Source organism: Varroa destructor, unplaced genomic scaffold, assembly GCF_002443255.2.
Source record: "Varroa destructor unplaced genomic scaffold, Vdes_3.0 BEIS01000007.1, whole genome shotgun sequence".
In the NCBI taxonomy this organism is placed as follows: Eukaryota; Metazoa; Arthropoda; class Arachnida; order Mesostigmata; family Varroidae; genus Varroa; species Varroa destructor.
In genome coordinates, this window is record NW_019211460.1 from 17,738,084 (window position 1) to 17,810,172 (window position 72,089).

A 72,089-nucleotide genomic window follows, 5' to 3' on the forward strand; every position below is an offset into this window, starting at 1 on the left:
GACTAACACGCATATACATAAAAATTTACGTTTTATTATTTATAATTTACGTTTACAACATAAACAATAATATTCATTTACAGGTGGCTTGCCCGGTTGGATGTTGAACATCAACTTCCAAGAAAAGCTGAAAGAAGCTTTAGCTGGCGGTGGGGATCCCTGGTTAGTGTACGGAGAGTTGGACAAAGATAAACATGGACGCGATGCGAAGTTCTTAGATCAGTATGCCAAAGAACGGTGGGATTGCGTACTTCACTACATGGTTGGATCCGAGGTAACGCGCAAACTGAAGTCCGATTTTGCTTGTGACCTTGTAAATTGTTTCAATTAATTTATCATATGGGTTTTTATCATATGGGTTAAAGACATGCTACTTTGCTTAACTGATTATTCATCTTTCCGGTAAGAGAAGTCATTAACCAGTTAAAGTTACGTGAAGATTATTAACACTGTGGCCACGCTTTTGTCTGATTGTCTTTATGTTGAAACCTCTTACTCGTTTTCTTTAATAACAAAATAAGTATTCAAATTAGTTTTGCACAATTGGAGATGCCTCACAGGTACCAGCGGAGAGCGGAATCTCTCACGACGCAATCCGGATTCTTCTTCACTCAGGACTTATGCGGCAGGATGAAACAAATGCAAACAAGAGCCTAATCACAATGGAAGGCTTTCAGTTTTTATTGATGGATACTGAAGATCAGGTGTGGTACTTTATCCTGCAATATCTGTCGACCGTCGAGGGACGTGGCATCTCCCTTGTGGAGTGTCTGCAGTTTATTTTTCAACTGAGTTTCCTCACACTTGGTAAAGATTATAGTATTAAAGGAATGAGCCAACCCCTACTCGTGTTTTTGCAACATCTGCGCGAGTTCGGCCTGGTTTATCAGCGTAAACGTCGTTCAGGACGGTTCTACCCAACACGACTAGCAATTGGTTTGGCGTCAGGCTTAAAGGAACTGGACGCAAACAAGGAACTCACCGGATCGAAGGATGAAGAACAGGACCAGGGCTATATCATCGTCGAAACCAACTATCGAGTGTACGCGTATACCGATTCACCACTGCAGGTTGCGTTAATTTCACTGTTTTGCGACCTCTCGTACCGCTTCCCTAACCTAGTAGTTGCCACGTTAAGCCGGGAAAGCGTTCGACAGGCGCTCAAAGGCGGAATTACGTCCGCCCAGATCACGCACTTCCTCAAGACGCGAAGTCATCGCGTTGTCGCTGACCGTGAAGAAGGCATCATACCGATGACGGTGTCAGATCAGCTACATTTATGGGAGAAAGAGCGAGATCGTTTCAAGATGACAGAAAGCGTTCTCTATTCACAGTTCCAGACACACGCCGATTTTGAGATGCTTCGTAACTATGCAAACGATATGCATGTATTACTGTTTGAGAACCCGCAACGAAGGCTAATGGTCGTAAGCAAATCGGGCGATAACGACGTTCGACATTACTGGAAGCGTCATAAAAAGGAATACGATTGATTTATGATGTTAATATATAATAGTTATTGATGTCATGAACCTAAATAAACAGTTCAAGCGATAGGTATAGTGCGTCGGAATGAAATACTCCACAGAAAACGCGATTTTGTTGGGTATAGTTCACTGATTTAGTGTCATTAATGCTAAACAATAATAAATATGCTACGTAACAATGAAAACGCATTTTAAAAAATTTTTCAAAAATGCTTTAATGTTGGCTCACGGAGCCACGTGTACTTGACATCGTGCTTGGTACTTCTCCTGATAGTAGTATTTGTTTTTATATCACGTACTTAGATTCTGCCTACGGCATTATAGAATGCTTTTAGAAACAACGCTGTTTTTAGGGAAGTTGTATCTACTCGTAATTGGCTTTGCTATTGTTAGGGGACATCTATATACCACTCCGTGTTTCACTGTAGATTAACTATACTTTCAGAAAAATCCACCATTTCTAGTCATGAAAGTCATAATAACTAGAACTGACTAACCGCACCACTTTAAAAATTATACCAGCTTAAACCTTCCAAATCTAGCCCGTTGAACGGTCGTGGATTCTATAAATAATATAGTGAGAAGTACAGTCGCCATGTATTTGATGGGAAAAAATTGTAAACTCATATGCCTCGTCTCAATTTGTCTCACCAGCTGTTGTTCGAAGAGAATGATTTTATTGAGCCCCCTAATGAAAAACAAGTATCAGGGCCAACTTTCAAACTAGCGTTCTTATAAAAATCTTATTTATCGAGAACGCATGGAGACTAAATCAATGGAGGTTGTAGAAGCTTCGTGGGAAGTTTCGCAAATTGTTTAATTTAAATAATGTTAAATAGGTTGTGTTCAGTCTCGATCATAATGATAATAAGGTGATAAAATTATTTTAAATTCTATTAGAGAACAATTTATAGAAATAGTAAAACATAACTTACTCTACTAAACCTTTGGTGAAGAGTGGAATAGATACAGGAATATTCGCTTTGCCGCTATTTTTCGTAATATTTTTTTGTTAAAATATGTTAAAATATTTAACACTTCGTAAAGTTTAAAAAAGTCTAGGTTGGTATAATTATCTATTTTACATTATTTTTCTTCAAGGTATTCCTATATATATATATATATATATATATATATATAGGTATATTCTATCAAAGTATTCCATAAAAATTACTTTAGTCGTTACGTTTTAAAATAAGCTCTCGTAAATGACCCGGTTGATTCTACAATGTATCCGTTTTATGCCCAATAGAAGCCGTTATGACTTGAGTATTTGAGTATGCCATCTGAGCCCGCTACTAACTAATTCGATCGATATAATATAATTAATTTCGATAATTAATAACGATCGAGCAACTGCGGACCCTGGCTATGGCTACTACGTCTGTTATTAAATTTAGAAAGCGCCAGCCGATGTAGCAAGCCAGTTGGACTAATGCATCTACTTTTTGCGGACGAGTTTCCCGTTTAATAATATAGTCATAAAATGCTCTGCTTATCAAAGGAAACATTCATTCCCTTTTGTTATAACAAGCTCTCAGATTAGTACGTAATGGAGTATGTTGTTCTTCTCTCTCATAAGTGACGACTGTTATGCAAAGAATTTACCAGGTCTTGTGCCCCTGTTTTTAGACCTAGTAGTAAAGCTAGTTCACCGATCAGCTAGTTTCAAAGCTACCGTGAAAACTCGAACAACTTTCATGCTATGGAAAAGTGGCCATAGCATATTCCCTTTTGAAGGAATATTCCTTGCATAAAACTGGCGAAGTTCCAAATTAATTTTACAATGGAACCTTTATAAAGGAGCCACAGACGAATAGCTCCGTATTAACGTGAATGCTGCTATAGCACACGTGACGCTACAGAACAGTAAAACAAAATCCACAAGATCTTATGTAAGAATATGGAGAATCTAGTTACGGATCCTCTGGAAGAACTTTGAAGAATTTAATGGTATCAGTGCTGATTGGTTAAGTTGTAAAAACACCAGAATCAAATATGGTAGATAACATGCTGCCGTATCGAAGACGTATTTTGCAACTTACGTCACCATATTTCGACATGTTATTCTCTACTTTTCCAGGTATTAATCACGCGACGGAAGCGTAGTTCTGTGCATTTATCCAAACAGCGGCACGACTTGTACTAAACGCATCATTTCCTACCCCTTGCATCATAGCATAAAAAGACATGACATTGTTTTTTTTTTATGCACCCTGTTATATGGCTATAATCACTACCCAAATATTATTGTAAATATTTGTTGAGAAGCGTGCTCAATAAAATGTTTCTAAGATGGACTTGTGAAAACGGCTATAGACGATGCTAGTTTATAATTTTTTATTGTTAAACAGGCAAAAGATAATGATTTATTCACTATAGGTCCACGTAGCGTTCTGCTGTATTATATGGAATCGGGCCCGGGTAATAGCCTCTTCACGAGTTATAGTTAATTTGAAAAGCGTGCAGTAACAATAATTTACGCACGGTTCTCCAAGGCCAACTCGACATATCTGAAGCTAACTATCGTGGTTACGCTGGATTCTAGTACAAATAATAATCCGTGTATAATAAATTCCAATCCATGATCATGAATATCCGCATATATCGATTGTCTAAACTATGCATTATGTCGTTGCAATTTCTTCTAAAAGGAACTCAACATCTGTGTCACGTCGTTGATGACAACAACATATAGTCCCACAAGTGCAAAAATTAGATACGATCCGTCAATTTAACTTGACAAATATACACATATGCTCATTTGTACTGTTTTAAGGCTTTCAATTTCCCTGTGAAATTACTAATGACGGCATGAGGTTTCATATACGCTCAAAATGCCTCAAAACGCATATAGCCGCACTTTACCTTTATATATATATATATATATAACTTCCATATGTCTTGTGCCACTATGTATGGTAATTTAATTTGAATAATTTGCCTGTGTTTCCGATAAAGGATAATAGTTTTTTTCAAAATAGGATGTATGATAACGCCTGAGGAAGGAAAGCGTTACTTATTATTCTGATTATTTGATCAACCGTGTCTCCGTGATGCTGTGATGGTAACGTGTTGCTCGCGAAACCGAAAAGACACGTGCTCGTCTAGGTCCGAAAGAAGGCGTAAGCACATGCTATTTTACGGTGGGAACCAGCCTTGTGAAGCACTGCTAAACCGCGGTACGGGGTGCAGAACTCGAGTGTATTCTATTTACTCTACTTTAGGTTAGCTTATCCAAAGTTTTTCTGCTTAAAGCAGCTAGAGCAATAGATTACGCAGTGTATGAACGATTAGAATAAGCATGTTGGCATATCGTACCACGGGCATATTCGTTTCTTGCAGTCCACAAATTTCTTGCGAGATACAAGAGCACTATAATTTAACCAATTAGTGCTTGATAGAAGCAGACGGTTGGCAACACGAATGAAAACTTATCTTGGCTATACAAGTTTGTATACGGCAAGTGCATAAAAACATCTGGATATGCTGTTCTACAGCCGATGATGCAATAAACTATCCGTACTATACGAAGTCTTATGAAGCTAGTGCAAATCGCTGGATTTTTACAATGTGATAAATAATTGAACTAGCAACGCCTATATACTGCATACCAGATCCACTCTGCCCCTCTGCTGTAAGGTGATGAGTGTAATTTTTTTGCTTTCATATATTTTGTGCCACTATATATAGTAATTTAATTTGAATAACCAATGTTTATATCTTCCCGCAGTGTGCAGTTTGCAGTATTCTACAGAAATTGTTGTAAGTAACCGAGTTTTTTGAACCAGTGAAGCTATTTTCATTTATTATAGTTAATAGAACTTCAGCATTGTTAGCTAGAGACAAAGGTCAAATACGCGAAAACGCAGCACCGAGAACCTCAGTCCCGAGCAAAGTATGTCTACATGATAATAAATTCTCATAACGTAGTCGTTTCGTATTACTTCGACCAGACACAGGCGTGTGATATGAAAGCGTTTTTCAATGTGAATCACCTGTGAAATAGATCTTACCATCCACAGCTAGAATATGACCTTTAATAAAGGTGGCTGTTGAACACGTCATGCGTTCTTCTAACAAAATTAATTATAAGAATTTGTTAATAATAACAATAATTTCTGTAGATACGTTTGTATTTACATTTAAGTATATATATAATATTTGTATTTAAATCTAAATTTGGGCATTACACTTTTTTTACTATGGTTTCCCCCATATTTTTTTATTTGTCAGTATTGGGTATATAGTAATTATGTAGAGCATTTAAACATTTGGGTTGTTGTTGCTTGCTTCTTTGAAATGACTTTCAGCTAATTCGCTCTAATGGTGTAATGAAGGAAAACTTTAGCATATCTGACCCTTTCGGCCTAGCCGGGGGAGTCCTCTGTTATAGTGAAACATTTCCTACAAATTATGCGGAGATATTATTCATGTAGGTAACATTTATACATCATATACGATTTTACTGTTACTGCTATCGTTTACTTTAAATCTCGGGTTCAAAGATCTTGTATGCTATTGTTGCCCGGGTACAGTGTGGTACAGCGCCTATTTCGGCCATGCTCAAACATATTCAAAAAGTTTGAAAAAAATCACTCAGAAGACCCGAGATGCTGCTTATAGCGCGCTCATTGTCTACGAGAAGATACAGGCCGATGCTTGTAGCCCCAGTTTGCACGATTTGAAAATTGCCTTCCCTCCAAGGCTTAGATTTTACCCGTCATAATAATGCTCTGCAAGATGGATGGCCTTATCTATTCGAAATCCATTATTCTAGTGGGTACGATTTGCTGATACAAAAATTACTATACATTCTGTTACTGTTGTATGATTAACTCAACCAGCAAAGAGACGGTGCCTAAATATTTCCTTTATGAAATCGTTGAATCGAATCTACTGGCTCACGTCTGTACACTACTGATGTCAAATAGGCGTTTCTTTGTCATAATTATTGATTGCGCCATATAGCTCGAGTGAAGTAAACTTAATCCAGATAGAATGCACATGAGAAACTGAAGCTAAATGGGTGGTACGTATGTCAGAATTGGCTGGACGTTGATTTGACCGGCCAATAGTAATTATTAATAATGTGCTCATCGTCAATCAAACGTAGATCAGGTAAAGGAGGTGTGGCATTTGACAGTTATTGATGCAAGACTCAAAACGGAAGTAAATTAGACTTAAATCTCAATAATAATAATAGTAGCAGTACAATAAAAAGCAACTACAGCGTATCATCTTGCCAGATGTGGTTTCCAATTTAAATTAAGTTCTATATCATTCATTAAGTTAGTTCAATTTAAGTTCAATTTATCTCTCATTTACCAAACCTATCAAATTATCTATCTTTGAAATAACATTATGTACAGGTCGACATCTTTGAGTAATTGAAAATCTTCTGGCGAAATGAGCGTTCTGAAGATGCGTCAAACCACAAATCCAACTTTCTTCCAATTTTTATGAAGCATTGTCCAAATATGAAAACCATTTGCGACATAGAATTTGTTCATAAGGCTCAACTGAGTAATATATATATATATATATATATTAGGAGCTCTTTACGGTTTTCGCTCTAGCATAGGATTAAGCTAACATAAACGTAGATAGTTTTACTTTCCAGGGCTCATAAAGGGATATGCAGGCGTTAATCTAAATACAGCTTGCTGGTTTAAGCCGTAAACGAGCATATTTGAACACCTACCTTGAAAACTTAGTTTCCTTGGTCTAAGTTAGGTACTGGAACAACTACTTGACATTCGAGATAAAGAAGAAGTTTCAGAAATGGATTAAATCCAACCAATTTATTATCACCGGGTGCTTGATTGCTTCAGAATAATAAATTGACACTTTACGTATGGAGAAGAAAACTTTAGAAATAGAATAGTTCCGAGCCGGAAGGTTCTAAAATTACGCACATGTCTACCTGAACAGATTATCCTTTGGTGGTCTATTTAATAGTGAGGACTATAAGAATTTGCCTGGCAGCTTCGATTGGGATTCGCATAGTAGAACTTACGAACCGCTCCTGCAACTACTACATTTATGCTGCCACTATTCTTAGGTTGTGATGCTAATATGTGTATGCTATACTTGTAATCTTTTTTAAGACAGAATTTTTTAAAAACCAAATTAACATAGACACTTAGTGCAGTGTCGAACTCAATCTCGGCAGATGGACTTGGTTCCGTAGAAGCGGTAGATGTCTATGGATCAATTGCCGTGGCGTTACATTCCAATATTTGTGAACTTGTCTGCTTTGTTTACAACCCCAGGGGAATGAACCTGATTCTCTGCTGCCGCCCGAGGCACCCTTTTTCCTTCAGAACTTCTTTGGCTGTGTTCGCTCCGAGTTCCCACTTCCCAGTGATAGAGTGCATGAATGAACTGCACAAATTCTCATAGTTTTATCGTAAGCTACTGGGAAAGGGATTTTGTTATGAAGAAAGCATACTTCTTGTTTTGCTCGGTCAAGACCTCGTTTTTGGCTGTTATCCTCGCAGCCTCCACAGTGAGGTAGGTTAGTTACGTATCGACAGAGTCATCTTTGCATTTTGGTCGCAGTGGACACATATGCTGGATTCGTAGCCGTTTCAATATGGAGTCCCTTGTCCAGTTGTGCGTTTTCTAGCACACTTCACCACGAAAATCTGCATGGCCAACTGTTAATAAACTTAATATAGCCAAACGGTATCTTTATAGAGCATGTCGACTGAAGGACACTGTGGGAATCTTTAGAATCAATACTAACGGTACTACAAGTCTTGTATATTTAAAATAGTGACGAAATTTATCAAAAAAATTATTTATAGAATGATTACATTACAGTCGATTATTGATATTATTATTTCACAAGCTTGGTGTAGACAAATCTTAATCGATGTACCTATTTATTTATTGTTGTTTGCCAGCACAGTACGAAACATGAACTGATAATTTTAACAGCCAGCCTTACAGCTGACGTACGTAGCACCTTTGAACGGCTTAAATTTTTCCGACCCGAAGCTATTATAAATTCTGATTTAATGAAATAGTTACTTCTCTAATAAAAAACAATTTACTAGACTTATTCTTTATCGATAGACATCTTTATCTCGTTTTATGATTGTGATATTCTATTTTCAATCAACGTTTAAATGTTTAACCCAATTTTCTCAAATACACGTAGGCTAACATTTTTATGCCATAACACGAGAAGCTCACAAAGTGCCACACGCCAGGAAACGTGCCGCTTTCACTTTAGTAGACAAGCACATAGAGAACATCTGTGGTAAATAACGAAGCGTTTGGAGGTCTCTTCATTTGTTTGAGGCGATAGTGTACGAACAGCGGTTCTTGGAAGTCAATTTTTGCTCTAAACATACAAAAGGAACAACATGACAAACTTATAAAGTTCATCGTTCGCATTTGAAATATTTTATCGTATTTTATGCCGGATAAATAGAGGAGGGTGTAGTCGGGGTACCGTTTTTTGCATACATCGTATTTTTTGCGAACTATCCCAGTTATTTGAATTATCCCAGCTCACTGGTCTCACCATAAAACTATGAGTAGATGTCTCTTGGCTCCGAGGTTTTAAAAAATACCCACAACACATAAATACCGTACATATTTGTCACATTTGAACATAAAACGTAACATTTAGATTTCGTTTTCTCGAACTACAATAAATACATCATTTTTTTGTAAAGCACGTTAGAATGGACGTACTGATATTTTGGCGCTCTTGAAAAACAAAAACATTTATTCTGTCTTCCTTACCCAAACTTTTTCAAGGTAAAACTTGTGGCAGATAAAACACCGGTGTATATACAGTCATTCTGCATAGATACAAGCCAGGACACGTTAGTTTTCTTTAGACATTCTTAAAGTACAGAAGTTTAGTTCACCTGCTCTTTATGCCGGTTGCATGAAATATTTATTTTTCATTTATTGAAAAAATTAATTTTAGTATTGGAAATAATGTTTTCGATCCCATGTCAATTCATCACCGGAGTATTATTTTCGTAAGCAGCAGAAATACTACTGATATAAACAAATTGATGCGAGAAATTTTAAGGTTGCATGCATAACAGTTAGAGCAAATAGAATCTCTAGCAAAACACTTTGGTTAAAGGGGGAATGGAAACAAAAAAATTTTTATTGACACAGGTAAGGCAACTAGCCACCTCAATGACTTTTGTATTATTAACTTTCTTATGCGTCATTGCGCTCTCTATAACTGCCCGAACACGCTGTCTCTTCCAGTAGTGATAGGCCGTTGAACCACCGAAAAAATAATAACGTTTCTTGGCTTTAGCTTACCCTCGAGCCTTTACCCTCTGTCTCACTAATACTTGGCCAGCTACGGTTACTAGCAACGAACGAACACAGAGAGTTCAAGCTATAGCTCCTCTTCTTGCTATCTTCAACGATAGAGAGATGACAGCAGCTGCAATAGAAGCCGTAGGAACACCAGCGGCGAACACTCGACATGATCTTCCGCATCGTAGACGGTTCTTGGGGACATAATGGGGTCAAAGCTGTCATGGGATAGCGACCCGACTGGGATAGACACCGTCGACACCCAAAAGAATCTTCCTCGTGTAGCCTTCCTGGTAAGCAGACGGACAGCGAAAACTTCTGTATAAATAGTAAGAAATAATAATTTTGTCATCGGAGAAGGCTAGAACTGTTGTTGCTGGTAGCCGTGATACTTTCTATTCGTACGCACTAGCGATATCCCGCAGAGATTCTGCCCCAAACGGTGCCCCCATTACTCTTATCCCTGTTGCGTTGCAGCCACATGCGTGTCATTGCTATATAATGCTCCCCATAATATGTGCATGTGCATCACTTCTTCTGGAATTTAGGGCCTGGGCCTTGTCCGGTTTTGGGTGTCCAGTTAGGCTGCATTGTGATGCATCAAGCGGATGTCACTTACTTCGTTTGAATAGAATGACCAGGACAACGCCCACGTCCGATGTTGACGAACTGGACAAGGCAATCACTGTGATAGCAAAGTACGACGATGACAACAATAGCACATTAACATTACCAATAAGCACAGTCAAGCACAGGCCATGGCCGCTGTTGTTGATGGCCCAGAAAGCGTGAGATAACAGTCTGTTTTTACCGATATCGTAACTTGCCGGGGGCCACACTGAAGCAGGAGACCTGGCTACATAAGAGGAATCAAAGCTGGCGGTTAACAGTATAATGGCCACGTGAAAAGGCCTATCTGACACGGCTGGGAGGTTAGGAGGTGGCAGAGCGACATGAAGGACCGAATGCTCATAGATGAGACTGATGAGGAGCGGGCCAAGCGATTCCCCTGAAGTCATAGAACGAGTGGCTTCCGGCGATCGGCGTAACACGACAATATGGGTCACTAGTAAGTTGAAGTTTCCGAAAAAGGTCAATAGGATCTGCTGTGGCTAGCCAACACTTAGCGGCACGGCAGCGTAAGTAAAAAGTATTGCCTGCCTTGGATCTTCTTCAGCAGGCGCTGCTATGTTTTGCTACGGCTGTGCATACGTTAGTAAGGTATCATATCTGGAGTATTTGAATTATAAGTTTTCGCCTCCGACGTTTCTTGTAATTAAGGTAAATAATTATGATAATGACATGAATTTACGTACATCGTGATTAGGTCGACATGAAGCAACGACCTAAATGCAGATTGACACACAGTGAAAAAAACGTTGACAGTAATTCGTGGTGAAATGACGTTACCTTAGCCTCCTGAGTTTGTCAGCTCAAGTCGTATATTAAGAGTGATTAGAAATCTTGCACTGCTACTATATATGCGGGTCTTAAATATATTTACTCATGTTCTGTTTAAAGTTTCTTTTACTTACTTGTTACACGTTTAGAGGTATATTTTGCTTGGTTGCATCCGGCAGTTGCGGTTAGCCTTAAAGGATTAACTTTTTAGGCAGACACCGAGGGATGATAACACCCATAACATCAATATATGAATACACAAACGACGCTGGAAGAAATCGTCCACTTCGAGTTTACTCCACCACAGAAATTTGAGCGATGAACTTTTCGCACACAAAAACAATTAACCTTTTCTAAGTGCTTCACCAAATTGTTTACAACAAACGGACCGTTCTTATACGAGCAAGCCTAGCAATTTTTTTTCTACGACAATCTTCAAAATAAGAGCCTTTTCGAGCATACTATATGCGAACATAATGTAGGAAATATTGGTTCTTTTTCTTTTCTTTTAGTCATTTAGAATGTTACCTGAAACGGTCAGTTTATCCGAACTGTTCTAACACCTTTCGTTTTATTTGGGCCGACCAATAGCATTAGGCGCCAGAGGAAAACCACGCCTACAAAATGCTTCGCCCTAGAGTTCAACGCGTTATTAGAAATGGCGTTTTGCAGCCCTTTACCACCCCTGTTTCAGTTGATAAGCGTCGAAAAGTCTCCATCGTGACCGTCCACCGAAGTCTTTACTTTTACTCGTAACTCTCTCTGTCGCTTCTGACGGCAATAGAAAATATCCCAGGAACCTTAGTCACTCTTGATTTCATTCTCGGTAGCGTTGGAGAATATAGAAAAGGTAATGTGGTTGAAAAAGTACAGCTGCATGGACTTCTGTCGTACAAAAATCGTATTTGGATGTGTTCTGCAAGCTATCCACCACCTACACATTTTATAAATTGTTCAGTAGCTATTAATTTGCAGCTGAAATGTATAAGGCAGATGAAAATCCGCGGAACTTTGCCAATGGCTAGTAGCAGCGGCGAACAGGGCTGGTATAAACAAGGTTCACAGAATTTCAATTGTATGGCCTTTCTCTATCGGCCTTTATTGCAGTTTTGTCTATGAGAACCCATCTCAAATACACAACTGTTTTGCGTCGGAATCAAAATATGTGATTTCCTTTACGCTCCAGTGCCGCACTACACAAACATGTTTTACATCTAGTTGATAACGGTTCTGACATACACTATCGCAAAAAGTCTATAAAATGTTAAATTTAGCCGTACCACACGAAAAAACCTGATCATTAATAATCTATCCAGGAGTTTTTAAATCGAGCCTCAATTGAAACGCCGGTGTGTTTTTTTCTTAGCACTCGTAACCCAAATCTCCTTTACGGATAGACTTTTAAACATGCCTTGATGATCAATACGCGAAGTTTTTAAAGATAAAACTGAGCTGCAAGTTACCTTATCTGATATTGTTGTTAACTTGGACACAACTTGAAACGTCACTAAACATTTTAGAGCTAATCTAGGCACAGGCGTCTTATACTAAGGCGGCTAGTTTGTTAGAACGGTACAGCAGTAGCTGTACGTAGGGTCCTATTCAATACAGTGCCTAAATGACTTGAAGTCGGTAGTAGATCCTTCCGCTTTAAGGTGCGTGAGGAATCCTGAGCTAGCTCCTTTAGTATCTTTTTTCTGATACACTGTCTCTTGCTCTCAAATTTTTCTTTTACCGCAAAGTATGAGGACCTTCAAAGAACGTGAAGAAATCTTAAGAGTTTCAATGTTGTCCTAATGAAATAAGCATGTGAGGACAAGGACATTCAATGATAATGAAACTCGTTTAAGGCCACTCAATTGGCCGATCATCGTCGTCTTCTTTTGTTTTCTCAATAGCGATAGTTAAAGATCAACAATAGATATGTATTTAGCCTCAGAGCTTTCTCATGGTTATTAATTGCTAAAATGGTGAAATATGGATTTCAGGCACGCGTACAGCTCGTAAGTAAATACCGTGCAAAATGTTTGTGTTCCAGTTATACTAACGAACAAAATAATAGCTGCTCTCGGAACACTCAGATGCCAAAAGTGCCGTTAGCTTATCGGTTAGATTCAATTGCTGATTTCGTCTAAAGTTCACCTTAGGAACGGTATAAGTTAGGGACCGACATAACTGAAACTTCGCAACTAGAAAACCTTCAGAACCTAGCCGTTCATTCGACTTCTCGGTTTTTCCAGCATTCTATTAAGAAATTGCACCAAAAGTATACACGGTATGCAATTACAAGCTATTAGTTTTTGAAAGCAGCACTGGGAAAACAATCTAGTGTGTGCACCGGATTATCGAACGCGCGTTCGCTTGAATGGATATCTCCATTTTAACGTTTTCCCTTCTTGTTTTGTACTCGTTGGACAGCACTAGTGATATGAAGCTCTCCACTGCATTTGTATGAAATAAAAAAAAAGTAAGGAAGCGTTCGACTGGCACCTTCTGCACTTAGTTGGCCTTAAAGCAAACATCGAAGGTCCTATTGTAATTAGGCCAAGCGAAGATATAGGAAAGGTCACGGTATTTAAACTCAAATTTCGCTTCTTAGAAAAAAGTCCATGGGAGACAAAACGCGGCTAATTTTTCTCAAATGTGGCACTCGATCCGTTTGATTTAGTCTTTGAAACAATTTCACCCACGCGTTTCTACATCAGATTAGTTAATTGAATGTCAAGAAAAATAACAGTATCATTGCAGAGTATTGATAAGTATAAAGAAGCGCCCAATATGATCGGTTTATATGAAAAAAACTCAACCTTTCTTAGTTACATTGAAGGCGCGATGGCTTCGTTAGAATAGTTACAGAAAAAGGTGTTTGTGAAACCACTTGTATTTTACAAACCCGAGAGGAAAATTACTGTTTTTACTGAATTTTACTGTCTGCCCAAGTAAATTGAATGTCACTTCCGCGTCATTAGGCAGCGCGATAATTGACCGGTTTCTACTTATAGCGTACAAACAGTTGAGAAAAAATATAACATGAATGAGGGCAGAAATTATATTCCCTCATACAGCCATAATTAATTATATAAATTGAAAAACCCGCTAGTCATCCTGTCGCAGACTCAAAACTTACTGTGCATAGAATATTCGCTTTAAAAAGTTCCAATTGTAACAAGCATGCTCAATTAACGATCCTAGCTGATCTTCTAATCCTTTTGTATCGCAGTCTGCCCAGTATCACGGGTGAATACCGCCTGAATATGGCTTAACTACTTGCTCAACATCCTTCTTAGACAGCGAAGTAAGAAGCAACGAATACAGATGCTTCTCATGACCCCAGAACATAGGCAAAAGTTCAACTCCCCATAAAGACGTCGAAGAGCCTAGGAGAGCTGAAGTCATTCGGAAGGATTGGCCTTAAAAGGGGTTTAGAATAGGTGGCGTGATATTCGGAGGACAATCGAGACGGAAATTTTCAATTGTTTAGAGATCCAGGGTGCACATGCGGTGCTGCCATTGAAACAGAACTTTAGTGAACCGAATTTAGTTGCTGCCGCAAATTCATGCGTTCAGCGTGTATCAATAGCTGGAAAAATAGAATAGACCGCCAGATCAAAGCTGGGCCATCGTGGAGGCTTGGCCTGACAACAGTGCTGGCCTTAGATACAAAGATGTTTTACATTTTCCCGCCTGTTAGCTTCTACCTCTAAGGTATTCAACTGGTGGAATGGAAAACGAGTGCTGCCCTTGAGTGCAGATTCCACAATAATGACTATTGAAACGGTGTTGGGTAGGCGGTGCTAGAGACAAAAGGTGCTTGAGTTAAAACATGTATGAAGATTAGGCCAAAACCTCACTACACACGACCTATAGGAACACGCTCAACTTAAATTTCGCCGAAAAATTAAAAATACGTTTGCTCTTACGGACAAACTTAAATATGTCCGTGCTAGTTCTATTTATCCGCGTATAGGATCTGCAGAAAGTGACACACAAGTTTACTGTGTACATTAAACTTTCTACAATATCGTTTTTTCTATTCAGTTCCTGTTTTAGTTGGACAGCTACAAAACAAATTAAACTGTTTTTGACAGTAAAATAAAAAAATACATACGTTTTCTGCCAAGCTAAAATGATTGTATGTTACAATGCATAGGGATAAGGATCAATTGTTGCTACGCGTTAATATTGCTTGCGGAGTCAAGTATCGTGTATTAAGGACCAATAGGTCTCCGGTTCTAATCTGGTCGAACACATGCAAAGCGATGACACCTTGTACTTGTAAATTTGTTAATAAGGTATATCATTATATATATTTTTTTAACTATGAGTCAGACAGGTAAAACACGCATTGTTTAATGATTAGACGACGTATATATTCGCCCTAGGGGCTTGTCCGTCGGGGAGAGACTCTATTGACTTTGGAGTATCTGTCATAGTTGTAGGCTCATGGGCGCCAGAGTATTCATTCCTAATATTAGGCGTTGATAACGTTATGTACCACAATTAAGCGTCTCAAGTATTGTATTTATATTTGTTACTTCTGTATCCACAAGTTACGGCATCGAATTTGTTATAATCGGGTTTCATATCGTAGCCTTTTTTTACTTGTATTTTCATCGGGAAGCGCCAATATGGCCCATACGTTTGAATCCATTTTAAGGAATCACCGGCAAAAAATTCTAGCGCCTCCATCGAATAGTGGTTTTTTTCTATGAAAGAAGGCCTTGTAGATCGTCGTGCCTGAATGCCCCCAAAAAGACAATCTTCTGTTACAACGAAACATCTAAAGAGTAACTCACGTGTACACACCATCAGTGTACATGTAGCAAAAACTATTTCCCGTAACGGGAAACAATTTTTGCTGATATCGCAGCTGATCCTTCCCCTCCAATGAAAACAACAACAAGAGCAACAATGCGATATACGAATAAGCCGCACTCCAAATCAGGAGCTGTTACCGGCGGGGCGCGAGATCACGAAAAATCATCCTCATCGAGCCTTCAGGCTTTACGCGTACGTAAAACGCGCTTCTGCGTACGCATTATGAGCAGAACGTATGATTAGGCGAATAAAAGCACAAATGAGACATCGGTCTATTCATTTCTGGACTTGTAAATTTGATGCTTAAGCTCTTCTACATCGGTTAACTGATTCTGGTGATCCATATAACCTTATACTGGTATAGTGCCTTTGTTCGGTGGTACAAAGTTAGTTCAATATGTTAGCTTTTTGCAGAGGTTGTAATCTCGATAACTACTTAAAGAAGGATAAGTTGAACTATTTAGATTTTTATTAAACAGCGAAATATAAAATTGTTCTTGTCGATTGTTTCTTATTTAGATTTACAGGTGGGTTAGCGTCTAGTTCGTCGTTTCAATTATCCAGTACAAGGAGCTTAAACCATTCTTATTTAACTTACTAGAAAATAACTTTTAACTATTCATATTGAAACGGCAAACAGAATTAAAGTTCTTGAATGATGGCTTTCCACAATCTTAAGTATATAAATATTTTTATGTATTTTAAAGAGGCTGACCGCAAAAAAACGCTAATGCGCCATTGGTAATTGGGTAGAAGAGATTTGCCAACACTTGAAATGCGTGCCCAATCCTAGGTTGGGCGATGAAGCTTTGGAGCTTCTCTAGTATCACCTCAAGACGTCCTTCATCGCCGGCATCCATTCCAGTAGCCTGCTTAAGCAGTTCTGAATATTTTCAAGACCGTTGCTTAGCATGACCGCGGGGTTTTGATTGGTGCTGGGATTCTTGACGTATAACACGTTTTCCGTTATCCATCGCCTTTTATAGGCATTCCTCTGTCTACCATTCGGGGCACGCGCCTGGTAGGGATCCAGTAACCCCTGCTTTTTGCGCCATTGGGGTTTCGTGTCTCATTCACTGGTTGGGGCCCTCCGGAAAATATGTATATTATTCATCCAAAATGCCCGCAATATCTGTGCCATTTGGATATATGTGGGGTAGATAATTTTCCTTTCTGGCTTTATCGCTATTATCGCTTACGTTTACGATGCAAGATGTAACTACTCACGGTGAAAAACAGTTCGAACAATTCATGAATCAAAAGCCATATCATTTAATTTCTTGCCGCATATTAAGGGCGTGTGACAACACGCTTTCGAAAGACCGCTTTGACCCCATCAAACATGCATTTCAGTCTATACGGTCCTCTCGAAATGGACTAGCCAGAGGCCATGTTGGGCAGTCTTCTGTAACGGTTACAATCTTGCGCATAGAGCCCTTAATCGAATACTGCTCTTAATACGATTGATACCTACGCGCGGTTTTGTCCTTCAGTATCCTTACTATGAATTTTACACATACGAGAGACTATACCAGTGAGGTTTTGTTCTTCGCCGATATATACCATATAGATAGCAGTCACTGGCGATTAGTTGATGAAATCGTTCTCGTTTGGTAAACCATTTCCAGTCATCATAATCTATGCCATCATAGCAGCTTGTTTAGCAAATTCTGTAGCCTACCGCCACTCCCTTTATCTTAAGATGAGTGATGAGTATAGGTCACGCACAGCTGTGGAGCTCAAGAGCTCGACTCAATGTGGCTTTGGGATCTACTCGCGTGTCTATTGTGGGGGAGCATAAAGCTCACGTATGATTACAGCGTGATCAATCCTTTATCTCTGCGTCTCCGGGGGACAAGATGCCTGGAACTGCGCTAGCAGGCATCTGGAATGTCCAATGTCACATACGTCAGATTAAGAACTGTCCAACAATGTTGGCGCAAAAAATTGCGGAAAATACAACTCAGAGTTTTGCGAAGCGATGCCAATTTTTAGCTTATCATCGCAAAGCCTATGTTTCGAATTAAATGACGCATTTGTCTCTGTAAAGCTACAGCGAAGAAACACAAAACACAGACTTCATCCCAAACTCTAGCCTGTAGTCTCAGCGCCCTTGTTGTTACCTGAGAAACCAGCTGTAGTGCCTGGGTGGATACTCTGACCACGAGGATTACAAAGGAGTGAAGGTAACAGTAAAATGTAAGCATCAGGACTCATAAAGCACTCTATGTTTATGTGTAGTAGGGCACAGAAGCACAAAGCCTTGTCCCGGCGAAACAGATCGCAGAAGATAAGCGTATCGTCCGTCCAGCCAAGCAGTATTTAGTCTGGCTCTACGCTGATGGCGTAGGTCAACGGCTATTGGAGTGACTATGTCGGTGTGACCATATGCGTATTGTTGAACTATAGCCAATGACAAAAAAAGTAAAGGAAACGGTTTGCGCATGGCCATTAAAGTGTCAGAAGTCAAAGCCGAGTGAAGATAACCCTTTGCACTTTGCTGAGGATAACTCAACACTTTGTTGCGAAACAGAACAAGTTGCGGATGTCTGCAAGAGAAGCTTGAGATGTTTGCTTTAAAAGTTAGAGGCCCATGGACACAAAAAACTAGACTCAAAATATAAAGGTAAGTTGCAGCCAAATTCGGAATATAACACAGGCCGGCAGTATCAGTTCACCAGAAGTACTTAGCTATATAGTGGTATCGCATTGTTCATTGTTTGTTACACCGGGATGTTCGTCTGCAAACAGAAAAATCACCATTGACTTAATAGATTAACGTGTCAAAATAAGACCTTTTAGTACAATTTGATACAGGTCAATCGCAAATGTATGTATGTTTCAGTTAACCGAATCATCAAAGGTAGATCTACCGGCCATTAATGTTATTGCACTATCAATTAAAAACAAATTTATTATACGAGAAAGTCGCACCGCGTAACTAATAAACGGTTCGTAAATCCTAATTACGTACAAACTTATATCCTTATCAATCATTTAGCAGACGCGTATATTTTGCAATCTGTAGCAAAAACATACAGCTACATCAACTATAGCTAAGATTGGCGGTATCAGATCTACGAAGTAAAACCTTTCCGCAGTAGCGGACGTCAGACTTAAAACACCCACTTAACTGATAGCGTATCATTCAAGAAATTTACGTGGCTTATGGCCATTTTGTGATTTTAGCGCTTTTTCAGGAAACTCTGTGTAAGTATACGTCAGTCAATGGGAACAAGCAGAAGTCTTTGTCGACACTGCATTTAAGACAAACTTTATGGAGTTATTAGCAACTTACTCCGAATTAACTTATCGTAAGAAGATTACTATTTTATATCGATTTACTATAAAATACAACACGACCCAATTTAAGGATAATTTAATTTAGAGTTTCGCATTCATTAAAACGCACAGATCACAATGAACCTTGTTGTAAATATTGATTAATTTGATAAATACATTTTATAAAGCTGGCATAGTTATAGATTAATCTAAGCTTATACAGATAGGCTCTGAAGTTGGGCTAACAAATTGACTTACTGATCCAATTTCACTACATGGACCGACGTGATCTCTGCTACTCCCAATCAATCTTCGAGTGTTCACAAACGGAATTTTTGTCTGGCTTATGGTACTCGTATGTCTTGCAAATCAGACGATAAAACCTATGGGATTGTAAACCTAGTGATAATACGTCTATTTGACCTATTCATCCGCTTCCAATTGTTGTCAGTCGTAAAGTCAGTACGCGTTGTAAAAAATGACAGGTCCTATGTTCTCCTGCTAACTTTCTGGCTGTCGACGACTAAGCTATGAGTTAATGAGGTTTTTAGAAGATAAGACGTTCGGCGGATTTTTTCTAGGAACGATGGTGGATCGCGTGAAAGCCAAATATCAGTTTTCAGAACGCCGGTTTGACTCTGTCAAGGTTTTCTGAATGATCTAAATCTGTAGGTAGCTGCTAACGCAATCTTGGGAGCGAATCATTTGTGATCCGTGTTCACTCTGCTGGTTTCAGCGGCCATTGAATCGTGGAAGCCGCAACCAATATTTTTCTGACTGTTTCTTCGATGTGTATAACAAATCGTTGTGGTTAAACCGAGGTACGTAAAGGAATCAAGTCTTTCGAGAACTCCCTCGTCTAGGGGAAACGGGTCACTCTCGCGAAGCGTTCCTACCTGAACTTCGTAGCTACTGTCTTTCCCTCATTAATTTAGATGCCAACGTCCATGACGTTGCCGTTCAGTATTTGTATTGTCTGCCGCGGATCAAATCGGCTCCCGCGTTAGCCTACGATTCAGGTTCACAGAGGGATGTGTGAGCGTAGGTCATCAAAAGAGGAACAAATGGGGATTTAGATTGTCCCCAACGCCAAATTTGTTTGTCTGTTTCACCTCGTGTTCCTTGGCGACCTCATCGTCCACCATTACCGGGTTTCTCTGTGGAATATCTTTCATCAGTCCTAACATGTTGAGCTGCTCTCCCTGCTGTACCAGCTTTGTCAACGCAATGCTTCTGAAGTGGAACGCAGCTTTAAAATTGACAACGGCAGTGTAGACGAAATACCTTAAGTGCTTCAAGATTTTTTTATATCTTCGATCAGAGTTTTAAAGGCTGCCATCATTGATTTAGCAACGCGAGATCTGCGCTTGGTAGAGACACTACGTTTATAGTTATAAATTATGAATCCATCGATCGTTTATTTGAAGTTATAAGTTAGCTATGGGTATTATATGAGAACGACGATGCTTATTTCTACATTGAGATGCATTTACGATATGAGTCGCTAGGCGCGGCGTGGTACCTTTGAGTGCATTGCCATAATGCCCATTAGGATGTGGCAACTGCTAATTAAAATTTCAACGTTGGCAGATTCTTACTACGGTGTATGATGTTTCACAGGCAGTTAAAATGATTAAGGTCCGCCTAAAATACTGCTCAGTGACTTAAGTATTAAAAGTTAACAAAAAGCATTCGGCGATTTTGTGTCGGTAGCTGGTTGCAGCTAAGTATAGAAGGTCAGGAAACAAACGATCGAACAATATGCGGAGTAAATAGTTTTTAACAGTATGACTTGCCGTAATATACAAACATCTTGGTCATGTCCGTGTTTTCAAACTCTAAGGCTTTCCATGTCATTTTAACCCACTCAGGTATACAGTGTTTCGTTCCGCACATTAAAAAAAGAAAGAAATTTAAATCGCGAAGGTTTCCTCTATCTTAAGAAACAGACTGACTCGTAGGCCGATTCCGCTCAAATCTGGAGCATTGACCTTGGAACTCTGGAAATGGCGCTCTCGAAGAACTTTCTATATACATATATATATATATATATAAAAAGTAATAATTTTTTTGGAAATTATGATAGTTCGAAACTTTCGCCACCAATGCTCATATGCTAAGCACATCGGGCTGACAATGTTTGATATAGTTACAACGTCGATCGAGCACCCTATCGTGACCTAGCGCTTTTCCTCAACGACTAAGTAGTTTAAAAACTGTTCAAACATCATTTCTGTTTAAAGAACTTACAGGATTTCAAATGCTGTCTAAAGCATATGTTCCACTTGTCTGAAACTAAACCAGAACATTTCTGGCTAAATTAGACTACAGATGAAAAACATAAGGAAATCAGAAACTATTCTCTAATAAAACGCCCGTAAACATCATTTTCTCAGCGATGTGTACGCCATAGCCGAGCAACAAGTTTTCTGCAAACGGATGTGTCATATGTTCATAGCACCGCGATGCCAGAAGTATGGCGATCTGCAGTTACAGATAACTTAACTCGTCTGCATTATATTGCTGCTGCGACGTTCTAACAGTATATCACCTTCAGAAAATCTGCGTTTGTTTCGATTCATGCCTAGTAAGTTGCCCTGGATAAGCAAGCAGGTGATCAAAAATGGTCGATGTTAAGTTTCCGAAAATAAGCTTTTCGGTCTGATCTAATTAAGCTGCTATACCCTGTACGGCGCTCCTGAAAGGTTGCTTAAAGACTTCCCAGTCTGTTTACTAAAATTTAAGATACAGTCACTAATAATAAATGACAGTGTCATTTCTTCGGAAGATCTGCCTTGCTAGCAAAAATTATGTAACAGTCTATTTGTCCACATGTCAGCTGAGGTTTTCTTACTGCCTAGAGTATTATCTCATCGATTTATACACCCGTGCAGTTCCAAATAGAGATTTTTCTGATCCTTTGCAGGACTCCGATCCTAGCAACGGCCGGCTTTCCGCCAACTTTCGAACGCGCTGTACGGACAGGCTTTTTTACACGACATAGGGTATATGTCAGAGTATTGATATGGAAAATAATTAATAGCGCAAGTTACTTTTATAATAAAATAGTTCAACAATAAAACTTGTAAATACGAGCTGTTGCTGAGTTTGGTGTATTAGGTTACCTGGAAATATTTAACAAACTTGACGTATGTAAGGTAACATAATTCTACTTCGATATATGTTAGATGCTTTCCGTTCCGGAAGCTTTTTGACAGCTGGGTTCTGATGAGTCTCATTGGCTTAATCTCGATCGAAGGTTCGTTTTTTTTTTTATTAATCCGAGCCGTGAAACACAGGGATGAGGTCGTCTGTTACCTTTGAATAATAATATTTGTGGAGGTTGCCGTCATGCTATACAACCATAAGCTCTTCAGGAATTGGAGATGATCGAATTTGATCGCTCCTGCCGTTGGAAGTTGACCCCACTTTCCCGTTTGACCCTCCTCTGGCGGACAGATTGACTGACGCGTATTCCTTTTGCGGTAACCACAGCTTTCCCGTCCGAACAATTGTCACTGGAGTACGACGCATGCGTATCAGTTCGTCCTGCACTTGGCTCAAAAGGAACTAAAGTTCTGTTCTGTCCTGTACTAATAAGGTTGTTTACCTGTTTCATCTTCGGTGTTCTCCTTGCAGTTTCATAACAAATTTCTTGAGAAATCTTCTGTCGAGCCTACAAGGTGAGCACGGTCGAAGCTTTATTCTGCTCAAAAGTCTCAATGATCAGAGCTACCAATTTCCGTTCATAAGATCACAGATACTAGTAGTCGTAGAAAAGCAACGAACTAATCTAAATATTTACGGAAGTTTACATGCTAATGGCTGGTAACATAAACGTTATTCAAATACTTTGATCCTGTAAATGGTTCCGGACCAGCTAATAGTTTCCGTTGAAGGCAGGCTGATAGCTTAACTCCATGCACAATGATTAACATATTAGCTCTTTTCAGAGAACTAAACGCTTTTCGCGCGAAGGCGTTTAAATACATTATAACACATGAGTCGTAACGCCAGTTGCCGCAAAGGGAAGCCTAGATTCATTTGAAATATGCACTTTGGTCCTCGTCAACGGCAGCTGGCTTCTGGGCGCGGGCATATTCTGATCCTGGAAAACATTGTAGCAACAATTTGTGAGGTGTCCACGTTACGAATATCTCGGAGATACCCTGTCAACTTGCCGAGGACGCTACAAAAGACTAAAAAAATATAACTTCAAGTTAAAAGAAAAAAAACGCTTTAGGGTGTTTAAACAAAAATTCTTTATTTAGTAGTAACGATAATAGAAACATCCACAATGAAAGAGAGTTATACGAAGAACATTTGGCTGATCTCGTCCTAAGCAAGAACTCTTCCTACCTGAATCAGAAGCCTACAAGAGTTTCAGGTAGGTCCCGCACGAAACACCGCTAGGAAACCGAAAGCGCGATTGGAACGACCACAAGTCGGTATTACGGCTGCCCGATTTGATGTATCAAAGGGATCTATTAAAGGAACGCTGACTTCTAAAATCTTGGCAAGATTCACGATATTCTTGAGAAGAAGTTGTGCTTCAAGTCATATGTCAAATACTGCTTACGTTTTCATAGCTAAGGTTTGTTTTAGTATCCAGCTAGAGTAATGGGTGTTCGGGGGACCCAAGGCTCCCACGTGGTCACAGTTTCGGCGATAGTGGAAATCTGGACAGTTTAACGCGATGATTTCTATTTGATTCGTTACGGAGCTGCCCGGTACACGACGTATAAGGTTCGGATCCTGTTAACGAATGTATGTCCCAACGGAATTAGAACATGTTTACAAAATGACCAACAAACAGATGTTACAAACAAAGTGAAGCATGCCATGGATCTCTGCCCTGAGGGACATTTTAAGCTCAACTGCCTTCTTTGTTCGAAAACAGGGTGGTTTACAACAGCTACGTGACCACTACTACTCTAGCTCGAATGGCTACAGAATGTGAATATAAATAATTACGTCGTTGACTATCGTTATGAGAACTGTTATAAAAAAACAATGCTTTAAATAAAGCATCGTAGCAGCGTTAAGAGGCTGTCTATTAGATTCACCTACGGTTACCTGTAAGGAGGCAGAAGAGCGGCCGCTCGTTTTCGCACTTCCTTTTTGTCTCATCACCAATCGAACATGGCTTAGGCTTTTAGATGAAGTATCTGGGCATAGAAGGAGTAGCGGAATGTTACCCGTTCTACTTCGTTGATAAAAACGACTCTTACGCGCTTTTCAAAGATGACTCGTCGACCTCCGCTTATTTCTTCACAAATACTTGGTTGGCGGATCTTCGACTGGATTCAATCTTGAACCCATTCATCTATAACGGAACTATATTACTAGTAAAAAAAAAAAAACAACGATAAATCACATTGCTACAAAAAATCCATCGTAATATTAGCGCTGGGAAACCGGATCCGATGCTTACGGCTTGTACCCTTGTAAAACGAATTACTTTTGTTTCGAAGAGTACCTAGTTGGCAAATCAAGTTGGAAGATTAGGTACATCTGACAAAAGCCCGTTGGCATTACAGAGACTGTGGCCACGATGCCTCACAACCATTGGAATCTATGTAAAGTCTCCGATAAGCTTCTGTAGCAACTTCTCCGTTTAGACGAAACTACGTATATTCTAGAAACTGCTGACTTATCCGTTGTCGAGTATCACGACCACCCTTTTCTTCTGGGGTAAGTAGTTAATTTTTATAACTTCCTTTAAATAGTGAAGCCTGTCAACTTTAACGCTGAAGTCCTTTGCGTACGTCTGATATCCGCAATAATATCAGCGTGACGATGCGAACGCGATACGGAATTCGACAGTGTGTTCAACCTATCACTTCGCAGTCATTTGAAAGTAGCGAACTTAAAATAGGACCTATTATTAAAGTTTAACTGGGAGTGCTGTCGCGGTAACTACATCGATGATAACCAGTATCATGTAGGTTTCACAATAACAGGATAATAATAATAACAGGATATTTTCCTTTCTATTACACGACTCCAGATGGGGTGTAGGACACAGAGGCAGTACAACTTTATTTCTGAAGCTTAATCCGTTTATTATTATGGACTCGCTTTAATGCACCTGTATGAGAGGTTCCAGCTAAAATTTTCGGTTTTCGGAAATACTAACGAAAGTCCAACTTTCATCAATCCTTAAAAATTCGTACAAGGAAAACTAGGACATGAGTCAATTCGTTATACTGAAGTTGATATCAGCTATTCGCAAAGGACTAATCCGCGTAATTATATATATATATATATATATATATATATATAGACACATATGTATACAAAATTTAAGTCACTTGATTCTTTTAGCGACGCTAAATGCAGTTCGATAGGAGCTGCTCGTTTGCTAAATCTGGACGCTCATCCTTGCCTTAATGTCTCTCAAGCTTTATAAGAGATCTACATATGCCGAATGTACCTAGAAAAGATGGAGTAGAAATTCTGTTTATGCAAGATTCAAAAAACGAAATGTATTGTCTCTGCCGTTTCCAGTGAATAAATTGTCATTTATATGTAAACTCCGAAACGCTATATAGCAACTGTATACGAGCAGAAAGGAAGGACATCAATATTTTTTAATGCCACGAAAAGTCTAATACCAACAAACTTAACGTTCAGTGGTTTTGTTGAGGGTAAGTTAGCTTTTTTTAAATTGCAACCTTCACTTTTACGAGCTCGCAAAACTTGCTGGGAAAAATGACAATTCTCATTTTTTTTTTTAGGCGTTAGATTTTAAGTGATTCTCCAAAAGCTTTACCCATTTTGAAGGTTTAATTACCTAGTGTCAGAACTTATAGCTAAATATGATGAAGATATGACACTGCGTGCTACTTTGATCGGTGCAGTACACCTCGGACGTTTGTTTGAGGTCTTCTAAATCTAAAATTGTCAAAAATGGTGTCTTGACCTATGTCACTGATTCTTCAGATGAACAACACATTTCTTGCCTTTCCTTTGACGAAGAACGTTCCTTTGGAACGAAAACAGTTTTTCTAAGGTCTGTTTTGTATCGCTGTGCAAATTTCGAAAGACTTTGTTACCTCGGAATTTGTCGCACGCTAGTTGAGATAATTGCCGAATAAGATTCGATATTGTCCAAGAGCTTCGTAACGGCGCAGCTTCTAGAGGACCAATCAGTGCAATGATTTCTTTCGGTATTTTCTATCCATGAATTTTCTAAACCTAATCAAATCAGACTAATAGTGAGCAAACGAAAAATACGCACCCTAGCTGCCGCGTACTTGCCAACTAAACGCTTTCTGTGCCACGGCAGCTCCTTGTCTCCAATCCCGTAAACCTTTTCGCTATTATAACCCATGGAGCTTACAACTGCTGATACGACTTTCAATAGGTGTCCAGTAGAGGTATTTTACAGCGGTGCTTACACGCTCAAGGCACGCCCGCCATTCAGAGGAGGTTTGCGTCGCTCTGAGACGCTGAATATTGAGCTAAAGTTATTTAGATCTGAAAAAAAACTGTTTGCCGATGTTCCCGGCTAAAGTCATTCTAAAAAAGAATCAGTGACAGTGTGCTGAAAGCTGTTCCTCCATATTAGGATCGGGTTCTACCCTCTCACTAAGTAACGCATCTGCGTCACGGTAGAGACCTGAGATTTCGCTGCCATCTGCGTAAGGTGCACTAGATAGCATTTAAACCCAGCCTCGATCTAGAGTCCCTTCGAAGGACGAATTGTCCTATCCCATTTTCGAAAATCAGTAAACCGATTAGTTAGTCGGCGAGGTTTTTTTGTTGGCGCTAAAACGTCTCCAAGCCAATATTTTCCGCGGCATTCAGTCCATTCATATATGCTGCAATCATCGATGTTGGAAATACTCCTGTACAGCAAAATTTTTTCTAATATAAATATCACAGCCAATATGATCAAATTGTCAACAAACGAACTTTTCAATTCTCAGGCTGGTTTGATAGGCCTTATTACTCAAGCAGTTTTGACAACCAGTAGATAGAGGCCATTCACAACCCCAAAAAAGGTGACTGCCGAATTTTCGTGCTTATGATCTGCGTCCACCGAAAAATTTCTGCCAGCCAATACGAGCCATCTCGACGTTCTTTCGCACTCAGCCTGCCGGTGCAAAAACTTCCTGACATCTTCACAGACTTTGATCGCTGAGCTAATCACGCGGCGCTGCAAAATCCGTTCAAGCATTCCCAATGCCCGAGGAGCTTCGAGGGGACCGGCTTTCTTTGCGGCCTTCAGTTGAAGCTGCGCACTTCCTGGATGGCTGGGGGCGACCTTGCCACATCGCCACGTTCCTCGAACAACGCATAGCCACCGAAGTCCGGCCCTAGTACACATGCAGCGAGCGATGAACACGACGTCACCTGCTTGCACACTATATGCTGCGAAATTCCCGTAAGCAATAGTCCATCCGTTCTGGTTATCGACACTGCTTACGAACTCCGTAAGCCGATCGACCACCTGCCATGGGTTTTCGTCGACAAAATCATTGACAAAATCCACCAACTCTGCCAGCTCCCGGGTACCGAAAAACAGATTGAGTAAAACGTCAACCCGACGTTTTCCGCATGCGCTAGTGGCAGTTTCGCACAGTGCATTGATCAGGGGGCGTCTCCAGTCGTCGAAATGGTCAATGGTATCATAGGTACTATTCGCTTGTGACATCCGCGGGGCGGGAAGTTCTGACTTTGGCGTTTCTATTGTCGCGCGACTCAAAACGGTTAGTTTCTCTTCCATTCGAAAAGTCGATTCAGCTGAGAGTCGCGGTCTCTTCTCCACCGGAGCCTTGTCAGCTGCTGAGCTGTCTGCAGATAGCATTCGTGATTTTAACGGAAACTCAAAATTCTCCTTGTCCTTCATCCTGCACGAAGCAGAGAATGAGTTCCTGCGCTGTGTACCCTGTTATTACGTTTTGATTTTGTTTTATGTAAATCAAGGGAAGTCCAACTGCGGACTGCTACTTCGATTATGAATGACGGTAATAATACACGGCAACAATAATAGCACCCACTATAATCAACCAGTAGTTCTAGCTTCCGCCACGACTTCAGTTGTTTCTAACTATATTGTTTTGAATTTGGTCGCCTTGGTTTCCTTCTCTGAGGGCCTGCTTTCTTCAGCACACAGGTGGATAAGCAGCAATTTAGTATCGTTTTTGTCGAGAAAATAACGATTGTCGAAGCGTTCGCACAGCCGCAAAGGACTTCAATCTTCTAACAATTTGAGTTCTCGGGTAGAAAAGTCTTCCTGCAGCTTTGGTGAGAGTTATCAGATTTCAGAATATTTCAATTATTGTTCCCAGGTAATTTGTCATAGGCGGACAGCTCGAAATGTCCTTAACCCTGAAGTCTGCTACGGCATTCGATGCCATCCGCATTTTGAATACCGATGCGCTACAGAAACGCAGGACCTAAAATGAGAGTCCGAAAGTGCCTATTGTGTACAGAACTTGGTATTTAAAGCTACGGATGCTGGTGGTTTCAGTGATGCTCGATATTCAGTTTATAGACTGCTCTTTTTAAGCCTTTTATTGAGATAGCCTGTTTGAGCTTCCTTAGAGTTCCTGCGCGCTTCAGCAACTGGAGTTATTTCAACAAAAATTCGTGTGTATCAACAACGTTTGAGCCGTTGGCACCTTTTTATATACAGTAGACAATAAGTTATAATTTTTTTTTTGTTAAATATTAATTTCAGGATTCAAGCGCAGATGCACTTAATTTAATTTGGAGAGTCTGGTCATTATATCTACAACTATAGGTGGTACCTGAATATAACGATTGCCTTTTTACTAGAAAAATATACTTAGGTATGTTTTATAATTATCCTACCTTCAACAGCGACGCAAAAGGTAGAACTTTGGACTTTATTCTGCATGCATCAGGTAACATTTCACTGGTTCGATCTTGCCTTCAAGTAACGCGCTGCGAATATCGCACGTGGATGAGATACCAAGACGCTAATTTCGGTCTTATAAGACCGAATAAATGACCAGAGGTAAGTCAAATTTTCTGTAAAAAATAGCGTCTTTCAGCTAGACAGATCTTACCTTTAAAACGTGTTACTCAGTTCGAAGGGTCACAGCCAAAGCTCGTTTGTCTTGGGGGCAAAATAATGTTGAGACTGGATTAGCAGACTAGTGTGATTCCTTGTTTAAGCGGTTGACCATGGACCCCCACCTACTATTTATAGAAATTAAATTTCGCATGTTTAAAAAACTACTAGAAATGTTAAAGTATCTTGCTTCACGGTTTGAAGCTAATACGGGCAAACCCGTATTGTGTTGTATTGGCAACATAGTCTGTTTAGTATGTTTGAGCATTAGAGTTGTTATTTTTATTCCTTTTTCTAGGTTACTCCTGGCCCAGCGTCTCATTTAATCGTACTATGGGCTGAAGAAGTGGCGACCCGAAAACATGGAAGTTTCCAGAAGTAATTACCGGAGGGTTTCTTACGGCCGTTACGGAACCTACTACGCCGTCGAGCATTCAACTTATGTTCTCTACCGACCCATTTGAGTTTGAGTAGGTAGAGTCAATCGCACGTCTGTTCAGGGATCTTTTCGGTTACACTTAAACTAGCTGCAATTATATTACTAAACATTATGGATGTTATTATCTCAATACAATTTTTAAAATAAATCTGTTTTTTATTGTTGTAATTCGGTGCTATTTATATATATTTCCCATGCTTCCCCTTTTACCTGGTTTTTCGTTTATCTATTCCTCATATGTCTCAGTGTTGCCAAAAGCCCTCTGACTACACGACCCTGTGCCGTAATAGATCCGAAGCAAAATGGGATAAAGTAAAGATTTCCGATATTTCAGAAGCAGGAAAAACCACTAAATGAACACGCATTGGACTCAGGGCCCATCTGTTTGTACGGTGCATATTTGGTCCGTATTTGTGTCAATATGTGCGCCTGTTTATACTATGTTGTATACTATTGACTGTGTGCGACATTTTTATGCAAAACGGACCTTAATGAACAGTCGCGCCCAGCGAAGTCCAACGGTCTCCCGTTCTGTTGTTGTTTGTTCCAACAGAAGCCATCTTGAATGACTGTTGATAGACAGGAATATTGTTGCAAGTAGAAGTTCCCTCGTGGTAGATGGAAGCGACGCAGAGTTTGAACGGCAAGGCAACAAGAGCAGATGATGCCCTTGGCTGCCCCTTCACTCCCAGTTTCTTGGTCCCCGTTTTAACCCCTGCTCCTCTTCACGGGCGCCGCAGTGCAGTCATCTGCGATCGGGTACCTACGTGGTTGTCTGTTACCGCTAAATGCCGCAGGCAAACCTGTTATCAACTTGACGATTATGGAAAAGCTTGGTGGATCCAGTACGGGTGTAAGGGATCCTTTGGTCGTAAAGGTCCGTTTTTGATAGAAGATAACACCAAAAATTGTCTATTTTGTGAGCAATCCTCTGATCTATAATGATGAGATCTACAAAGACAGTCAATTTCTGCGGTTCAATATCTCATATGCAATAACTCTCTATTTGAGATTTATAGATTGGCTTTTGTTGGAGGGTCGCAATACATCCACTTGTTGATTTTAACATTTTAGTCACTGGGCACGTTGAAGACAGCGACATGTTAAGCAGTTTTATAATTGGTCTTTCGTAACACTTTTAACAGCAGAAGTACATGCATTTTGTATTAAGTCAGCTTCTTTAATATGGCCCGAATTCATATGGGGAAAAGTTAACGGCGTCGATGATAAATTCAGCTTCGCAACCCACAGCTTCTTTTTATGACAAGCCTTGTCAGCGAAAAGTGTTGCCGTTAAGTTCTCGCCAGTTGCAGATGAATTAACTATTTAAGCTCAAAATATATTTGCACGTGGTTTTACTCTGTGAACGCTTTATGAATTAGAATTATTTTTTGCGCCTACGTGCGATGATGGATTTCTGGATTTTCCTTCCGAACTAACTAGAAACTGCTTCCACTAGAAGTAAGCAAAAAAAAAGGCTCTCTTCTTTAGAATTCAGCTGGCCATTCAGATCGCTTCGTAAAATATTCACCTCTTTAGATTTCATATATAATAAAAGTTTTTGGACCAATTGTTTGACGAGCAACAATTGTCCAAGAACTCTTTGATCAACTCCGATTTATCTGTCAGACCTTAATTTGACCGTGAGGCGCGATCTCTTAGGATGCCCATCTTGCTACCGTCTCTGGCCAATGACCGATCCGCGTCCATCTTAACCGACCCACATATCTGCCCAGTGTAGTTGAGAAGTAGAGGAGAGCAAGAACGAGATAAGAATAATAAAGAATCTGGGTTTCTCCGTCTGTTTAATTTGGGCTTGGTGGTAGCTGTTTCGCAACATCATGTGCTGTATTCTCAACTACCTGACGACCGGCGGGCCAGTTCATCATATTGTAACGTTGCCCCAAACAGTGAAGGTATATTCAGTTATGGGCTAGCTTCCCACCGTTGGACCAAATCACGAAAGCCTAAAAAAGCCACCTAGAACCATCCTGTTCCGCCTCTTTCTCTAATAAATTGAGTTTAAGATAATGAACAGCCCTGCAGTATTAGAAACATCTGCGGGGGCGGTGCCCTACATTGGTTATACAGCAGCTCGTCGCCTTGAGCCACTTCGTCATTCTTTAACTTTGACAGGAGTAGCTCAACTTTGCCAGTCTGTGTCGACAACACAAAACGAATGTTAAATGGAGGAAAGCAAGCAGGTCTGAGGACGTTATGCGGTGTTGCAAGGTATGGAATAATGATATGGGGGCAGCAATAGAAAAACGAGGAAATTGAAAAGCCTCGTCTAGTCTGATGTTTCTGTTTTTGATTATTAATCTCACTTAATCAAAGGACCAAGCGTATAGTTGTTCTTACAACTGCTAATGATTCGAAGCGTCGCGAAAAATGTGTGAAAACTATCAAAAAGCGACGTACTTATAAGCGAACGAATAGTCGTCGCTGAAAAAGTTGCACATACATCCATACGGGCGATTAAGCAGGACTCAGTGGTCTTCGATCGGTCGGTTTCGAAGACGAAATTCTTTATAATTAGTTTTTATTTATATATGAATATACATTAACGTTTGTTTTAAAATAAAATGAAAAAACAAATAATCACAAACACAAATCAAGCCTCAATTAGATAATATCGTCCAAGATAATAGTGATGTAATACAAATAACTGTTTCATCCGCTTCAAGGCCCACCTCTAAGATATTTCTCTGACTTGTTCTCTGATTTAAAACAAAATTCTGGAAAAAGGAATGAAGAAGGATGGCACCTAACATTCGGTTGCTTAGTATTCCGCATGGGTGTATACGTTTCTATGCGTCTGGTTATTTATTATTGAACCTTTCATAATCTACAATAGATTGTAGTACCATTCATTGCAAGTTAGTCAACGAAAAATGGATTATTTTGATTTTCATAATGTTTGAAAAGTACAAAAAAAAAAAGGCATTTTTTTGCAACTTCCATGCGCAAATATGTGTCGTGCTTAACCGCAACACGATCAGTGGAGTATGCGCAGCCAATACATGTTAATTCAGAGTAAGGAACGTGTCCGACACACCGTTAGAAATTTGACATGTTTGTTCCTACTGTTGTTTTCGACGTGGTCCTATTATAGGAAACATTTATATTGTTGCATCATTTCGTATATGGATTTGTAGCACTGCAATGCATCCCATACATTGTCGACGCCTCAAGATATATTACTCACCTTCAATTTTTCTGCTTCGGTTTTCTACTCAGGCCTACATGAATCACAAGAAGCGTAAGTGTCCGTGACGGAAAACGATCTTATACGAAAATCCGTCTCGTTAACCTAACAAAGGCAGAGGCTTATTAATCTTGCTGATAAACGGACTTCGGTCGAAAAGGCTCACGCGGAGCGAACGAGCAAATTAACTGTCCTTTCACAGCTGGGCCTTGCCCAGTGGATGACGTTGATTAACCTCACAAGTGCGGACAGAAACGTTCTGTTCACTGCAGAAACTACGTTCGGCAGAATGGAGTAGTTTACCGAGTGGTGATATCGGAAAGGCGCTTGGGAGAACGTTTGAAGGCATAATTCGTTTAAAAGGTTTTTCGAACGAAAGGATTGCTGTCCTTTTAACTTGAACCATTACTGCAACGACTCAGAGAGGGCGAGTTAGTTCAGCTTCAAAATACAAAAACGTCCAACGTTTCTATAACGCTAGAGGCTAATAGATGGCTTGACTTAGATAAAAAGGATGCTTTTCGTCAGAAGAAACACAATCGATTTGTTCCTGCCGCACAGATGCATCTCGTTAATGCGAACTTTTCGTTTAACGGCCAGTTAAATATATCTTCTTATCACACCTGCTTCTTCTCTTCATTCAGGTCACTAAAGACATTGTAAATTTCATTTCTCTTGGACTTAAGCTCCTTTTTGCCAATGATGATGATCACGAAGGAACTAATTTTTCTACTATATCTTGTGTTTTATACGAGCGATTCTAATAATCTGAAGTAAAGATGTGTGTTCATAGCACAACTTCTGAATGTACACAAAAGAAGGGCTGTAGAAGAACGCTGGATGAATAACGTCCATAAACAGCGCAAACTGATAAATCGTCCGCGAAATTCCGGAAATCGACTTGGAAAACTCGGAATATACAAACCCCGCTCAAAATGGAGAGTAAAAAATATTGTTAGTTAAATTTCAAAGCACTTAACCAAACGACCACTTTTTAACTCGAGCTTCCGGTTTCTTTGCCTCAGAGCTTTTCTGATGCCCACATAACGTGTTCGTTTTAACTTATCGAATTAGATAGCAAAGTAAAGTCTGCGTAGCTCAAATTAGGATCTCTCCAATTGAGAGCTGAATAACTCTGCACAGGCTAAAGGTTAAATCGAACCGGTATTCTAGATGAATCAATTTCATACACTAAGAGGGCCATATAGGAGCTCTGTTAGTTACTGGCAGTCATATATTAATGAGCTTCACTGATTAAACTGAAATTACTTCTAATGGTTTTTTTTTTCTTTTCAATAAGCAACTGGCCCACGTCATTCAATTTCAACGATGTGATACAGTAGAGGCACGAAATATCTTACGTAATCTACGCTTTTTCGGTTATTAATTACGGACCTGAATCGTCGGACAGATATGTGTTTCTCAGTGAAGACAAGTTACATAACACGGAACGTGTTCAAGGAAATCAAAACAACAGCTTTCTTAGCTTGCAGTTCCATTTTTTTGATCAACCCACAGTTACCTAACAGTAGCAGGACAATAAGTTGTATTCCTTTCTTCTAAGTAATATGTTAAGTAATTCAGTATCTACTAAAGACGTTTCGTGATAGTGGAAAATCTTGATATTCCAGCAAATCGTGCTTAGGGAATGCCCTTTCGTCTCGTGTAGGCAAAGCTCGAACTATCTGATCTAGTCCGATCCCGTATAGTTTTAACAGCGAGGCAAACGTATGGTACAGCCATACGGCATGGTTGGTTAATGAAGACCTATTGAAATGAAATACGTAGTTTTGTCATGCTTCATAGGTTAATTGATCCGATACCGGACAACTTTCGGAACAGGTAGGCTTTTCTGGCCTGACTCGAATGAGCGATTTAGCGCCTAGCGTGCTGGCGATTACAAAAGCGTGAGTCATTGCGTACAGAGGCATATAATCAAAAACCCTATGGCATTTCAAACAAAAATAATAGCCTCGTGCGTGTAAGCGAAACACATCCGATTCGAAACCGACAGGTGTTTACTTGCCAGCTGCCATTTTCCCCGCATCCCTTCTCCATGCTTCTTTCGAGTTTTTGAAAGCAAAAAAAAAGCGCCCATAAAGATTAAATGAAGTCTTCATGGGCGCACCTTTATTGGAGAATGTTGCACACTAGTCCATCTATTTAGGCCCAAATACAAGCCAAATATGAAATCCTTTACAAGGATCACTTTTAAGAAGGTTTCTTCCATGTCGTTTAAGATGCTGTCGGTCCTGATTTAAGTTTTTGTCAGGTCTGGAAGTATGATCTCGTTCTCATCTAATTAGTTCTTCTTCACCATCTTCTAGCATCTTCAACACCAGACGAAGTAGTGTGACATCAGTCAAGGGTGTAGAACGCTCTCTGCCTCAACGCGTGTATAGTAACGTCTGATTATTCCTTCTTCACAGTCTACGCATATAATTCGAACGATATGCTATTGTTTAGCGATCGTTCCATAGTTTCCCGTGTTGTCCTTCCCATGATCATATGGCCGAACGACCATATGATCAACATGGGAAGGTTTGTCATGTGATAAATATTCCAGCAGAGTTCTTGCGAGTGTTCGATCTTTTACTCGTCGATAGATCGTTTCAAGGATGATAAACTACCCTATACAGCCATTCTCTCGTTCTAGTTGAATAGTTCTTCCCTATTTTTTCCCACTATCTTGCATACATATAGCTCAGATTTAAAGTGCTCATTTCCTGCTTATACATGGCTTATAGACGGTCATACTGCTTAATGCCATGTCACCTCTGGGTCCTCTTCCCGCCTGAGCTATACCCTATATTTCCCGTGCAGCGCCCCAAAAAAAATCAGCAATGCATAACCGCTAAGCCGCTCTAAATATTGATTACGCAATCAAATGAATCACGCCTTAATATCGGCGTCATGATAAATAATGCAGGTGTCTGGGAACAAGTGCGTTAAGGTGATACCCTTCCCGCTATTGTGAACCAAGTAGGTTATTGTTGTTGCCGTTGTCGCTGTATGATATTACAGATTCACAGGAAATAAGTTTGAAATCTAAAAAGGAGCTGAGGGAGGGATCGTGACAAGCGGCAGCCGATACGAGGTAAGTGCCTAAGCTGCGCGCATCTTCGCTTGAAGCTGAGCCATTCTCATCAATCAGGATTCCTTGCGTAGCTCGATCACGATTTAGATGCTCACCCGATTACTGCCATTCATTGCTTTTCTATCTGCAGCTTCTGACATTGAACTACGGCGACCCACAAGCTCTGAGCGTTCTACCATCATCGGTACCATTGCTTTAGCTAATAATCGCTGGGATCTGGGGCCTATTCACTACAGGCGGTGCGAGTACGCAATAGCCAAGATTGGAAGCATCCGCGCACTGCGTCTCTATCCTTTAAGGAGCACCCCGAAAATGTTTCATCCTTTTTTTTCAGCCGCGTTTCAATGATTACAGGCAAGTCGGGCGAATCGGGCGGAATGACTGGCATCGGGTCGATTACTACCTATCGAGACGGCGACTTTCATTCCAAGGAGTAAGGAGGGAATTGGCTTCTTAGGCCTATGCAGTTATCGCTCTCAATATTCATATGGTCTGAGCTCAAGAACTTCTGTACCATAGCAAGTCCTTTATGCGCCACTAGGTTACCTAAGGTTTATTCCTACTCGTTTTAAAGTAGCATTTTCCAAAGTGATTCCAAAGGGATTTAATCGGGAAGGAATGAACGGTGAAAACTTTCGGTGTGGTTTAATCGAGCCAGCCCGTTAGATTAAAAGAAAGACCCTGTAGTGAGCTTATCGAAACGTAAGCAGTGTAAGAGTATTTGAGTTATGCCCATCTGTCATATTGTAATATTAATATCAATCGATAGGAAATTACTGTGGAAGGCTCGCACTGGAATCTATGATTTGTCACTGTTAAGTCTAATGAAATAATTTCGAGAGCATCGTATCAGTTTGAGGGATCTGATCTTGACTCCAGTCAGGACCTTCACACTTGTATCGTAATTCATATCGTCTTTGAAGGACTTCGGATAAGTTCGTATGATTACCAGAATTTTTTAGCCAGCGACCTGCCGCTTACGTTATGTTGAATGAGTGAGAGGTATTCTCTTATATGTTAGCATACGAATACGCTCAAAAACACCTGCAGCCTTATGAGACATATACACTCGCTTGCTTACCACACATATTATAGAGATTATCTATGCTATCGTTGCAACATTCGAATTGAGCGACAACTTTGTTTGGCTAAGGCGGCGAGTACGTAAGACATTAAAGTGATGATATTGTCGAATGGCAATAAAGGTTTTTCAAATGAGAAAAGTATAAAAATGATAGTCAAAGCATCTTTGAACGTTAAATGTTCAAGGACTAGCTGCATTGTTAGCGAAGTACTAGTCGAATTATCTCTTACCTTTACTCATATTGGTAGCGTTTTTTGCCAACCAGTCCACTAAGAAAGAAAAGCATGTAAAATAGGGATCTTCGAGGATCCTGCAAGTTTTCATTGGGTCGCAACTGCTGTTGCTGCTTCTGCCATTGTTATACGAACTGCCACCTCGGCTCGTAGAAGCGAAGAGCGTTAAAGTTGGTCACGAGCTGCGGCCGAGGTCGTTCTCCGGCGCATGGTGGGATTACAGTCAAGAAGTGAATTATCGTTCGCGATACACAGCCGGCTATCGTACTGCTGAGTTTGCCAACGACACCCCGCTCTATCCTCAAGCGTTACCTCGCATCTTCGACGCGCCTTACCCGCACTTTTCCTTCAGGGTGGCTTAGGAATCGTCCTAGCAACTATTGGTCGCTCCTTTTTGTAGAATCCAAGCTGCCGGCTTGCTGGTTTAGACTCGTCCTCGTGTTTAGGATGAAGGACCCTTCAAAAGTCTGGAGAGTTTCGAGGTTAACCCCGAAAAACTCAACCCTCCTCGCAATCACATTCAAGCCGCGGGAGAGCATCCCCGGCTTTGAGTCGCGCGTGGCCGACTTTGATGCGGGCCAACACACGCAATTCTTGCAAGCGCCGACCATTTCGCCATGTTTCGGTCGCAAGTAGTTTTGGGGGCCAGCGGTAGCGCAGCCCCTATCAGAGCCACAGCCAAAACGACGACGCCAATATGTGCTCGCTTTGCTTTATCAGCCAATACCCCCCGAGGGATTAAGGTCATATATATAAGATCCGACGCGCGGTATCAACCGAGAATGGACGCTTTCGAAATTGGTGTGGTGGGGACACCTTGACTGTGTGCGGGACGCTCAGTAAGCGATCTTTTGATCGCCCAAGATTTCAGCCAAGCCATTTACGTGTATATATATGTTCGTTCATGTGCAGGCGCTTATGTGTGTGTACTCTTCGGAGTGGAAGATATCCTTGGCGTGTAAATGCAAACTATTCGTCATTACTTTAAGACACTTGATAACGACGCGGTGTATATATATCGGACATATACCGTCTCATCAACGTCATACGCTATCCACGCAAAAAATGCGTAATTAGGTGAAAAGATATATGTTATATATATATATATATATATATGAAGTTTTAACCGTAATAGTGTGTCTATGCACATGGGAACGAACCTATATTATTAATACATAACTAAGCGTACAGGGTCAGACGCCAATACGATTTTCTCATTATGAGCTGAGATCATCACTCAGTTCTCTTCGTTTAGTTCCGGGTTCACTTTTAGGTAGGCGTTCTGTTCAATGAGCTCTTTTCTATACGCATGTACAACGAGTTAACTCATTCTTAAATAATTGTTTCGCTATGGATCGGCCACCTGTGTGTGCCGGAAAGAGTGACGGGCCGCACAGTTTGGTGACTATGTCGGATTTAAACCTTCATACCTGTCGATCTGGTTAATATAAGCGACAGTTTTTCTTCCATTACAGATATATATGACTTCTTATATAAATGAGTATCGTTAATCTAAACCTATAAATATCTCCGGTTTTATTCATGTTCGATACGCGGATTACTATATATACTGGCAATGATAACATTTTCTCCTGTTTATGCCCCTAACGAATTTCCATATTTACTCTGGCTTGCGGATGAATTGCTAGAAATTCAATAATCAATCTGTAGCGTATGCTGAAATCCTCAGGATTTCTAATCCGTTTTTCCCCAATTATTCAAGACGTCGATTACTACCCTATGATTTTACTAGTCCTTTGGCCCCTGTTAAGTTTACCAGTGCCTATAAGGCCAATGAAAAATTGAATTTATGCAGATCATTTTTCGCGGATCTAATAAAACTCTATTTGCGCGTAGACGTACTATCAACAATCGCAGTAGCATCCATGATAACATCTGTAATTATTTAATTTAAAGGAACAACTGTTTGAATACATTAACCAACGATGTTTTTTTCTAACATATTTTATTATTAATAAAATGAGCACCAAAAAATTACATTATGGGTGTTTTTTAAACAGTACTGTTAGTTGGAAGCGTCGATCATAGGCCCTCGGAGATGTGTTCGAGACTCTGTAGTGTGTTCGTAATAACGAACATCTAGACAAAGTGACCGTAAAAAGCCCCTTTAAATGTTTATTAAAATTGGAAAAAAACAAGCTAGTACCCGTATAGCTCCTCTTAACCACCCTGTAGTATATCGTTCGACTGTTTCGTGCAGCTACTTCAACGGAACAAAATACATTTTTTGTTGTTACATACATACTAATGATCGGATACCGATTTGTCTTAGGAAATCGTCTCTACTTCTCTATCGGGCAAGGAAAATTTGCTGGTTGTGTTTATCCACACGAGTGATGATAGGCAATTTTATAACGACTGAAGACAGATGTCTACCTCATATCCTGCAAGCGAGATTGTTATTAAGCGCCCTCGTCTAAAATTATTCTACCATCCCAAGCCCGTATTTAGTTATATAGGGGAAATGTTTATTTTTTTCTTATCTATGGATTTTAACATTTCAGTCTAGCTTCAGCAATTTCCGTATACTGCATATAAGCTGAATACACATAACGCTTACATATATTGACGTAAATATACCCAATTCTTGTTGAATTTAATCGTACTATAATAATATATCTATTAGCTTTATGTATTTGCCGTAAATATCCAGTGATAGTAATATCAAGCTGGTAAGTTTCAATAACGGGATTTCACAGTATAATTATTTCTATTATGTAGAACGTTTGTGGAGCAAGCGAGCACATATGTCCAATGTAAATATGGCTTATACGGGACGCCAAGTAACAACAATCAATACTGACTCCACATAGAATATACTTGGCTGGAAACTCGGAAGCTGCTGTTTAGCTTCAAGCGAACGGCAGGCTTGAGTCAATATAGAGTGTATGTGACATAACGTTACGTACTGACTTTCATAAAATTTTAACTGCTTTCAATGTACCTTAAAAGAGTGTCCTGGCACAAACAGAACTGATGAGTTCAAGCTTGTTCGTGTAGCCCCGCCACTTCCAAGCTCCGTACTTGATTTCTAACTGTATTTAACAGCAGTAGCATTAATGGGTTAGTACTACTGTGAAAACCTACATATAAAGCATAAGAATTCAACGTCTACATTTCGCCCTATAACAATTAGCACGAGCTTAATCTATTAGTGCCCGTCAGTGATCCGTCCCGCAGTGGGTCAGGCACTTGAGCATCATCTGTGTTTGGCCCGTCAAATAGTCTCTCTGGCGTTTATCCTAAGAGATGAATGAAAAAACAAGTAGGAACAGAAAATGGTGTCGTATGCGAGCTGCTTGATCCTGCTGGATGTTGCGTGTTTCTCCCAGTGTCGCAGAAGTAGCCGTTCACATAATTATACGTACGTGTTACTGATCGGAACTTCGTATAGTTTACGTGCGTTTAAAAACCCAGATAATGGTCCACATCTGGCACTGCACTTCCCGAAGATTTTTACTAAAAGTGCAGTATCAAGCGGCTCGTTGTAGATGTGTGCCAACATCAGAACAAACAAAGATTCTCTACGCACGATTGGTGTCTCACGCCAATCGCGCACTGACGTTACGCTTCAAAAGAGCGGAACTTGGAGCTCGAACTGAGTTCAAGCCAGAGCTCCTTGTGGCGGCAGTAAAGATCGCTAACGGTCCTCTATGCCTTAAGAAACTTGAGATTTACTCGTTGGTAAGCCTGAAGACTATACGAACCGTCGGAAATTTCTCCTCGTCGAGATTTATGGCTCAGCAATGAACCGAGCCGTCTCACTTGATTGAGAGCGAATCCCCATAGATAATCGCCTTTCCTTCCACGGCAAAGCCTCGTTCTTCTTTGACAAAAAGGACAAAGGTATGGCCGTAGTATAGGCCTGATGGGACGATCTTGTGTGCGCATTGGCCTGCTGCATACGGGCATAGTCGCATGTACATTGATGGCTGTATAGGCACATCGATAATGCTACCAAGAGGCGTTTACGTACAGAACCGTTGTCCGTTTACTATTTAAGCTTATGATGAACTGATGTTGTTATATGATGTACTATGATGCTGACATTGTCTTTGTATTGTTGTAACAGTATGGCAATTGCGACTAACAACTGAATCTACTTAATTGATGGCAAAAACGATCGATGACCGTCCGATAATCATCTTAGAGTTAGTAGCTCCGTCGTGGCTAACGGAATCGATGACTGATCCGACGATTTCAAGCGCAGCAGCCACCCCAGCCAGTTCTTTATTAAGTTCGGCTGACCTAGAGAGATTTCCTCTAAGGTATAAGTTGTTTAGTCGAAACCTGTACGGGTGTATTTACTTACGAACCTAATGAAACCCGTATCTGAATGTTGTGAAATTTCAAATACGTCTTATAAACCTTTTTCGGCTTAATATTTTATATGAGTAGAGATAGTACGTACGAATTTCGGGCACAGACGTGACCATTTAATATTTAGGGTTTATAGCGTTATAATAATGATGTGCAAAAAACGACACTCGTTGTAAAGGTGAAACGAATACACGCCATCCAGTCCAAGTGTACGCGAGCGTTTCTATTAGCCTGAATACCGCAGGTCAAATTTTTTTTAGCTGATTTTAGCGAGGCTTACTTATGACTATGGAGAAATATTTGCCTTCAACAGTTAGCTGCCTGCGATTTTCGTGTTCGTTATGGGTGGAGAACGTGTGCTCTGTGGAAGACCCAGTGGGCTACGGCTGCAAGAGATCATAGGTGGGGTCCTCGATACGAAGACGACCCAGTGATGGGGTAGAGTCAAAAAGGTTGAACAGGCTCAGATAGGGTAATTGGCTTGGGAAAGATTCTCTTGTGCCCAACCATCCACCCACTTGTACCTGAGCGCTGACTTGGCTAGCTAAATATGGACACCTGCTGTTGATGCTGATGAAAGTCGTCATTATGAAAAGGCAATGAAATAAAATGACCTGAATCTAATAGACTCTGCCCTGTTTTCAGGTCACGGATGGCACTGTTATAAGGTTAAGCACGGAAAGACTGGTTGCGCGGTCTTGTCGTTATTAGATCTGGCCAAAATGTCGAGGGTTGCCGTCATTGAATCACGCAGAGTCGAGCTTGAGAACTGTAGCTGTTGCGCTAGTAGATAGGGGAGAGGTCGTGTGGAAGCATCATAGAAAGCCGTCTGCTCCGGACAACGAACCAAACAGCGAAGATAATAAAGCAAAATTGATAAGACGGTATCGTGAGACGAGACATATTGCGTCGTCTGCGCACAAGTACCTCAACTAGTTACGAAGAGCAAAACAATATAGAGGGGAATGAGAGGCCTTTTTTGAGATAGGACGAACAGCGAACAGAGGGATGCGCGCACGGTCAGACATACGTCGTTCAGCAAATGGGTGGGACGTTAGCAGTCGATCACCTTAGGTTCGAAGGTAGAGTTAATCGGGTAGCTATGTAAAAACTGGAAGGAGTGCAGCCGCCGTAGCCACGCCCAGTTTAATTATCCACAATTACAGATACGTAAATGTGCATACGATGGCATTTTAAAAGTGGGTTGAGGATAACGGAAGACAAGCGCACTGTCGACTCGAAGCGAAAAACAACCGCAATATTAAATCTACTAACAATTGTATCCCTGAGTTGAACGAGCTACCTAGGTTGCTTTCCAAGCAGAAGAGTTCAAGTAAAGGGAGCTTCTAACAATACGGACACAGTGGAAGGCGACAGTTTTATGGAAGGATAAGATACCTTGAAGACGGATATTGTGATTGAATAAGAAAGAACCGGAGGTCGCACAGACAGAGTCGAGGCGCTCCTTTTACTGTATCGTTTAATTATTTCGAATTTTTGAAACATGGAGGTTTGCATTCTAATTAGTCTGTCGCTTTTCTTTAGAGCTGGGGCTCACGGCTAGGTGTGTTAAACCTATGACTTTTATATCCTCGTATTTGAAGAGGTTTCGATTTTGTTTAGGCCACGATTGCGACGAGAATACGCAATTGTATTGTATTGAGAGTATAATTCACTCCTCTGTATACTGCTGCAGAAATTTGCTGACTATTTAGACAGAGCGCACGTTTGTATGTCCCAGTCTGCCTTTTTATTCGTAGATTCAGATACCAGCTTCCTCATTCAGATATGAGCGTTACGTGATTGGTTCCACGATGTTTTGGCTATTTTCATCTTTGACGTTACGTTCTATATTGAAGTAGTTCATGACGGTAGCTTCTCCTCAAGGGGGATTTTTAGCCGAAGGCCAAAACCTTTAATACATTTCTATTGGTCCCTAGCGGTTAAAGTTTATTTGGAAGATCCAGGCTGTCTGCTGGCCTTTTTGCTTTCGTTTTTGAGTTAATTGATCGTGGCTAAATACATACTGTTACAGTTAACAGCAGAGCGTTTTCATAAATATTCATACGGTTCCTCAACAGAATGTTTTTTTAAGACCTTTCAGCATTAATAACCCTCATACGGGCAATAATGCCCGTAGCACAGCGAGGACTGAATTCTAATATTTTAAGAACAGGAAGTGCAATAATATTTACGTATCTTAAACGTGACTACTGGGCAGACGGCAGCTAAAAAGTCAAATTATTTGTGAAGCTCTGTGAGTTCGAAGTAAGAATTGAGCCCGTAAACTCACAATTGCGAGTCCGGTGCTTCACCAATTCCACCATCGCAAGTCGGTCGAAATCCTTTTTTCGACATAATTTTTACCCTTGGCTAGACAGAGTCACGGGCACCACGTACGTGAACGGTTGGCTTTCAAATCACAAGTCAAAATCAAGCAAGAACTGGTATCTCTGCCGTCTATGCGACCTCTACGGCTGAACGAATTTACCTAGCACGTGGGGCGAAGGTACTTTACAGCCCAGTCGTTTGATTTAGGCTAATCTAGGTGGTCTTCATTTGCTAGAATGCTGAGATCCACACTTATTTCTGTATGCACGCTTCGAGCTAACTGTCAGGTTGCGTTGTCAAGTGAGCTCGAGTCGAACGATACTGCAATGAAGAGGTGGTCGGGGGTTGAATGCCTAGAATACTGCAGGCTTTGAGAAAATAGGATACGCTACGTTGTTTCGACGTAGCTTCACAGTCAGCCCCTCCTAACAGCTCACAAGTGCGTATAGACGCGTTTTTTTTTTTACATAAACGTGTTTAGTTTCTTCTTGGTCGCCTCGTTTCTTTTTGATCAACAGAAACTGCTTTTCATGGAGGGGGTCGATGGAACGGAACCGAACTCAAGTTAGTATAGTGAAGTTGAGTGACACTGCCAATAGCTGAATTACCACCACTTCTTTCGCGCACGTCCTAATAATTCCTTAGTATGCGTCACTGCTCTCAGTAAATCCTGAAACGATCTCTGAGTAAGCGAGTAACTACCTGTATAATGACCCACTTCCGGCAGTTTCTTGGACTGCAGCTAAACTCAAGCAGGACTACTGCTTAGCTCTAGCCGCTGTGCGTGTTTACAAGTAACGTCTATGCTATGGCGAAACCAGTAATGCATGCTTGATGAGAATAACTAGTCACGGGGAGCCGCTGCTTCGAACATCGCACCTTCGCAAGGCCCCAACTTCAGGACGCAATCCGGAAGGTGGCACAGGTAAGCCAAGAGTAGCCTGTTGATACGGCATCATCCGCTTTGCTTGATTCCAGAACGTTCATATTAGAAGTCTTATGAAAAAAATATGTATGTAGTCCTTGCAATGTGATGCGTTATGTAGCATGTAAAGTTTAGAGCTCATTCGCAAAATGTGTTGAGGAAAAACCGCCAGGTCTCGGTGATTTAACGGACAGTGTTATGATGCGCGAACTTTGTCCGAGACACCTTGCAAGCGCCTAACACAATCTTTATAGACCGTGTTAGAATGAACTTATCACAGGATAAAAAATCCGCGCGTATATTTGAATTGCTGTGACACTGACAAAGTAGGATAGTCATAGAGTATATATTGGTTATGGTCGTCGCGAGAAGAAACTCTTTATACTTAATACAGAAACATCAAAGTTAAGGATCGCTTGGAGATAAGGAGCTTGAGCTGTCAATATTCCCGGAAAGATTTCATAAGATTTAAGCCTTCTAGAGCACCGGGCTTTTAACATCTGATGCGATTGCGATTAAATTGAGTATATTATAACTAGTGAATAATAATTAATAGGAAATGTAACTCGGTAAATCAGGAAGAAGAGCCATGGACTTGCCCACTTTTTACCCTGAGCCTAAAAATTCAAAATGCATCTAGCACTACTTCAAGCAGAATGTTGGGGTTGGGCCATTCCCAGGTTACACCTACCTATCCATCCTTGGCTCCAGTATATCTTTAATGAAACTATTAATAGCAATATGTTTTTTCGAGTACTGCAAATTATGCAATAGATTGCTCGACACGGCGGAAGTCAAAATCAAGTGAAAGGTCAGAAAAGGAGATTCTCCTTTCAAACCAACCATATTTGTTTCGCCTTTCATCTATGACCTTTTTTCGTTTTTACCCTGTCCGGTCTTTCGGGTCCGAACTCTTCGGTCTCAGCTAAAAGAAATGCTTACCTTTCGACCGCTGGAAAAATGGGTTTACGCTCTCTTGTTATGCCGGTCCACTTCTCGATCGCTTTTTGGTTGCGCTTCCTCTTATTTGCCTTACTCGCTTCTTTCCCAATAATGGCAGCAGCAGCGTTAGTAGCACACTGATCGCTCTGACACTGATTGTTTTTTTCTTATTATTTCCCACTGTTTACTCAACTGCTTGTTGTCTTTATCTGGCCTTTACTGTTAGTTGGCGATTAGTTGTTGGGACGGGGCGCTTCCTGGTCGGCTGATGCTTGCAGAGTGTGTACGATCACTGTAGCCATGGTACGCTCTGCTACCCTTTTCGTCTGCACGTTGGGTTCGCCCCCGCTTAGCGTCAACAGTAGGAAAAGCCCGGCACCTACTGGCTGGAAAGGTGAGGCAGATGTAGGAACTTCGTGCAACTTCGACTGGTTACGCAATGGAAGTCTAAGGGGGCTTTTCTCTTGGAGGGAACAGGGTGAACGCATCCAACGTAGAAAACAACCTGTATAGAGACAAGGAAGTAATGAAAAGGGAAGAGAAACGACGTCACAGCGGAAGAGGCAAGGGTACACTAGTAAGGCAAGCTGCAACAAAAAGAAAGACTGTAGACGCGCAAGAAAGCGAAATGCCAGCTTGTAGACACATACGGATAGATACACAAGCACTTATAAATACACAGGAATATCCACATTGAAACAGCCACATGCGCTTCAGGAGGTAGTCATAGCAAGGGTACAAACAAAGTCGAGGAAAAACGGGCATTCGAACAGAGCAGAGGAGAAGGTGAACGCGCTTTTTCCCTTCACAGCTCCCTACACCAATTTTTATTGCTTGAGTGGTAGCGCGCCCCTCGTTCCTCTCACCTTCATCCTTAATGCGACCCCTGCTACCCCTACGGAAGCATGACCAGTAAAGCGTCAGCACTTACCAGTAATGCTATAGTGTGTATGCGCGCAGTGGAAATGGCGCTGTTGCTCCAGGCCGCAGCTGATTTGCTCCTGCTTGTTCTTGTTGTTACCGCGAATGGCTTTGTATGTATGTAATTTCGCGCCGGTGGGTGGGTGGATGGCGGCGAATCGGTCGATTTGACGCCTTGTTTTGCCTTATCTTTTTTTCTCTTTATTTCTCCCAAACGTTTGCGGTTTATGCCGCATTCATCTCTAGCTTTCAACGTTGACTAGCTATTCTGGGTTGCCGATCCTTTTGCAACGCGTTCGCTGATCGTACGCACACTACAACACAGGACACAACACAGGAGAGGACTGCACTATTGATGTGGGCCATTAGAAACAGGCAAGCAACAGTAAATCGGGAACAAAAACTAAGGAGGAGGTTTTCGACAAAAGAGAAAGCGAGTTCGATGAAAAGTAAAAGATATTTTTGTCTAACTGCAAGGATACCTTTGATTCTCCTTAGTCCGGTACTGTAACTCGAATTGGCTGAAAATTTCTAATTAGTTTTTTTTTGTTGCAATGGGGCATCCCGTAACAATGTGAGCGCTACAAACGAAGCTGACTTGCAGTAGATTTCTCAAACCCTATTTGGCCTGAGTTACCAAATTAAAACATAATGAACGTTTAACGGCCTGAAATTTTTTTAAAAGACAAACTATAAACGAATGCTTCTATAACACAGTACTTCTTGTATCAGTTCGTTGTACCAATACTCGATCAAAAAGAAACTTAATACTTGATCAGTAAAAAAAAAGGTGTACGTGGTTATATTTATGATTATCCTACCAAACTTTCGCAACGTGCCTACATATTTAGTTTATTTTCTATTTTTTTTTGTTGGTCGTTTGCAAGGGAAACGTCTTGAAAAGTGAGCCCAGAAGATGAATGAGTAAAAGAACTGAACTGGTGGAAGTACGTTCCACAACTTTGGCTCTCTTAGGAGTTGTTGCTATCTGCTCTAGCATTGTTGTTGTTGCGGCTGCCCTGTCCTAGCACCGATTGCCTAGCCTTCGTTTTTCATTCGCTCTCTAGGCCTTATAATTTCCCTTGGGATTCGAACCGCAATTCGTGCAGGGTGCCGTATTATTTGCAGGCGAGCCATTTGGGAAAACACTCACCCATCCAAAGCAGCGTTATGGCTGGGCGGCTTACCCTGCTTACAACTGCTTAATGATAATTTGCATGTGACCACCGATGGTAGCACCGTCGAACAGTAATTTATCGATAGTCCAACAGTTCAGCGCCAGTCACATCATTCGGTGAACATTGACCGTGATGATGATAACGAATCGGGTGAACTTTGTCCTTTCTGAGGTCATCGCTAGAAGTTCCCTTCGATCAAAATGTCCTGGTAGACGTAAGTTGTATAGGTATTACACAAAATACATCCTGTCAGCCTATACAAAAAATAACCTATTTCATTCTTATGCGTTAACCGGCATGAACTAGACCATGAGACCGCTAGTTTCACTACGTACATCATGATACTTTTGTTATCAAGAATATAAACCCTGAAGGCCAATGCCTATCTGATGACCCTATCTATACCCATCATGGGTATAAATAGGGCTGTTTTAGTGCTACAGATATTTGTGATAAATGATAACAAATACAATTCTTGTAGCCGTTTGCTGGAATTAATTGTTCTTCCATGCAGTTAGTCAGCAATTGCCTTCGTCTCGCATCGGATACCCAAGTAAACTCTACTAAGCATCCATCTTCGTACGTCCAACGGGAGCCATGTTATTCCAGGAACTGGATTCGATGGGCACCGTAATATAGGTGTCTCGTAAGGCTTTCAAGATTTTTCCAAAAAGATTTAAGGGGTCATAATAATGTTGTAGAAACGAACTACTGGACCATTGTATTAGTCTACTCAGAGCAGCCAAAGCTTGTTGCAAGACACTTTTCTGTAGTGAGGTTCGGGTACACGCTACTTAGGCTGCGTGGAAAACAACTTGTTGTTACTATGTTGTTTCTTTGGGCGGCTAATCTTATTTAATGGCCGACTTCATAATGTGGATTTTAGAGAGAAGAGCTGTAGGCATCAAGCTCATCATTCGCGTTCCACAAGTGATGAAATTGAATTGCCGATAAGTAAATACGACTCGTTATCGGTATTACTCCGTAGTTATTGAGCAATTTTGCGAAAGGTCCTACATAACCTAGAGCCGTTAAGGACCAAAGCACAAACAAACCTAAAACGATGCTGAAAACTGTGTAGAGTTATTCGGTACCGCGAGCATATGTACGTGCAGTATTTGTGGCATACTACTAATTGCCGCCGCAGCGTGCTGTTGCCTCTATGCGGCAAAATGAGCCCTTGCAATGTTATCCAGTAGAGAAACTGTGCATGTAGCCCTACGGCAGCTAAGAAGAAATATTTTCCCAAGTTTCTCGAATGATCGTCAACGGTGCTCCTCCTATTTTAATTTTTACAGAATTACAAATGGTAATCATCATACAGCCAGCATAACAAAAGCTAATGGTTTCTCCGATGATTTGCCTGTATTTCAGCTTCGTTGGTTAGCTGCTGATTAAGAGTTGTCACGGATTTAGGTCTACGGTAGAAGCCGTGCTAACGAAGTTACCATCACAAATGATGTGGGCAAAAACTGTCAGCAGGCTCTAGTAACGTTTAGGCCTTAGAAGTTATAATGGCATACACTAGAAGCTCATATTTGGCTCTTTTGGCCTCTCGATCGTTGAGCTCATAGGACCTAAAACAAGTAAGGACACCCGTCAACACAAGGAGCTTAATTGCACTGCCAAGAAACAAACATGTATTACTTGGTGACGGCAACAAAATTTGTTCAGTGAGTGATGTTACCTCGAAGCGAACTTTTCTATTTATGCAATAATCGGTATAGCCTGCTATCTTCATGTAGTTCATGCAGATATGCCCGCACGATGGCTTTTAAACATGTCCACTAAGCACAAGCGTCTGCAGTTCACTCTGTGTATAATGAGAGCAATACTATTGAAAATAGAAATGGACCACGATAGAGAAACTTCTTGAATAATAATGAAAAATCCGTATTATATAGATTTTTAGGTGACTATATAACGGTAACAAACGTAGATGAAAAGTACTAAGAAGTTAGTATCAAGGAAATATGGAGAGAAATGAAAATATAGAATAATAAGCTACATTTATATTTGCGTGCAGCGTCATTATTTTTCAAAATTCACCAGTATGTTTCAAGTTTTGCGAAGTGACCCTACGCCCGGATTCGAACCTAAACTACAATGTATCCCTAGAATCATCAGATAAATACGTTACCTACCAAGCTATTATGGGGCTTCCACATTCACCCTAAAAGCTCACAGCCATCCAACTCGTTGAGCACAAATCTTTCATGTAAATATTTGATTTTGGTGTCGCCCAGCACAACACATTAGCCTTACAGCAGAATGCACCTTTATCTCACACAAAAACTAACCACGGGCACGGCAAACAAACTATTCAACGCCACAAAGTATCGATTAAAATGAGGCCCTTATTCGAATCACATCAGTTGGTCAATAGTGCCATTATGGTTTTCTTCTCAGCGACACTTGTGGGCAAGTCCGCTTTCGATATCTTATGTTGGGCCCTAGTCATTGTTGCCATCATCGTCAACCCTATTGCCAAAGCATTGGCCTGCCCTTGTCCGCTTCCATTGCATAGTTCCGTAACGGCCTGGCTTATCGGACACTGCCATAGGGAACTATGCCAGAGGGAAGGAAGGCAAATGCGTTTAAGGGTCTAGGGAATCATTGGAAAAAGGCGGATAGGCTCGGAAAACTGCTGCCGCTGGGAGTCAAGGGAGCCAAGTATAGGGCTGCGCTTGGGCCGCTTGGGTTATCATGCGACTGAGCGCCAAACTGAGTGGGTCATTATAAGGGGGTAGAGGGCTGGCAAAGGCGTAGGAGAAAGTGGGGAAATACTCATATGAAAGGATAACTAGCCATAGGCGAAACGTCAACCCATGCTAGCCAAGTAGGAGGATTGTACCGAGGCGCGAACCTTCGCCCTGATCCAGAGGACATAACGGTGGGCAACATGGCCTCAGGCAATGCTTTGCACGGGCCGGCCGCTCTAAACGATCCGACGGTTGGCCGGCAGCTAGCCTGCTCGCCTCGCTTGACAAGGACTCACTGGCTTTCTGACTTGCTTGCTCAGTAAGGCTCCACTGAGTTTCCCATTTTCTCTCGCATTCTCAGGAAAACCTACCCTTTCCACGGCTCGTACCATCCACCAACACCGACACCCCCACGGCTCTTCAATGTCCTATAGGAGCTAATCCTGACCACAAATAGATCCCCTGGACTGCTTGCACCCCTGCCGGTTCGCCCGGCCAGCGACTACAGGCCCAGGGATTGATGTGCACCGAAATATCGGCGTAGAGGTTACGGTCGAACAGGACGAAACAGGATGCGGTTGAGAGTCGTCGGTTTCCTAACATAGTCTCTATTACTCTATCCCTCTATATTTTGCTCCTTATGTACTTTCGCCTCTATCACTGGCTGACTCTACTACCCCGACTACCAGAATAGATAATAGCTTATGGGCAACGGTCGCCGAGCCCGCCTGGGTTTGCAGCGTACTCAATATTGCGGGGTATATTATAGACCTTATAGGCCACCACCATCTCCGCGGACCATCAAAACCCGCTGTCGCCTCAATTGCCGACCTTGCCCATGCCTGCTACCCTCAGCGGATAGTCATCGAATTTGCTGGCTGGTGCACAATGCCACGACAGGTCTGGAACCATACGACGAGCACAAGTCAACTGCGGCGGCGGCGGCCGCTGATGCTGCAGGCGTTGTCGTTTTCGTCCAATGACGCTGCCACTGCTGCTGCAGTCAAAGCCTCCGCCGTCACACTCACGAATGCGTCGTCTTTGACGGAGGCACGCCAGCTTCTTTTCGATCTGATTCCCCAAAACCTCCTCCGTCCTTTTTCCTCCTTTCTGACGAGCCGTCAATGTTCCCATGTTGAACGCATCGTCAAAGTAGCAAAGAACGCGACGGATCACGTGTAGGAAAGCTGCGATTGTCCTTTTGAAAAAAAAACGTTAGAACTCATTTATTATGTCGACGCGCGTGTCGACGCTGCCGCTAGGCGGATGGCTGAATGGTCGTGGAGAGATGGGGAGCAGTCATGTCGCTACGCAAATGCGCCTTCGAGCATATGCGGCTGCAAGGGCGAAGGAAAAACCCGACGAGCTGGTGGATGGGTGAGCGGCAATGGCAACGACGATGATGAAAGAGATGGAGTGACGTTGGTTGATTCCGAAGTGGGTTATGGTGAAGCAAACGCTGTAGGACAGCAAAGAGTCTTGTTCACGTCCGGCTATTTCTGTCGTTGAGACAGCCATAGCTGCTGCTTCGGTGGCTATTCTAAAGATGAATGAAACGGTTGGGCTATACATGTTGGTATTGTTTATCTACATAGAGGGCTGGAAGAGGGACAGCAGTGGTCGGACGTCTGGTAGAAGTAGCGCGGATGGTGTTAGCATTGATTGACTCTGCCTCAAGGATATCTCTGTATGCAATGGCAAATTGGTTTATCTGCTTTTGCGTAAAATGTTTAAGTGTCCGAAACCGATTGGTAGCCCTGTTTCAAATGTCACTTGGGGTTAAACAACGATATTTCTTTATAATTGTTGCCCCATATGTATAAATCATCAGGAAGGACGTTATTCCTCCTCTGAAGCGAAGAATCGCGGACACCCTCTCTTGAATACTTGTCTTACTCATGTCTACTTATCGACCAGGATTGACGGAGGTGTCAGCCCGGGGGGTTTGGGGTGGGGGTAGTGGTTGGTGTTGCATTTTTGCGCTGTTCACGCATCTTGCATCAGAGCCAGCCCATATGTCGGCCAATAGCAAAGTCTTCGCCTTCTTCGCCATACACCTTGCGTACACTCGCTTCGTGCCTTCTAGTTGGCTCGGTGATGCTGGCTACTTCTTCTCATATGACTCAATTTTAGCCAACATGTCGACTATATGATGGGAATTTTGCGGTTCCTCCTTCGCACATTCACATCTTGCTGTCCACCTACTTCGGCCTTAGCTATTCCTCGGTGCTCACCATACCTTTGCACATAAAAAAGGCAGAGATTAATGTTGCTGTTAAAGGTGCTTCTAGTTGCTGGTCGTACAGCGTTTCGTTGCAGGCCAACATTATCAGGGACAGAGATACATTAAGCTTAAGCCATGTTCGGTGTTACCAGTGAAAAAATCAGCCAGCGATAGCCTAGTACCAAAAATACGGTCTAGCCGAGGACATGATGAAAAACCTCTAATTGATACGCTATATCAAATGCGGCTATGAGTGCTAGAGTAATGAAAATAAGCATGCTTTTCCCTACATGCATTATCAGGTACCTTTATAGTGTTTGACGGTAGATCACTTTCATGATTATTTGTTCCTTCGTATTGGAAATGGGGACTACTTCTTATCAAATAAAGCCTATATGCTTGTTGAGATGCACATGTTATTAAGGGCCACAAAGCTTTACGCTTCATCTCTAACTAAAATTAGCTGATATTTCTAGGTAATCCTTACTAGTCGTAACTAAAGCAAAAAAAAGATGGTGAAATTTTCACTTAGAAAGGAATATGTGTCCTATCAATTTGTTACGTCCATCGGTTTAGCGGTTTTCATGCAGATATATATACAATAGCTAAACAACAAGGCCTGTAGATGAGAGCCTTCGGGGTCTAAAGTATTTAGGTTCACATCTAACGGTTCATAATAGATGATCAAAGGAAGCTGTTATGTTGAAATTTTCTGTTTCTCCTAACGTAACGTAACGTAACGGGACGACTGAGTAACATCAGCTAGTCAGTGTGCATCAAAGATTGCTAGATTATACGCGCGCGTTAACTATTGCCACTAAACCATACATCCATCCATCATCAATATCAAAACAACTATATATAATATATATAAGTAGGTATGGTAACGATACAAGTTAACGTGTTTGTGACAGCTTGACTTACATTTTATTTTGGTAGCAATCCATTCAGATGAGAACAGCTTATTTTAGAGGAATCCTCTTATATTGGCGTCGGGCCATCGACACGTTTTTTTTGCATACATCAAGTAACACATTTGTCAACTATTGATCGTATTTGTCGTTGAAACAGCTAGTTAATATAGAGACCATTTTTCTGTATCTAACGGAATCCGTCTCATGATTAGAACGGCTAATTAATGAAATAATATAATTGTGAAGCCCGATCGTACCCTCTAAAACTGTATGCGTTAATAATCCTGTTTTCGCATCCATTACGTGACATATTTCTTTCATGAACGGAAGACGCTGACGTTTCTAATACAGTCTCAAAACAGAAAATTTCACTTGATCTTATCAACGAATGTTCTGATTGTGAAACAAAGAAAGTCATCGCAAATCTTGCCTGAATCCCCTACAGTGTATCCATTCGTGGATGTCGTAGCGAAAAACAAAAACACATAAACATCAATCGTGTTTCTAGCCATTTCAAGTTGAAGAGATCAACTGAGACTTGCCAATCGGCTTTAGATCAATAAGGAATAAGGCCATACATTTGCCCCTCACTGTTTCGCCTTCTGTGGCATCTTGTCACCGTGACGTCTAGCGTATTCAAATGTGTCAGGTCGTTAAATTTAAATTGGCACGAAGCATCAGCCAGACATAGAAAATCAGATAGACACACACATTGATATAGTACGCTCGATTTGGTAAAAATCGGCCGAATATTTGTGAATTTTAGGTTGATCGGTAGATTTTTGATCCTATTTATCTTCGAATGACAACAGTGGAACGGCTACGTGTACTAGAAATACGTAGGGATTGTGTAGAAAATAGGAACTCATAGCGGCTTGGCGGAGGGATCGAATCACACGGATGTAGTAGAAAATATACAAAACAAAAAACGTTTTGTATAAGGGTTAAGCGAGTTCTGCGGCGAACTCGTGTTATTTTATACAGGTGCCCTACGATTGTTTAGAAATTTGCAGTACCGAAGCGATAGCTTTCCACAAATTCTGACCTGCACGAAAGGTATTTAGTGGCGAAATTTGCTCTGCAGATCATGACTATCAGCAGAAGATTCTCTCAAAAATCTGCCGCTTCGTAATCACCAATTTTCCTTTTAATAATTCGTTATTTCAACCACAATGGAATCCGAGACAGAATTCTAAAAAAGGTATATCTATCTCGAAGATTTATGGGGAAACTGGACGATGGTCCAGTCCGAAGGTTAGATCGCATGAAATTTAAGACAAAATTGCTTTTCATTAACGAACGCAAGTGCTTACCAACTCCGTGAAAATAGTCGGTTCTCTGCTTTTTCTAAGCGCCTTCCGCAGACCGCCTCCTCCCATCACTTATCGTACTTCCATATAAATTCCTTGCGATTGTTGTTATGGTAGGTCTCATCTTGGTAACTAGACCATAGATGCGCTTACCCTGTGTCTGCCCCTATTCGTTCAAGTCCATATAGGCAGAATTCGCCAGTGGCATTGACACGGAGGGCTGAATCCTCACTTTGCGTTTACTTTTCGGCATTTCAGAGAATTTACGTTATCCCAAAACCGCATTATTTTTCAAAGGGGATCTTTTCTGCAGCTCTTTATCTACAACTTGTCGATGGTTGAAAATAATACTATCTTTTTGAATCTTACGTAAGAAGTTAGCTGATGCCAACCCTGAACAATAGGCAAATTCGACAGTAATGATACAATAAGGATAACGAGTCTCGTTTCACCCAACGCCAGCACTGCCAATGTATCAATAGCGTAAGGTCTAAGCAACAAGTGCAATATACGCCACTCTCCATCTAAAACTTTGCTAAACCTAGTGCCGCCCCCTTTTCCTCTTTCCCATCATCAGATTTCAGCCTTCGTTCCGAATTGTTTGATTGAAACATGGCGCTACCGAATGATGTCGGCATCACTGCGGGTACTTTGCCACTCTGGTAAGTTTAAGTTTGCTAGTGAAATCGAAGGTCACACAACAGGAAGTCAACTATATATACATATATATATGTACGTACGTTAGCACCTATTTCTTGCGCTGCGCACGCTAGCGGCGGTGGTTCATTTTTAGAAAGAAGAAAGAATTGCCTAGATCACATTCACATTTTCGTCTTTCTCTGTTCTCAACTCTAGCTTAGGGTCTGGTTATCCTCGAAATTCGCTTCTCCGTTCAGTTTGTGCTAACACAGCCTTTAAGTTTGAGAAGCAAGGTGCCGGGGTTGCGGCCCTCGATAGATCGGCTTATCGCCACCCGACTGTCAAGCAACTCTAACTGAGGCAGCAGCCAGGATTTTACACACTATCAAAGCTAACAGTAGCTGGGTGTGGAGCTCTTACATTCTCACTGCCTCGAAGACTTTCCATTGAATGGAAAGACAACATCGGCCTGTGTGCGATTGTGCAGGCCCATTCTCTGTCCTGCAGCCGACGCCCGCTACCCGTCGGTCGTCCTCAGTTAGCCAGCCAATCGTTCTTAGCTCTCGATCCGCTGGTTTGGACTAAAGTCGGGTCTGGTAGAACTGGGTAGTGTAGACGGAATAAGGCGGGTTTTTGGGCTGGATGAGCCGGGAGAGGTGGCGGGGGTTGTGGTGTCGACAATAGAGGAGACGTCGGCTGCATTCAGGAGGGTGAAACACCCGTAGCTTACTCACACCGTGTACACACACCCTCCATGCAGCCCTTGTTGATACCGCACTGATGGGAAGTTGCTAGTGAACTGCGATTACTTCTGTTACGGCCAAAGTTCAGTGCGGTAGTTTCCAAGCAGACAGCCAGTCTAGAGGGTTTGCATCAACTCGAACCTAGTAGCTCCAACTGGGATCAGTGAAAAGAGCGGTAGAATACAGCAAGATGATGAAGCATCTTGAGAAGCGCGTTTCTGCGAAGCAGAAATGAGAGAATGTCCTGGCCACCAAGCAAGCGACCAAGGCCCGTGGGGGCCGAAATGGGACAACGACGAACGACGTCAGCAATGACGTGAACGAGGAGGGGAAAAATTTGGAAAAGTGAAGAGACGACAAAACGAAACGTAGAAGAATAAAAAGATGAAGAAGCCCACTACCGCCACCGGTACCTCCACACAAAATGCCTATCCCATATTGTTAGTTGGGGATTTGGCACAGATGTGGAGAAAAAAATGAGATTTTTGCAGACCTTCTTGTTAGGGAAGGAACGACCAGAAACGAGGATAATGTTTTTCTCTTTCTCTCCGTTGCTTTCCCGTACGCGTTCTCTCTATTTCGAAGTGAGCCTGCTCCCTGCAACAGCAAGCTGGTCCAGTGAACGACGGCCTGACTGTACCTCTAGCATTACAATGCTTGTTGTTGTTGTTGTTGTTGTTGTTGTTGTTGTTGTTGTTGCTGCTGCTGCTGCTGCCGCCGCCGCCGCCGTCGTTGGGCTGGCAATTTTAGCGAAGTGCTTTAACCTCTAAAATACACCGGTGTCTGCGTTGGATAGCGAGATGAGAAGATTGTTGCTCGAAAGAAGGATTTTGAAATTGCAAAATATCACAGCCATAGCATCACAACAATCCGTACTAGTGGTAATATCTAGCCCAAATGGGAAACGTAGAGCAAGCGGAGACGTGTTGTATCCATATGGTAGTAAAGCGTTTATCTTAAATAAAAGCTGTCGAAATAGATTGGCATCCATCTATACTTGCGACTCGAGGAAAACGTTTCATTTTTTTTTCTTTCAAATACCTAGAATCACAACAGGTATGCAGTAGGAACTCTTCTCTTCTAGATCATACACAAACAATAAGGCCCAGGATTTCACGCACCAAGAAACTGGCAACCTCGCACCGCGACGACCATATATTCGTTTCGGTTAGTAGATATCTTAGTTATAATACTTATTCAATCGTTTATATCGGTATCGTAGCGGTTTCGCATCGCATTCACGCGACAGAGTAAAAAAACCAGCATCAATAAATGTGCTACGCTGGTCGTTATGCCATTCTAAACAAATTCATACAATCGAGATTACCGTTGTACCGTTATGCTTTTGATTGTTATCATTGTATGTTTGCTGTTATCTTCATTTTTGTTAACTTAGTCGCCGCCAGGACTTCGTTGGTCACTTGACCCTTCAATCAGGAAACAGCTTCAAAATGTAGTGTATACAGTGTACTGCTCCGGCTGTCCAGATGTCTGCTGCTGCTGCTGCTGCTACTGTTATCTCGGACAGGACAACGACGCCGACCTTCTCAAGTCGACAAAGAGCGAGTATTGTTTACGGATCAATTCTTCCTCTACTGTCAAGCCCACGTTTGCTTCGTTTCCAGCCCTCCATTGGCAGCAATATTTGGCTCTAGCTTCGTCCGGTCTGGTTAGATCAGTACTCCCTAAAGTGCTCTCACGTATGCCTCAGCATTGCTTGAAAAGAAGCTTCAACATTATAAGAATTGAGACACGTCCACTTGCAGCCGCGGCCGCACGTCCGGATCCTGAAGAGCGGTTCTCACCAAGAGGATCTCAGTTTCCGGCGTGCTTTTGAACGAGATTTCTTGCTCTCCTAGTTTGCTTCATTCTCTTTGAATCCCGACGAAGCGCTTTTGCTTATCCTATTTCTACCGATTGGACAAAATATAGCTGTTCTTTTTTTCGTTCTGTTTTAGGAGAGGCTAACCTTCCAAGGGGCGAGCCGGCAGCAAGTCGACATGCTGACCTGGCTTGTCAGTGTTTTTTGGAGAAAGAATGCAAGGCTGTCCGATTGGCTTGTTCCCTCTTCTGTTTTACGGATCTGTAGAGCCCGCTTCCACCTTGCATTACAATCGTGCATTCTGCAGAAGAGCAGCATATTCTACGACGCATTGGACGTTGGATGCTCAGAAAAGTAACAGCTTGTCGGCTTCAGAAAAACTGTGCTGAGTGTCAACTAAGACGCTGCCGAACAATAAGTAGGCTAGCGGTCACGCTGCACTAGCTGTTTCCTTTCTTCCTGCGAGCTTTTTGTTGACTACTGCCAAGCCATTCTTTCCGGCCGTCGCACATCCCTTTATTTTTTTTCTATTCTGCTTAAAAGGGCTATCCGAGGAAAGCTCTCTTAACAGAATTGCTGTTGCCCATTCCGTAATTTACAGTCGTTACATAGGTCCCATGTGCCTGTGTACTTAAAGCGGCAAGTTAACTTATTGTACTGATCGACTTTCGCTATTTCCGGTCGTATACAATACTGCGTATGCAATAGTTATCGCGTTATTTTTTCTACAAACAAAATGCTTGTTTCACCAGCAAAGACGAACATTGACACACCTAGTACGTTTGATTCACAGTCGCGTCTTACATGTTCCAATATATAATACATCATTATCTATATGGTCCAATATGTTTCCAATGGGTGCGCCTGCTGCCGAGCCGGTCGAGTTACTTTGGTTATCCTTTGCTTTAATCGTATCCTACTTAATAATAAAAGACGTATTCACATCTAACCTAAAACACTGTGTAAATCTGCAATACAGTCACTGTATCCTATTATCGTTTCAGCCTAACAAGAATATCGTACCTTGTAGTGAGATGCTGTCGACCTCGGGGGTTTCCTACCAAAAATAAAGCCATTATTTCCATCGTCGCCTGGTGCGAACCGGACGCACCAACTCTTTCCTCGCTAGTCTAGGCCATCTTTGCTCGCTGCTACTATTGCTGCGCATGTCTTGTTCATTGCTCAGAGGCCGCTATCCGCGCGCCCTGTATGCTCATCTTTTTCATATCCACACGTTCTCGTCTCACCAGCTTTGTCTGATGCGTAGTCTATCGCTTTTCTATGGCTTCTCTCTTCTTTATTCAGATTTCATCCATCATTTGAGCAATTTTCGAGCTGCGCAGCAGCGTTACTTCCGACGGCCTCGTCGGCTCTGTTCTTGGCCGCTGCCATGCCGGCAGTGTTTTAAGGTGGCAAAACTTGACAAATGAATAAAGGACGCCGTGCCTCCTTGTGCCTGGACGTTTGAGGAGCGGCGTTGGGCAGTTGCATCGACCGAGCTACTAGCACGGGTAGCTGCGGACTGATAAACTACGCCTTAACTGCTATAGCTTGGCTTTTATTCTAGCCAGACTACCAGTCTGCACTTCAACGTCGGAGTTCAGGTCAAAGCCGAAACGGATGAACGCTCAGTAGCTGTCTTTTATATCATCCGACACTGCTAATGCTATTACTATTATAGTGTGGCTAGCGGCTCGGGAGTTAATAAGAAGTTACGCTTTGAATATAGAAGGCCGCGTTGAGTTCTTTCGCGCTTAGAGGCGCTGAGGAGACGAGGACAACAGCAGTGGCGACTATGATGACGAAAACACTGCTCTTTCGTTACGCGTCTGAGCGACTTTCCTGGCTGTTATCTCTAGCTTTTAAATGAACCGGTGATTGTGAGTAACAGAGCTTGTCGCGCTATTGGCAACTAGAAGGAACAGTGAGTTGATGCCAAAAAAAAAACGGGCTAGACGGGCCTGCAGCGCTGAGAACTTTAAAAAAAGCGTGGGTATGTAAATCTGTAGTTGATTTCACACCAGGTGTATTCGATATAATGTGCTCAGTGAAAGTTGCTGATAGTAAAAGCTTGGAGGCGTTAAACATCTAAGTTGCAACCATTAAATTTATTGATTCTTGTGTGGATACTTCCACAAAGAAGGCATCGTGTAGTTGGTTAGGCTACTATTGTGGATTGCATGTATTAGGCCTCAATGTATTTGTACTGCGTGAGTACCAAACGACTAACCCTTGTAGCCTTAGGAACAAGTTGCAATTTTGTAGTTAAAGCTACTTATTATCGTAGTTACTACAACTTTGTACTAGGATAACCCTGTAATATAGACTTGGATTGGAAAATTGAGAGCTTTTGTCAGGAAGGCAGGACACAGTTATTCGATGTGACTCTATCCCATAGAATTATTTAGACAATTCATTTTTCAGTGCCTTTATTTTTAATATTTGGTAGAACGCTTTCCATGAATTGGAACCATGTCTTACCTACGTTCATAATATATTCTAGTTACGTTATTTATTAAATCATTTTACGCGCATCGATGAGCCTGCTACAGATCATAGTTAGAAAATACTTAAGAGGCAGCTTGCAACATATATACTGTAATGCTTAGGCATAATATTTCCTAGTTTGTGTCATGTTGACTTTACTTACGATGTCCCGAGACACCGCTATAATGTCTCAAGTCCCCGTATAGTCCTTCACAGGAGCGCCAGCTCAGCGCATTCTTTGCTATAAAGTTTAGTGCAACAGCTCTTTCGTTGTTTCCTCTCTTTGTCTCTGTATCAGCTTGCCTCGAGTAACCTTTTCAGTAGGTCGAATGCCATAAGCAGGTTTCCTTGAGGCCCCCGCCCTGTCTAGACATTGGCCTATTGTACGGGCATGCAGACCCTTGCTAAATAAACTCACGCAGGACACGAATCCTTGCTGCTTGTCGATACTTTCGTGCTTGACTGCCCTGTCTTTACATCCCACTGGAGACGACCTGCATAGATGACCTTGGAGCTTCTTCGACATATTCAGGCGGCAACTAACATGCTGACTGGCTTAGGGCCTACGTCGCAGTACTGGTAGAAGTACCGGCAATAGTCCTAGTTATAGACCCAAGAGTGGTCCTTTAGTCCTTCATGAAAACTGAAGAAGGGCAACGAAGCCTGACCAAGAGCCCATTAGAGAAAGAAAGCTTATCGGATGTGCGGCTGGCTGACCCAATTACTACTGCTGCTGAAGCAGGACAGTCTTTTGCGGACATAGCGTTCATGGTCATGAGTGGCCTTGATTCAGGACACTCGGATTTGGTTTCGCGTGGCCTCTAGTCCAATTCAGCTGTATGCTACTTTTATTAGGACATATAGTACCCGTTCTATTAGATATAGTTGGTTCACTGTTATACTAATGGCATTTCAGTGATACGGCTATACGCAAAAGTATACTAGTATTTGGCCTGTCTTAACAGTTGGATGGAACTTGAGAACAAATATAAGTTTCTTAAACAGAAATCGCTCTTGACTACGTATGCTAAGTTTTGCCTTTGGCGCTAGGGTGGGTATTGAATCGTCATGTTCGAATTAGGGAGGATAATTATCGCACTTCGTTCAGCTGCGCTTTTCTCTTCTAACGCTTTTTCCTGTCTCAGTACAGGCGTAATAACCAGATTTAGAATGTAGGTTGAATATGCTGCACGTGCTTAGCTTTTTTCCTCTGGTAATTTACTATATTTAATCTTTTAGTACAATATATTATGCTTATATAGTACATGCTATCATTGCTCCAACATACAGAGCCTTTTAAGTATGCTTTTGGATTCAACATACCTGCTATATAATACGTGGCTAAGTAGCAATGAGCAGACGCGGATCTCGATAAAGGTGAGAAAGTCGACGGTTGTTCAGGTAAACATTGGTTTCTAAGAAGGTTGACCTTGATAGGCGCTATCGTAGCCTTGATGTATGTACTACATATTATACGACGTTATATATATTATATTACTATGCTTATTGCGTGAAGGTTTTCTTCAACGTCACAGTAATTTTATTTGCTTATAAGTATTTCATATTTTGAATTTTAAAAACTTATGCTTCGATAAAGCTTTGCATAATGAGGTCCTAATGTTTCTTGTTATTGCTCGTTACGTGTCCTACCACCTTACGCAGCCAGCGCTTATCGCATACTTCTACGGACTTTTCCGAACCAATGCATCGGTCCGTTGCACAAAACGGTTCACTAGCGAACGCAAGAATATGACTGCATTGGTGTTATCGCAGAACAGAGTTATAGAAAAAGGAAAATCACAGAACCCTACAAGCGTGCACTTTTCGAGCGAAAATCGGATGGCCATAAAGCCGTCACGACAATTTCCTCCTGTTGTTGGTATTTTGGAAAGTCTTTCATTTTGTCCATTCGAACAGCCATAGGGAGACAGGCAGGCAAACGCAGGCCATTCAGGCAAGAAAGTTTTTCGGCTCCTTTTTTTCTCTCGTCAAGTTTCGTTTTGGAATATGTCAAAAGTTTCTGCCCTTATGCGACAAGTGTTCGCGATACTATTCTTTTGCCCTAGCTGCTATAGGCGCCTGGCAAATCGACGGCGCGCGATGAGGGTGTGAAGGCCTTAACGGTTTCTATGGCTTTCAAAGCTGGCGGTGCGAACTCGAGATGTGGCATGCGGTCAGGCTCTTGACAATTGAGAAGCTAGTGGAACGAAAGTTGAGAAAGACTTAACAGGGAACGTAAGAAAGACCCATAGATGAAGCTTGTACGACGATGGAGCGAAGGGATTCTTCACTAGAGAAGCATCTTAAGTAGACAAAGTTTTGCGGAAGCCTTTGTCAACGGCAATTCATTGATGTATACTTCTTTGTTAGTGAAAGGTTACATAACAAAAAGCTCAGTGGCAGTTTATTATCTAATATGTATGGGGTGACGTCAAAGAATAAGGATACCAAGGGTAGTGTAAGGCGAGCAGAAACACTTTCACAGAGCAGCCATACGAGATATGATTACGTTTAAAAAAACATTTATATAGTCACTTTATCGAACGTGTCTCGCCCACAATAATTTGAGCTTTCTTGTACTGGAAGGCACGAAGAAGTAGCACACTAAATAGGTCCTTGACCAATGTCTCGGATCAGGAGACCGCAGATATTGGGCTGGTTAATGTACGCCTTCAGCTTCTTTCGCAATACAATGCAATGAAAGTTTTCATTTTTCATCTTTATTTCGCAATGTAAATGCTGTGACGCCACATATGTACGTTACAGCGATCTATTCGCAGCCCCTGTCCAACTCACGACTATTTCTCAGACGAATAAATGTACTCTTATTGTAAAGTGGGCTCTGTTTGACAGTGGTGACGGGAATGCCAAGCCGTTTGGCCTCAAATGATTGCCTCCGCTCTCATACAGGCCCCGATTCCCCACATAACTCTATACAGAGGTCTCCCCTCATCTTCCTTTGTGTCACATCGCTATAATCAGAACGCAGTTAAGTAAAATTTCCCGGGCCCCACTGGCACTTACGTTGCGACAAATGGCCGACGATTAAAGCGAAAGACTCACTAAAAGAAGCGGAAGAGCTGGGGGAGAATATATTTGTCATGGAGGTACAGCAAAGCACCCGGCCCCATTGACCTCTCATCTGGGCACCCCAGTTAGCTAACTTTACGGGTTCCTAGTATTAATATTGATAGCACGTTTGCCAATATATTAAACAAAACCAAAAACTTCTATCAGACTCCGACGCCGCTTCGTCGAGCGCCTTATTCGCAACTAGTGAATTCGTCCACCTCGGATGCACTGTACAGCACAGAGCGTTCTGTACGAATATAGTTTGTGTTACTAAATCAGCACTTAGAATTTTCTGATCTAATCTGAACCATAGAGCGGGACGAGAATGTTGATTTTAGAGTAAATCGACTTGCAAATCGCGTGTCAGTGTTATTGTAGCATTGTTAAGCACAATCGTGCTTAACGTATGTTCCGAGAGTGATCTGCTGTTGAAATTCCTTTCCGTTTGAAATTATTAAAGCCTGAGGCTACCCACCCTGCATACGTAAAGAATATGAGAATTTTACTTATACAGGATATTTTGCGGTAGCATAATTTTCTAAATAGGATGTGTTTGTATCATCAAATGAAGTATGTTCTTGAACTTCCTCACTTTTCCAAAAATATCACTTGCTCTATACTGTTCAAGTTATACAAACCATTATTTCAGAATATTAGAAAAAAGCATTAGAGAAGAAGCATTCGAAATCAGAATTGGGATATCTTAAATAAAGATAAACAATTTATACTATTGAAACCAATGAGTATTTACAAATTTTCCTTTTGTTCCTTGTGAATTATTATTAGTATTTCCTGTCGCAAGTTGTTTCATTTATTAACTGCTGTCAATTTTGCATTCAGTTATTTAATATTGTTCTTGCAAGTTCTTGCTATTTAAACAACTATGTTTTTTTTATCTTCCCTCGGACGTTAATTTCTAAAGGATCGCAGATATGAAGCCGGTATGTATGGGGTGTAGTTTGGAGAAATGAAGCATAAACAAACTTCTGTTTTTGCCAATCAAGATGTACTATATAAGGTAATAAAAAGCTACTGCCGCCATATCGCAATTTTTTGAAGCCTTATTTATTCGACATTTGTCACAAAGCATTAAATTTTTAAGGGTAAAGCAACTTAGATACTTGGGATGCTCCTTCTTATATCTCCCACACGCGGTAGGTATGTACGCAAAACGTCTGAATACTTGTATTCCCTTGAATGATGACTAACCCAGGCCTGTTCTTACTACTTTCTTAAGGTTGCCTCTTTACATGGATCAGCCCCTCAGGATCCCATTCAGCCCCCTCAACGAATGAAGGGTTGCATTCATCTTGTTTCTCTTCTCATTCAGTTTATTCAGGAAGAAGTGAGTCCGTTAGCATCAATGGAAGTACGAAGAAACTTCTGCTAGCGTGTCACGTGACTCTCCGGTCTTGTTAAGCCGTGCTTGTTCATGTGTCGGACATTAGATCGCTCAGAGAAGCCGTGTATAGATGGAGAGCTCGTCGTTAACAATGAGAATCTGATCAATACATTTTCTTCTTTCCTTGTCTATAGAGGACGCGGAATTCTATTCACTGATCCAAGACACGATCACGACTACCACCAACATCGTCGCCAAAGTTTTTCTCCTTCGAACAATCAGCCCCCGATATTAGTCGTGTCAAACATTCGGTCTTCACCAGGGGACAGAAACCCTCCTCCGGCTTACCTTATGTCTAACTTTTATTCATCCTAGCCTCGGCCTCATAGTCGGGCCCTAGCCAGACCAAAGACTATAAGTTAGGCAAACTGCCGTGTGAGCGTCACACCGTCGGCTGTGTTTATGAGATCAGGAAAGAACTCGGCTTCGTCCTATTATAAGGACGTTGGTGATCCATCTGTCGAATACACGGCTATTTTGTTGCTCTTCCTAAGCGGGAAGCCAGCTGGAAGTAGGATGAAAGGGCGCAAAAATAGAGTTCGAAAAGACGGACAACGGGTCCCTTTTCCCTTCACGACAGCCGCTCAATCCGTAGCAGCTCAAACGCATTCTAGTCCCCAGCAATGATCAGGAATACAGTCGCTTTCTAGATGTACCAGCTATTGCAAGCATTATCATAGAGAAAATATTCGATCGCCATAGTATAAAGGTCGGAAAGCCAATATCATTCTTGATATTCCTATCATTATATTGCTTCTATTCTTTAATCTATCGCACATATAGCATCGCTGATTCCTAATTATTATTATTATTGCTATTAGTATCATACCCATGTGGGTTGTCATGAGTTGGCAGCGCGTGCCTTTTTTTTTTTTGTTGTTTTTTAGTTTATTTAGTTTATCTATTTAGTTGTATTCATATGCGATGGGAACGCCTAAAGCACCCGAAGTCATGCGACGCATTGTTGATCTGCATAAAATATCTCCATGATACAGGTGTTATCTTCATGGGCGCGTGTGTAACGACAGGACGATTATCTATTTTATTTATCTATTTTAGGAATAAATGATAATTTGTTTTTCTTTATCGAAAAAAACATCACTGGAAACAGTAGTATATAGATATTATCTGGTTATTAAGCACGCGTATTGAATCCAGGCTTGTATCCATACAGTGAGTATTGCCAACGAGCAAAGTTCACTATCGACGAGAAGACCAGCTTGGATTTTATATGAATGAGAATGATTAAGAATCTGTCTATTATCATAGCCCTGGTCAAGCTGAATATAAAATTTATGCAAAAAAATTATTAATAAAAGATTCTTCATTCTATAGATATACATCTTTCTCTATCTATGACATATATATATATATATATATATATATATATATATATGTAACTTTCTTTTGTTTTAGTTTAAACTTATTCACCTTATGTCGTGGAGGCTAATACCACAGTAAGTACAGCTTTGCCGTTATGGAGAAAGCATTGCTATGGTGTGTGAGGTATGACAATTTTGGTGACGATTTGCTTAATCTCTCTCTCGTTAGCTTGGACTCTGCTTTTTCCTTCAGTTGCCAAAAAAAACTCTAAAAAATTATAGTTTTTTTTTTTGGCAACTGTAATCGTCTATGAGAAAAGCTTTGAGGGTTCGACAAAGATAACTAGCTGTAAGCATTAGAGAATCCACATTTTTTGAGTTCGGGGCAGAGTTAATACTTTACTTTGGCATTGGTGAGAACAAGTGTGTACATGTATGTCGTGTGTTTAAGCCGAAATAGAACGGAAACTCTATGTTACGTACACGTTTGTTATACTACAATTTATTGGCTTTATTTATTCTGTGGCTTATTTAAAAAACACAAATTGTTATGCCAAATACTTGTTTGCTCCGTCGACTTTGCCGACATGTTTTCCCTTTTTAGCAACGGACACGATTTCGAAGAACTAAAATGATGAGATAAACGAGCAATATAAAATGTAGCCACGATTGCAAGCTATAATCTAGAATCACCAACTTCAAGATCATAATATTCTATAACCAGCACCATAATGAAGTGCCCACTTTGATCCTGACGCCTCCATGTCTCCCCACCTGGCCGGCACAGCATTCTATCATATGAGCTATATGAGTTTTCCTGTCAGCTTTATCGGACCTTCTACAGGAGGCTGACCTTTAACTTACATTTAGATGTTGGTCCTTTTTACTAGGCTGACGTTTGTTCGTTCAGATGGTCGAAGCTTGTATTTGAGCCGGGTAAGCTCTTCATTCACATTCTCGCTGTCCATTTGCTATTCGACCAGAGTCCTTTTCTGGACATGTCCATGTTGCCGGCAGCCGCTTTTCAGACCAAGTGGTTTTTACGGGCCTGGCGTCGCGACTAGCATGAAATAGATGAGATTCGGAAACGGACCGAGAGACCGGCTGGGATCGCTGTTCAGCTGGCATAGAATACTAAAAGTCTTTAAAGCAGAAACGCCGGATAAAGCAGGTCAAGTCTCAAAATCCTTTATTTTCAAAGACATTAGCTATATCTGTTTTTCCAGCGGTCACAATGGGAATTTTGCTGCCTGAACTTTCGACTGTGAATTTAGAAAGTCGTGGCGTAATAGAGCCATCTCGATTTAAGTTAGTACAGGGAGGAAAGTATAACTGGATTGAAAATAACTCTTAGTTAATCACAGGGGATATATACATTACAGTATGATATTTACATGCTTTCACAAACGTCCGAACGAAAATAAGACTTGAGATAATTATTCGAACTTGTTTTTCGGTCTACGAGGAGAGCATCGACTTAACCTACGGTCTAATTTTCACGAATAGTCTAATGCAAATGAAAATAACTAGATGTAAAAACAAGGACATTATTTGATTAATAGAATTTTCATACACACAATAATAATTAAATTGCTCATAGTGAAATTACCTAAGGGAATTTTGAGGGCTATAAGGCTAAGGGCTCAAGCCTTTATAATCCCTTTAAGATATTCAACCCAAACAACTTCGTAGTGGGATAGAGCTCCCAAAGAGCATGCCCACGATAGATCTAGTTTGTTTGCGATAATCATAGAGTTCAATAGTTCAGCGCCGCGCTTGTTTTGCATGTATGTGTTAATCGCCAACTTTCTTTTACCAATCTCAAATTTTCATGTAATTCAGGACATCTGCAATTTCGAATATAAGGCCGATCTTTCGGTTTTCAATTTTGATACGTTTCTTAATTAATTCAGACGATGAAAGGGTAAACTGATCTCGATGCAGAAGCAATTCTCTAACAAACCGGTACTCTGAGAACAAGCAGAACCGACCCGTCTTGCAAGCTAGGAAGCTTATGCTGCTTACTCCGTCTAGAATCGAAGCAGGGAAAAAGGAAGGCTAACGTTCTTTCGTGATGTTTTGCCGTAACGCTCTGAAAGTGTACATTTACTCCGATAGTTAAGATATAATTAGACAGATCGATGTAAAGTAATCTTTGTAACTAATATGATAAAAAAATCATTTTTAAATATACATAAAATTACATAATAATATTGCTGGAATCGCATTGATCAACAATAAAATAAAGAATGACATAAAGAAGAGCTTTTTGAATCTTGCCTTAAAGAAGGCCAAAAAAGGTTAGATCTTTGACTTTGAATCCGTTCGAAGGACGCCGAGAGAAGCCCGCAGAAATATTCAAGTTAATAACCAAAATTGAGGGGTCATACTTCATTCGACAACTTCAGAAGAAGCTCCTTCTTTGTACCCTCTAGAAAAACTGCGCGCTCAAAAGTAACATCCGAAGACGCGAATTTTCGGTGTACTTACGGGAAGTGACTTCCGCATGCTGTAGGACTTTAGCCTTCGAGCTTATGTACAGTGGAGAGATCAATCAAGTATGGCATGTATTTCTCTAACTAAATTTAACCCTTCCTTGGACTTCCTCTCCTAATGATACAACTATTCTGGACAGGATTAAATTATCGTTGGAATTCGTCACAGCACTTGCTGGTTTCGAAGAATCGTCACTTTTATTTTAAATATCCCATGACCTACACGGTGCAATGGCTGGCCGCCGAAATGAGATTGGTTTAGAAGTTTCTCAATTCGCTGTACGGACTCTAGATGGCGCCTATATCCTTATTTACTATTTAAATATTCCCTTTTTCTTTTATATGTGAGAATGAGCTAGCTAGCAGTTGTGTCATTTGTACGACCCTTTCTTCGTTTCTACTTTTTATGGAAAGCGTCTGCCATTCCAATTTTCTTTTGTATCATTGTTGACTCTAGCCTTTTATCAAACCCTTTTTTACGACAATCTAACTGTTCCCTACTTAAAGTCAAAACCTGTTTCAAAATCAGACAGCTTTTCGAGCATACACGCATCGTCGCAATAGCGTGTATATAAATATATATGTATACATCCCTGTCACGCCCTAGTTTCTTTAGCTTCACTTCATATTATATGCGTAGTTCTGACCCTCGATATTCGCTACGAACATTTTCGAAATGTTCCACTTCGGCTGCTTAAACTTAGTTGGTTCCTGCTTCTCCTGTTTTGTGCACTGCCGCATGCGGAGCATACCGAGGTTCGCTGAAGTGAAAGTGCACGGTGAACTTATAACGGTATTACGATTTCAGGAATGAGGATCACTTCCATTCGATTCTATTCTTTGCCCAGCTCTTGGTTTGACTTCTTCCAGGTTCTGGCTAAAGTATCCTTGCTTCCCACTAGACGCAGGGGTTAAAAAGCAAGTACGGGAGGCTGCCCACGTCTGACTGTGGTGACCATATCTCGATCATGGCGCTCAATGTTTGACTTCTTGATTTCTACCTCGCTTCACTAACCAGCGCTCCGAAGCTCTCTTGGCCCGCTGTCGCCGGTACCGATCCCCCAGAGCGGCAAAAAGAGGCCCTGCTGGGAACGCTTTTGAAGTACGCTAGTATGTAGCAGGCCGAACAAAGGGAGACAAGAGTGCCAAAAAAAACGACGCTTTCCACTGCTGATTCGGCTCTATTGCTTCTCGTGTGTTAGCCGCTGCTTTGCTAGCGTCGTCGCCCTGGACGGAGGTCACAGTAGCCAATTGAGTTCTCTATTTATACGGTTATTCTAAGCCTTAGCACCGTCGACAGCCAATGTTGTTTACTGTTGAAACCGACCGCACTATGAGCGGACGGGGAGACTCAAGGAGTTCGCCTTGAAGGCCCTGTCATGGCACCTCACATAGTGCAACATTTGAGCTATGTTTGAACGGCCAGAAAAAACTCCCGTTAACTCCGCTTACATTTGCGATAATACTGATGCGGTGATATTTTATCTGTTGTATTTTATTTCTAACAAATACAATAGCCCACCAGAATTCTGAGTATAGGTACTATATACTTATATTGACACCATACGGTACATCCAGCAGATATGACTATTATATCGAGTTCAAAGTGTAATATGTGGTATAGCAGTAAACTACAAATACCGTCGTTCAGCGTGTACAATTTTTTCTCAAAGATTACAAGGTTTCATTTCTTTGAGTGCGACATATTTTTTTTAGCGCTCTCGCCTCTATATAATAGCAACACAAAGTAGTTCGAAAATTCTTAACCATTAGCAGATCACCACAGTAGTCTGTGACAGGACCTTTCAATGGGGTATTATTATGCCGGTCGGTGTACGTTTTGCAGTTCACCTTCGAATCCTATCCCCATCATTATTCCTGACTACGGGGGTGCTCTACGGTCGCTGCGGCTTAATTGTCTCTTTCTTGATTTTTTGCTATTAGCGGCCATTGTGAAATGTAATCACGACCAAGTGGACGCTACTCCATTGGGTTTTTTAGACAAAGCCCGGTCAATCAAGATTCACAGACGACGAAGGTGCCGATGTCGGTTATTGTCCAGCCCGAAAAAAGCATGAGGCTAAACGTTATTTACCCGTCTTCATAGATGACCAGTGGCCGTAAGGGAAAGCCACGGGTTAGTGTTGGCGTACGGGCGTTCTGTTGAATAGCATTTCTGAAAATTATTCGCTTACTGAGAACGGGATGAAAAGGAACAGTAGAATAGATCGTTTTCAGTTTTCCGCTTTTGACCAGATTTGACCTAGACACACTACACTGCAGGCTCGACCTAATGATTCTCTATCAAGGCAATGGCAGTCGCAACGGCGGTCGTGAGCAGGTGCGGCAATTCACCTATCAAAGAGCGGAGGAGACCTTCTGTATGACAATAACAGACTTAATAGGCCGGAGGCTTATTTCGGAAGCCCCATCCGTGACATGTCCACTCAGCACGCAAGGTGTCTGTGTGGATAGTATGGATCGAACTAAGCAGCCGGCTTAAACTGCAAGCAAACTTGGACAGCCAGCGCCTAGCCTCGATGTAGCATAGGTTTGCCGGGAAGCGATTCAGCAAGAGTTGGGGGTTAAAGTCAATTAACGCCTACCGTACCTTTTTGCTTTCATCGGCACTGAATTAGAACCCCTACCGGGATTCGGATAGCGAAACGGGAAGGAATGAAATAGAGAAGAGGAAGCTAGACCGCTTCTGCAACTGGAAGAAGCGGAGAGAACATACTCGTACAAAAAGAACCTCAGACATTAGTAGTCAAGCGGTTATGACAAACGCATCAGGTCAATTGACTTTGGTTTCGTAGCTATGTTAGAGAAAACGACTGTCGATCGTTTAAACGCAAACCTGGACTATGCAGAACAACGACATTGCTCGAAAGAAAATCAAGCCATCTCGGCCGTATGGA

At 41.3% G+C, this 72,089-nt stretch overlaps 1 protein-coding gene and 2 long non-coding RNA genes across 11 annotated transcripts in view; 2 read left to right on the forward strand and 1 right to left on the reverse strand.

Annotated features, from left to right (window-relative positions):
• The window catches only part of mrn (general transcription factor IIH subunit 4 marionette), a 4,427-nt gene extending 2,755 nt beyond the window's left edge, over nt 1–1,672 (forward strand). For 5 of the 6 annotated variants that reach the window (XM_086974524.1, XM_086974522.1, XM_022813937.2 and 2 more), the window contains 2 exons: nt 84–274; nt 534–1,672. In XM_086974524.1, the coding sequence (XP_086830650.1) occupies nt 101–274; nt 534–1,493 (1,134 nt within the window). In that variant the 5' untranslated portion in view covers nt 84–100 and the 3' untranslated portion in view covers nt 1,494–1,672. The remainder of the gene's footprint in view (nt 1–83; nt 275–533) is intronic. The other variant, XM_022813938.2, reaches the window with a different exon arrangement.
• Nucleotides 1,673–22,674: 21,002 nt separating this feature from the next.
• Nucleotides 22,675–60,055, reverse strand: LOC147754402 (uncharacterized). Of its 3 annotated transcripts, XR_015317351.1 has the most exons (6): nt 59,417–60,055; nt 46,872–47,175; nt 45,941–46,445; nt 24,369–24,637; nt 23,652–24,047; nt 22,675–23,400 (listed from the first exon to the last, which is right to left on the reverse strand). It is a non-coding gene; the product is annotated as an uncharacterized LOC147754402 (long non-coding RNA). The 3 variants fall into 3 exon arrangements; XR_015317352.1 differs by lacking the exon at nt 22,675–23,400 and having other exon boundaries at nt 23,547–24,047; nt 24,369–24,618; XR_015317350.1 differs by lacking the exon at nt 22,675–23,400 and having other exon boundaries at nt 23,547–24,047.
• On the forward strand, nt 28,468–36,401 carry LOC111253846 (uncharacterized). Of its 2 annotated transcripts, none has more exons than XR_015317353.1 (5): nt 28,468–28,547; nt 28,984–29,283; nt 29,639–29,810; nt 36,012–36,084; nt 36,215–36,324. It is a non-coding gene; the product is annotated as an uncharacterized LOC111253846 (long non-coding RNA). The 2 variants fall into 2 exon arrangements; XR_015317354.1 differs by lacking the exon at nt 28,468–28,547 and adding an exon at nt 28,756–28,892 and having other exon boundaries at nt 29,171–29,283; nt 36,215–36,401.
• Nucleotides 60,056–72,089: the final 12,034 nt, after the last annotated feature.